Source organism: Prunus mume, linkage group LG3 (genome assembly GCF_029339155.1).
Source record: "Prunus mume cultivar Tortuosa linkage group LG3, ASM2933915v1, whole genome shotgun sequence".
Lineage (NCBI taxonomy): Eukaryota > Viridiplantae > Streptophyta > Magnoliopsida > Rosales > Rosaceae > Prunus > Prunus mume.
In genome coordinates this window covers 11,992,337-12,059,877 of record NC_142700.1, presented here as the reverse complement: position 1 = coordinate 12,059,877, position 67,541 = coordinate 11,992,337, and the positions used below count along the sequence as shown (strand labels likewise).

Genomic DNA, 67,541 nt, shown 5'->3' with positions numbered 1-67,541 from the left:
CACTATGCTAGTGATCACTATTTCCCTTTCTTTAAATTATAAACACTACTTCCCCTTCTGGAAATCCTGTTTGGGCTAATTAGAATTTGATGTCTATTTGTAGGAAGCTTTAATTTACCTATTCTGAGCATAGCTTTCCTTTGGTTTTCATTAGCGTTCACAATAATTTTTCTTTCTGGATCCATCATAGGACCACTTATGCAATTTTAAGGATCGCACCCGAAAATTAACAGTGTGGGTATGATAAGAAAACAACCAACTATCACCACAATCTGTTCAGCAAGCTACAACTTACATATAATCGTAAGAGAATAAATATGACTGAGAAAAACGAAGCACTAGTCCTCCAGATAACTATACCACTTTGGGCCACTTGATTACTTATCCCACTGTTATAGCATGGTTATAGCATGGTAGAGTTATAGTAATTTGCAACAGAATATCACATTTTATTTGTTACACAAGAAAATTTTGCCCATATGGTCCTTATTTGTAAACAATTAGAAATACATGGTCAGCCTTTTAAAATGTCATTACAAACTTATCTCTAATGTTCATTGTTTAAGGTTGCATTTTTTAGCGTGCTGTACTTACTCCTTCAAATGATAAGCAACAACACCAAGTTCATTATATACTAGTGGATCTGATGGGCAAGTGGTCTTTGCCTGCATAAAAAACTAAAAAGCAAAGAGGCAATATCAGTCCTTTTATGGTATGATAAACAAAATAACAAGTTACAGAATCCATTGTTTTTAGGTGGGAAATGCATAATCATTTAATATAAAGAATTGTTTTTGAGACTTAATGGGTAAGAGATAAGGTAGAAACTCATGAAATAAATGTGCCACCAAAATTCAGGGCTTCCCTTGTATGATGATATAGATGTGGATTATTTCACATTTCTGGACCAAAGTCAAGATCACAAACGGCAACAAGTAAGTGGTTTACAGAACTGTAAGTTACCTGCTCAGCAAGCTTAAAGCTGTTGGTTCGCATGTACTCCATCCCAATGTACAAAGTTGGTAAATGACACCTGGAATAAGAGAATATCAAGACCTGTAAAAGACAATTCATACATAATAAGAGGACTTAAACTATGGACCATTGGACAAAAGAGACAGATGAAATACTATACTAGGTAGGTTTGCAGCCATGATAATGACCATAAACATAAGACAATGAGTTTAACAGAGAGGCAATGAATACACCAAAGTTAGTGCTAAGACCTTTTCTTTTTCACTTTTGTAAAAGTTAAATTGTGGCAAAATCTGATATCTGAATGAAAAAATGAAAACATGCTTAAATATTACACACACAAAATATGTTTCAGATCTAATTGCAAAACATTTGAAAAGTTTCATTCAAAATATTCTGATTAAGATCATTAGAAATTCATTTTGAACTTTTTGAACTCTCAACACCTATACCTTTGCTGTGCTCTTGACCTTTTTCTTGTAAAACGTTTTCACTCCGATGCCATTAACAAATGTGCACAGGTAGGTATATATAGAGATAGAGAGAGAGAAGAGAGAAACATAGAAATTAGGTGATGGTTCACAGTTTCATTCTTTCTTTTTTTTGAAGTGTTGTATGGGTGGTGGACTTCTATTGATGTTTTCTTGGTTACTGGCAAAGCAATTCTAGAAGTGGGCATGGTAGAAAAAGCATACACAAACAATACCACAAGTAACCAAGAATAGAAACAATATAAAAGAGAATGATACAGATAAAGAAATATCCAAAGGTTCTCTTTAGAAAATAATCAAGCACAGGTAATGTACATGAGCGTAAGAAGAAAAAAAATTCAAGGTAACAGAAAACCATAAGAGACCGGAAGACACATAAATTACCCTGGAAACAAACGAGCAGCAGTGCGATAAGCTGACATTGCTTGATCACCCTCTTCTTTAGCAGCATAAGCATTCCCATATCCAATCCAAGCAGGTGGAAAGGTCCCATCTAGACTGGTAGCCTTGCTGTAGTGTAGAATGGAGCCAAAAGAGATCAGTAATGATTCAAAATATTGCAGCACATAAGTAACAAAAATCCTTGCTACAGTTATCATTTCAAATTATTTTTAAGTATATTATGGTTCCGGATAATTGCTCCAAATGTCTGTCACCAAATGAAGGAGCAAGCAGCAGCCCATGTTCAGCAGGACTAAATCAAATTTAAACCAGGATTTGGTCCAGAGTCTAAACGTATAAAAAGCCTATTAATAGATGAATGACACAAAGCAATGTAAATATTTGCAGTAAGATAACCAGCATAAAGATATTTAAAGATCAATGTGGTAACAACTGGTACGAGGTTAAATGAGTTTATGAGCCTAACTAAATGCAATCCCTATATAGTCCAACAGAATCCACATTAAGTAATCTAAAACATCCATTGTGACATGAAGGCTATTTATCAGGCAACAAGGTTTTGAACTTAGTAAGAACTCCACCTTGAACAACATTTGAATATCAGGGAAAGCTGAGGGAAAAGAATGATCATAACCTAATTTCTCAGATACACAACATAACTGCATAACAAAGCCTTCAAAATATATAGAAAAAATAATATGTCCCAATCAAAGGATCTTAAACCAGTAAATGCAGAAACTTTAAACCACTCAATACCAAAATATCACAATTCAACATCGGAGAAAATGAGCAACTAGAAATACAGTTAAGTGTATACATTTCGTTTTTAACAGCATTACTAATCGTGATGAAGTTACCTGAAATAACGGTGTGACTCAGCATACTTTTTTATACAATAATAGTAACATCCAACGGCAAACCATGATAAGGCCCTAGCAAGAGAATAAACCTGATAAAGTAATGAACTAGATGAATTGCACAAGCAACAAAACATAGATCCTTTAAAAAAACCCAAAAATCAATCTTTCAAGTGGCATCTCAAATCAGAGTTACCAGATCCCCCAAACCACTGGTAAATGCAATCCAGATTGCATGTCCGCATACCATAAAATATGTGTACGCATTTATGGATGTACTTTCAAATTGTACGATAGTGACTCAATTAATAAGTGTTTCAACCACTCTCACTTTTGAGGATAGTCCTTCACTAAATTGCATGCCATAAGATAGAGCTCATTTGAATGCCCAAGTTCCATAGCAGCTGCTAGATGCACCAATGTACTCTTCAAATGGAAAGGGTCTTTTTCAAGTAGTCTGTTAAATCAAAAATGAAACACATAAATTATTGGGGGGAAATAGCATCTAATGTGTGGGTTGTTGTTGTAATTTATTCCAAACCAGTTGCCAACTTACACAGAAGTTAGCTCAAAGCATTTTTGATATTCACCACACTGATGGTAGTATTCAGCTTTGCAGGCAAGAAGGTCAGTGTTGGTTTTCAGAGTACGAAAGAAGGATGGATCAGAAGTGTTACTATTACACTTCTCTTTTTCAAGTTCTCTGAATTTTGCTTCTACAACATTTTCTTTGTCGTACTGGAAAACACAAAAAGGAGAAAGACTGATGAGAGCACAGGAAAAGATATTGTTACTTTATGTTTGTACAGTGATCTATATTAATTAAAAAAATATTCAGATGTAAGATGCCTTCTCTATGTTCGACATTTGAAGTCTGACATACTGAAATGGCTTTCTGTTTACCTTTTTAATTAAGCATGAGTAGAATGATGAGAGCCATCCATCTTCAGGACCAAATTGTAATGACGCAAGTAGACTTGCCTCTGAAACTCAGCAGCAAATCAAAAGGTTTAAGAAGGGAACCATCCCCGTCATTAGTGGAATAAATTTTTTAAGAAATGCAGAGGAAACACTACAATCCAATCTATGGATCAACAAAAATATGAAAGTACCAGAAGCCCAAATTAGATTTCAGCAATTACATAGAAATAGTATCAAAATCCATGATGTTACTTCCTTCAATAACAAGCACACATGATTAAAAGAAAAGTATTATTTTGGTGATTCTAACCTTCCTCATATGTAAGCATGTGATTTTCAATAAGGCATTCCAATGCCTGAAAAGGAATAAATAAAGACATTAGAAAAAGTTTGAAGGATGACAATGAAAATGCTACAGAGCTCAATGTTTTGCCTAACGCTCTCACGTGGGTCTCTCTATTTTCCAGATGAAATTTATTTCCCCATACAAAAATGATTCTATCTAACTTATGAGTAATGCTTCCATAAGTGAACTACTACGAAACCTTTAAAAAAATCAAGTGATAGAAGATTCCAAGTATTTTAAGCATGTTTGGAATGATAAAACAGTTTCTTAATTTGTTACTTTAGAAATTTTAATCCTTTTGTAGGGAATGCTATTTCCCCTCCCCGCTTTTGGTGGCCATAAATGTTAGAGAAGACAAAAAATTATTTTGGTAGGCTAATAGATCAAATACATACCTCATAACATAAGGGATCGGCTTTGATAGCAGCTTTGTACCTTGAAAGAATTAGAGCAAAAAGAACACGTTAAAGGATCCGTTCCAAATATATGCTTTTCTAAATAGATGTCACACCTACAGAAATCATATTATTCTCTATCCACAAGATCAACATTTAGTTAAAGTTTCACAACTCGTTAAAAACTACAGAGGATATCATTAATTTTTCCCAAAAACACACTGAAACAGACACACACCTCTTAAGAAATTACATGATTAGGCTAAGTCACAGAAACAACTTACCAATGCCGGGCCTGGACATGGTTTTCCAATGCTTCATATGCCTTACCACGTAAAAAGCATATTGCAGAAGATATCTGTTGCAAGATAGGAATAACACATTTCATGACTAGAAACTTATACAAGCAAAAATGTTCAAGAGCCTAAAACATGCCATCAACAATGAAAACTCAGATATTCATTGACTCCAACCGTAGATACTCAGTATGGCAAATGAATTAAGCAGATAAATACTACAATGAAACCAACTTAGAGACAAAGACAGTAGCACAATAAACCCATAGTATTGTCTAAAGGTAGAACATTAAAAACTGTTGCCAGCCAAGTTTTCATATAGCAATGCTTACAAAAGAGAGAGAGGAGGGGGGTAGGAGAGAGAGAGAGAGAATCTTACATTGATCTCATGATCTTCGCCATCTTTATCCAAGTACATGATATTTGAATCCTTTGTGTCATTCAGATTCCCGTGTTCATCCACTTTGGCATCGTCAAGCATTAATATGCATTGATCCCACTCCTTCAGCTCCTCCTGATTAAACACGGACATGAAAGAAATGGACTAGTCAGTCCTATTAACCTAGAAAAAGACTTCATGGAGCCAAATTAGGAGCTGAAGACTGTCAATTGTCGTAACTGTCCGAAAAGATAATGAAAAGGAAAAAAGAAAACATGTGGAGAGAGAGAGTGCGCGTGTGTGTGTGAGAAAGAGAGAGAGAGAGAGAGAGAGAGAGAGAGGTGAACTGAAAAGAGATTATTTGATTGATACAATGCGCTGAAAAGAGAGAGAGGTAAATCCATTTTTCGTTTCTTCTACAACCGCATACTAAAGTGAAACAAAACCCAACTAAGAAACCCACAACCCACAAATGGAAACCCCATTACAAGCAAAAACATTGAACTAAATCAGCAAACAAAGAGAACCTATTTCCTGATTTCAACAGCAAGAGACTCACAAGGCACTTTGCAGCGAGGTAACGAAATCGGAGGTCACGGAGAACGATCTGGGAGGCATTGAGGAGGTGGTAGGCTCGTCGATAATGGCGGCCGAGAAAGAGAGCCTGAGCCTGCATGTAGATATCAGCAGGGTCATTGGTAAAGGCAGCGACTTTATCAGCGAAGAATATGGCGGAGGAGTAGAGGTGCTTGGTCACGCAGTCCCTCACTACCCCACGAAGCTTTTCTATCTCTTCTTCTCTCATTTTCGCCAAAAGGGGTTTGCTTTGGTCTGCTTCAATTGGAATTTGGGTCTGAGAGAGAGAGAGAGAGAGAGAGAGAGTGTTTTGGGGAGAGTGGGATTTGCTTGAATTGAGCGGGAGCCGGGAGGTTTTAGAGGTAAATGATGGGCTTCGGCCGGCCTATGGGTCTCTTTGGCCGGGTTTGGTTCTTCGTTTTGACCCAAAGGAAAACAAAATTGTGGTTTTTTTTTTTTTTTTTTTTTTTTGAAACACAAAAAATGTGGTTGTTTAGTTTATAAAGTAATATTTCACATCATCTTTATGATGTTGTATTAAGTCATCATAAATAAATAAAATAAAATAATGAAATAAAGTACAATTTTCTTATGTTATATGTCCTAATAAAAAAATTTATTTACAGGTTTTTTTCAAATTATACATTTTTTTATTAAAAAAATACAAAAAGTGCCTAAAGGCAACCACGAATTAAATAAGTAAACTACTTGAAATTTAGCCACTACGCAGCCAGTTTCAAGTATGTAAGCAAAAGTGTGACTTATTTTTATTTTTATCAAAGAGAAACTTCAACGGTACAACCAAAGACATTTAAAGTATGAATCTCAAGTGGGCAACAAACTAATATGCTAAAAGAAAAACTAATGCAGACAAAAGCCACACCAAAACTATTAGCCTACATCACCACAATTAACCATAAACTCAAACAAAGCCCACAACATGACCAAAACCTTAAAACCACCATGAGCATAAATGAACCCTACCACCACCACCTAAAGAAGCATTCCTGCGTCCACACCAATCCGTAGCAGATTTGGGGAAAATATAATTTTCAACGATCTACCTTCACATAAGAGCAAAATAAATAAACGAAAACAACAACCTTGTCAAAGAACAATTGATTGCTTTCTATCAACCTCATTAAAAATGATGTAAAATCAAAATTAAAAGAAAATGAGCAGCATTAAAAAGAGGATTTTGATGGACTCGCAAATGGAGAGAACGGTTAGGGTTTTTGTATTAAACTATGACCGATGTTGATGAGTTTCTTTTGTTACATGTAAGCAAAGTGATTGTTTAAACTTATCCAAGTTTTTTATTATTTTTATATCGAGGAACCCCTTCAAGGCAGGACCACATTAGACCCATCCATGTCAGGCAAATCCCAGCCCACTCCTGGCTCCATAGGAACTCGCACAACAGCAGTAAGATTCGAACATCTGACGTATGAGTTTACAGTTGGCCCCAACTCGTCTTTCTAACCATTGTGCTACGCCTCTGGGGACCAAGTCCGTATTATTTCGGAATTGAATGAGTATGCAATTAATCCATTTTGTTGTCTGATTTTCATATGGGAATCATGTTTAAAATTGCGTAAGATATTGACTCCTCAAGACAGTCTAATTCGAGGTCAAGGATCCAAGAGGGCTATTACATATCCGTGGTTTGCAGTCTCAGGTCCTAGGTCGCAGTGTCATATCATGTGTCTTGAGTCCTGGTTCATGATTCTAGAATCAAGAATCGGGTTTTCGGGGTTTAGGAAATGCGTTAGGAGAGATTCTACTGTGTCACAGGAAATATGTTTGTGTCAACAACTCATCACATGATAAGTGTGGTAGACACATGAAATGTATCGATACTCTAGACACATGGGGATGTATATCCCCGGTGGTAGGTAAGAATCTCCACTCCGTTAAGGTCATTGTTTCCAAGTTTGGGATTTGAGTTCATAGTCAAGTTTGGAAATCAAGTCCAAGGTTTAACTTTAATGTTTGGAGCTTGAAGTTCTTCTAGGGTTAAGTAGGTAGCAGAGTGGAATGGACATTCATAACCTTAATTTGGTAATGCCCATTCCACTAGGTTGGGGGCATGAGAATGCCCATCCGTTATGCGGGTAATGCCCTTTCCATAACGATAATTTCAGATTCCATTTTGACCAACCAAACACTACCTAATACATATTCCCTTGACTTGTTTAATGCAGACTTATCGACTAAACAAGCACATAAATGACATGCGTAGATTTTTTGGAGAGAGAAACCAGAGCACCGAATCTACCCGAAACTCACACTTCAGTACTATAGAATGATCAATTTATAGCACACTTCTTCCAACTAGACTTGCAAAACAATACTTGAATCCCCTCAATCGCATACGGTAAAGAACGAGGCTGAGCAATCATTTCCGATATTGAAATTTATCAAATATATATCCTGGGTAAAAATAGATTTAAACGCATAGATGACGCTGAAAAGCGATTTAAATGTGCTAATCAGCATCCACTGGATTGTTGCTAATTGTGGATAATATGAGCTAAGCTTACTCAAGGAAAAATTTCGTGTTTTGGTATCCGCTAGTTTGTATCCCTCTGAAAAATATTACACAGTACAGAGAAGCCATATTCATTCAATCAAGTTTTGTTTACCAGGCCTAGCTTGAGCAGCACCCAACTCTCTTCAAAGCAGACACATCATCCTTAATATTTATTTTCTCTCCTTTTGCTGGGACAGAAGCTGTTCCATTTTCTACCCCTTCGACTGCCTTCTTGCTCACAATATGGTAGATTTGAGTCAGAACTTCAGCAAAGGAATTTTCCACATTCTTTGCTTCCAGTGCAGATGTTTCCATGAAGTAGAGTGACTCCTTCTCAGCATAGGACTTCCCATCTTCAGTTGAGACAGCTACAAGGTGGCGAAGATCTGATTTGTTCCCAACAAGCATCACAACAATGTTGGAATCCGTGTGGTTCCTCAATTCTTTCAGCCATCTGTCAACATTCTCAAATGTCGCATGGCGAGTGACATCATACACAAGGAGTGCACCCACAGCCCCGCGATAGTAAGCACTAGTGATAGCACGGTACCTATGAAACCAAGAAGGAAGACTTGAGCGACATGTATGATAAGCTTTGCATAAAATAAAAACGTATAACAAAGCCATCACCAAGACGGAATACCATAAGCAGATTTCATAAGCTACTATGAAGAACTTGCATCTTCAGCTAAGGGACATATTTTTGGCCAAAGTTGATTGCAAGCCACAATTAATTATTAAAATATTACTGGAAATTTACTATTAGCAAAAGTAGTTTGATTAATATAATGATGCTCCTAGTTTATAAAATATAAAATCAGGCTTTAATAAGTAGCACCACCAACTACAATGCCAAGATACAAGAAAAGCAATATTTGTTAACCTCTTTTTTGGGTTGGAAAGCAATACTCATGAGCTTATAGTATTCCTTTTCTGAAATAGCATATGAACTACCATAACCACCAGATAAAATGTAAACAAAGTGAGACTAATAACAAGAAGCAAATAAGCAGAGTTAGCAATAGCCCTCACACTGCATCAAATCTCAGTCATATAACAAGTTGTCGTTCATATGGGCTGACTCATTGCAGTTTAACCACTTCGAACTTACTACGAAAAATGAAATTGCTTATGTTTTTTATAATTGATTCCCTAGTATTGCCTCTCAACTAGTTAACACCAATAACTATTCCAAAGGATCAAATGGAAATATAAAAAGAAAAAAACACTCTACACCCTCCAGTTTTTAGTCCTTAGATTCTCACTGTTAAATAAATGTGGACAGATGTGTTGGCTTGGTCCTGCTTCTTCTAGTCTATCCTTTCTCTGTCAACCCTCAAAACCCACCCTTTTAAAAGTGTTGTAGCCACCACCAGAAACTCCAGTCCAGAATTAAATACCTCTCTCTTTGATTCAATGCTTAGCAAGCACTAAAGGGGAAGTTACTATTTGGCAAGTAACTCAAGGGTAGCTAAATCAATTTGGTTGTGATGCTACAGTGAAGATTTGATTGACCTCAGTGGGGAAAATCAGCCATGGGGAAAGGATGAAGGTGAGGTGGTAGGAGGTTCCTAGTAAAATGTTGCAGCACCTAGGTGTGGTCAACTTTTTCCAATTGCCATTGTTCTATATTTGGTTGTGCATAAATCTCTCTTTTCTCTTTTCTTTTTCTTTCCTATTTTCACTGACGACTTTGTGTAAAAACTCGCCATTCATTTGCCAGGTAAGTTTTATATGTTATGCTAATCCCTTGTTAACTGGCATTTGATTTACATAAAAGGGCATGTCAAAAGCTTCAAAATGAAGCTTTTTATTTATTACTTTTTTAGCAATTCAGACACTTAATCACTGAATTCAAGAATCTCAGTCGAAAAATAGAAAACAATTCAAGAAGATCTGCCACCGCTGAAGCAGGAACCTCCCCAATCTGCAGAGTAGTATGAAGCATTCTTTTGCCGTATCTCAAATAAATTTAAGAACAAAGCCTTAGCACCTACCACCACAAAGATATTGTTGGCTGGGACCGACAACCATTAACACAGCTTCTCTTTTTGTTTTAGGCATGGATCTCAACTAAATTGAATAAACCAAGATCTATCTAAAACCCACCTAGCATTCAAATATCAAGCAAACCATAAAGAAAATCAAGATCAACGAGCCTTTGCACTAACAAAAGAGAGCCCAAACCTTCCCAAGCACACAAATTTCAAAAGGAGCAAACACAGAGCAACCATAATTGAACAAATCTGAGCTAAATATAACTACATAAAACAATAAACACCCAAATCTGTCTCTGAAATCCACCAAAACCCACAAATCCATGTAATCCAACTGCGCAAGTAACCAAATGTACCCGAAGACAGAAATCAACCTTCACAAATCTAGAGAGCAAAGAGGAAAACAGTAAAGACCAAAATGTAAAGACCCAAATGAAAAAAGGCATAGAAGAAGAAGAGAGAGGACCTTTCTTGGCCAGCAGTGTCCCAAATCTGAGCTTTGATGACCTTTCCATCAACGTTCAATGTCCTGGTAGCGAACTCAACCCCAATGGTGGACTTGGACTCGAGGTTGAACTCGTTCTTGGTGAACCTAGAGAGCAGATTGGACTTGCCCACCCCTGAGTCGCCAATCAAGACCACCTTGAAGAGATAATCATAGTCGTCATCAGCTCTGTACCCAGCCATTGTTGCAGTTTTTAACTTTTGCTGTTAAAATTAGAAGAGAGAGAGAGAGAGAGAGAGAGAGAGAGAGAGAGAGAGAGGAGTTTGCTGAGAGCTGGAGCTTTCGGTGGACAGTGAAGTGAGAAGTGAGAAAGTGTTTTTAATTAAAAAAAGCGCCAGAAACTTGATGACAAAGGAAGTTGTACAGTGAGGGCACCTCCATGTAAATAACATGAGCTCCTCTTTTACACCACAACAAATACTAGTGACGAAACCGGGCCCAAATCAACCTAATTTCAATTTGGATATTTTGATTATGTTTGTCAGACTTCAAAGAGAACAGTTGTGGATTGAATCGAATTAAATCACAATCTACGGTTCGATGGTTTGTTTGGTCTTTTTGAAAACACGCTAAACCGGACCGCCTATGTTAATTTTCTTATTAATTATCACAACTTGTTTTTTTTATCTTGCACTTTGATATCAACCATTTAATATTTGAAATACTTTTTTTTTTAAAATTATATTACATTTCTCTTTTTTTTTTATACAAGCAATATTCTACTTTAGTATAATTTAAACTACAGAAATGAGGATTCAAACTCGAGTGCAGAATGAAGAGCACACCTACTCAACTCGACTAAACTCATATATGCTATTTCTCTTCTTCTTTAATATGAAATTTTCTCCACTATTGTTCAAATCTAGTTATGGAATTCCAACTTATATATGTAAGAGACTAAAGAGTTTTTACTTAAGTACTTATAAAGTGAAATCGACCCAACTAAAATGCTCACTAAATGGATTGGTTGAGGCCTAAACCGAACTAATTCGCATTGTAGTAGACACATTTTTTCAGTTTGCATATTGAAGCCTAAACTACACCATATCCACCCTTATTAAAATTATAGGGTCAAAAGTGATTGACGTGCCAAGCTATAGGGATGAAAAGTGACTTGTATACTCTTTTTTTTATAAGAGCTTTTGTAAGACTAAAATTTTTTAGTCATAAATTAGGTCCATATTCTTTTTGCTCTTTTCACTGTTTTTCGATCCACAAAATTGTTTAGGTAGATGTAATCCATGGAACTTGCATAATTTAAAGCTGTTTGAAACTAAGATAATGTGGTCGACAAGGCAAGCTTTAGTTAAATAACTACTCATAATAATTCATAAAGTTACAGAAAGTTGCGATGACAAATGTCTTTTACAATGTATGTTGTAGATGTGAGTGTGTTGTCCAAGAAACGAATCATTACCTTTTTGTGTGACTAAGGATGTATTGTTTGTTTCCGTTTAGAGACCTATGGAATGGACCCATATCTCTAACCATTTGCACTTTAGTCATTTCAAAATTCGAATTGTCCAGTCTTGTTAAACACATCTATATTACTGGTTCTTAATATAAACACAAAAGAAGAATAAAAAATTGAAGGAGACGAATCGGTTCAGCATGAAAAGGACACATGTATATATCTATGTTGTGTTGGGTCAAAATATCCAATAAAGTTTATGCATAACACGAGAAATTTTTATATTTGACGATAACATCACGTAACATTAGTATGGAGTTAAAATATCTTTATACTTTTGAATATAATACTGAGAATCCCCGAATTATATGGTCTTCATTTGCATACACCAAACTTTAACTTTTGTATGCCACAAATATCAAATGCTTTTTAAACCAATCTGTAAACCAAATGAGACCCGCAAACTCAAACCATACTACTCATGTCCCCACCATAATTGCATGTCCCTTCTCTTCCCCAATCCCCATCCTATGTTTTTCCATCTCAGAAACTTCTAAAAGCCTAAACTCATAGCCCTCTCTCTCTCTCTGGTGTGCTTCTTCTACTTTCTCAATGTCCATGTCTGACCCTTCTTCACCTGCCTCATCAAACTTGGACAGCACTGCAGATTCTTCAAGCAGTGCCAGTACTACTCCAAGTATTCAAATGGTTTCGAAGTCGGTATCCGAAAGGCTACTTGGGAAGTTCTTTGATGCCTCCCAATACGATTTCGATTATGAGCAGAGTGGCCTGTGGTCTCCTCCGTTGCGCCGGAGTGTGTTCTTGGACTCACCGGGCAATATAATCATATCATGTTGTGAAGAGGAAGAAATGTTCTGCTACAACAAACTCAAAAATGCCAAGATGGCTTGGCCTAGACGCTTCTTCTGTTTGATCACTGTAAGTTCTTTGCTTTCTCTGATCTCTATTTGAGTGCAGATACTTTTCTTGTTTATTTTTTATTTGAATACATAAAATTATTTGCCTTATATTTGTTGAGCATATGTTGTTTTATTTCTTGTTGCAGGCCTTATGGTGCTCCCCAAGGCAATAGCTTGATACTCTCTCCATGTTAATTACAATAGTTATTGATTTTTGGTTGGTCTTGTACAACTTATGATTTATCATCACCAGATATATCTTGATATGTACTATTTATTTTTGCTTTTATAGTTATTGATTTTTGCCACTGGATGCTTCCAATTCTTGTACAATATAAATACCATTTTTCTTAGATTTTGTATACACAATTGTGTATACATTATACATATACATGAAAAAAAAAAATACTTGATCATTTGAATGTTTAATCCTATAGAAATAGGTGCAGGGTGCTTTGAAATTCATTAATGGAAAAAGTCATATGTCATGGTTGCAAGATTTGAATGATACAGTGACCCATCAACCAGACATGGGCTGCACTGCATCCTAGCAACAGGAATTTCAGGCCTGCACTGCATGTGTCTTGTGCTGAGGCCACAGGTTTGCTTTTGGGTCTTGAGGACTCTGCAGACTGCAGCACAAAATTATTAACGGCTCTTTCTTTATGAAAAAACTTGAAATAGATTCCCTTCTTTCCCTTACTTTTGGGGTTGATCAGATTTGGTCCTTCCCTATTAATGGAACTAAGGTATATAGATGATCTTTCTTACAACGTGTGCCAGAACAGTCAGACAGATCGTCTGCTTTGCCTTTTCTTCTCCTCCTTCTTGTTCCCTTTTACTTTTTTTGCCTGTATATCAATATATTTTAATCTTAATTAAACTCTTTATGCACATGTTTCGCTGACTAGAAAAATGAACGTCTTAATTAGAGTAAATTGCAATCAAGTTTGTATTTTATATAAAATCTTGAAGGAGTAGCATAGTGTTTTTTTTAATACAAACGATAGCCTAAACTAAGGGGATTTCTCTCACGCACACTACTGAAGTGCCATGAGGATTCGAAACCTAAAGATGTAGCATAGTTAAGAGCCATCTAACAGGCTTGAACACTTAGTTAGAAGTCACCCTACAGGGCATATTAAGCTGACAGAATTAAGGCCTAATTAAACTTCAAGACTGATACTGAGATCTCGATAGAGTAGCTTTTCCTTGGTTTTTATTTTTTATTTTTTGAAAAATAAAATATCTTCAGGTGTTGTATTTTGATTTGAACTTGTGGATTGGCTTGACGATTCACTCCCTGCTGGGTTTTGGTTTACTGGTAATGCATGGTTAATTAGTCCACTCTTTTGTTTGGTTTTTTAGCAATGGCTTTGCCTTCAATAGCATATTGGTTTCTAGGTTGCTGGTGCAGTTGGTCTATTATTTTGAATTTGCAGGTCATGCTTAGATGACCATAATGGATTTGCTGGTTCTAGTTAAGCTGGTTTTTTATTCGGTTTTGCAGCAGCTTGGACTCCTGCTGCCTGCTGCTCAACTCTGCCTAACTTTTGGTTTGGAGTTGCAGAGACTTGGTTTTTGTCTAGTGTGCAGTTGGTTTGCATTTGGCATCTCTCTAGGAGGGTCACATTGATCTCTTAGAGTTTTGCAAACAAAAGAAGAAAACTGAAGAAAACTAGGTGTATTTGAGCCAACACATTTGGATCAAGTTTAGACCCAACACATGCATAGATAAACATCACAACAAGTTGAAACCAAGATATATTAATTTAAGGGAGGAATTAACTGATTCCAAAGTTGATATTTATAACCAAGATTTAATTCTAAGCATAAAGCCCACCTAGAGATGAACTATATCTAACTCAAACAGATAAAAAAAAAAAAAAAGATATTATATACACTAATAACTACCTAACTTGCTCTCAAAGGTAAAGTTGAACTGTCCATTTTGAGCAGCTTTAGTCCTTGAAATTTGATACGAGAGAATTAGATGAAAGAAACATAAAAAGGGAACTGATAGTAACAAATTGAAATCAAGGTTACCTATGTGTTTTCCATTAACAAAAGCGTGAGGTATGTGGCCACTGGTATTCACTCGTAGCGTAATCCCTTTGTTACCCCAAATGGGATCAGTTGCATTGTGATCCAGACCAGCACAATTTTTTTCATAAACAGTCAGCAACTAAGCTACCTTTTAATTGAGGCGATAGAACATGGTAAAAAACACCATCAGAAAAGAAAGCTTTACCTTGTAATATACCACAAGTAAACTGAAATTAACTCTAAATATTTTATTAAATAAATTACTATTTATCAAGTAATATAATTTATGAAGTTAATTAAAATATTTAATACTAATTATTCAATAAATAAATAATAAATAAAACATAATTACAATATTTTTATGAAACAATCTTATTTTTCCTCATATAGAACCAACTTCATCTCATGAAAGGCCAAATGATGTAAGAATCGGGTCATCACCGAAGCAAGGAATATATTTTATAATATATATAAAATAGTATAGCCGTGCGGCTATACGATTTTTATTTTTCTTTTCTGATAAAGAAGCTCATTAGCAGTCAGATTGCTATGCAGAACCGATGAGTAAAGTGCTCAGGCTTCCAACCCCACTTTAATGAGTAAGGCTCCTCACCATCATCAGCTTCATTTTGCACCTTCTCCATTACTGATATTCGGGGTATTAGCCCGCATAAAATTCAAAAAATTATCTCTGTAAAGTCTAGCAAAACTGTTATGTAAAGTACATCACGTTTACCTTTGCAGTGTTGTAGGCTTCAGTGTTGCAATCTGGAAGAATACTGACAGACCAAGCAGGAACCCTATACCTTCTATTGGCAAAGTTAATAATGGCATTTTTTGTTTCATTTGCATTACCAAAGAAACAGACTCTAGTTCCATTAAAATTATGTTCTGATGCCTGCAACATTGAAAAGAAGAGAATATGTTTTAGTGTATGGAATATAAGTTTGTCTCACAGGTAGTAATCGTATATCTCTTTTTCTTCTATAAATTCAATAGACATTAAGTCTCACCTCCACCATGTTTCCATGATCAGTTTTTCTTACAGAGCCATAAGTCAGTGTCCTCTCCACTGATCTAATCAGAACATGAAGCTTTTGAAGATGTCCCCACTTGGGTTGATTCAAATTACCTATTGGCATTATTATTAAAGAGGATCAATTGGAAAAACAAATACAAAACTGAATACAAAAACAGAAGCTAATTACTTCAATTTGAACATCTTTAATTACCATATTCATCCAATGGTGCATCATAATCATATGATGTGGTGATGTAAGGACCTCCAGCTACACGACCGAAATTGGTGCCTCCCTGGTACTACAAGCATATGGAGTAAACACAGTTAATGTTCTTAGATACCAATTAAACCAATTAAAGTGCTTAATTACCATATAATAGTTTTGGAAAGTTCAACCATATTGGAGAAAAGTGCAAGATCCTCAGCAGTCCTATACGTGGATCTTGCATGCTCCAATCCTTAAACCTGTGATAAAAAAAAAAAAATTATATTTATAATGATTCTCTCCTTTATAATGTAAAGAACCACAGATCATTGAGTTAAATTATGTCTTCTAGAATGCACATGAACCTCTATGTCTTATTGTGTAGTATGATTTCTCACAAAATCTGGACCTAGTGAAATTCATTAAGACCATCCAAGAGCAAGGGCTCTATGCTGTTCTTGGAATTGGCCCATATGTTTGTGCAGAGTGGAATTATATATATGTTTGATTATTCTATAATTCCACATATATATATATATATATATCCACATATTTTCAACCCTTTCTTGCACAGGTGTTCCTGTGTGGCTGCATAGCATACCTGAATTTTGTTTTTCTTTTTGATAGATTGAAATTGAATATGGGAATGTTATACTATGGGATGAAGGAAAGAAATATTTACAATAGTGTGCTGGGTTGGCTGAAGATTGATGTTTCTCCACAATCAAGGCACATCAATCGTGAAAAACCAAAAAAAAATATATCTTGAAATATTGAGCCAACCAAGCACACCCATTGTAAATGTGCCTTCCCTTCGTCCTGACTAAATAACATTCCCGTTCTCATTTTCAATCTATCAACAAAAAATATATTCAGCTAATTATATTCGCACAGTTTGAAATCACTGAAATTAGAAGCAAAACAATAAGTGACCTCCACAGCAGAAGAAAAGTGAAGCAACAAGATAGCAGAAGCAAGCAACAAAAAACCATATGAGCTTTTTGTTGCTGCCATGCTTTGATCGATATTGGATTCACAAGACTCTCTTATACTCACAAGAACAAGAACACTCTCCCAGGTACCAAAAATGTGTGAAGAAATTGTTCAGAAGAATCGGCAACGAAAACCCATAAAGCTGTTTGATTCAACAAAAAAATTTATTGAAATCTATATATTGTGAGTTAAGAGTTGGAGGCTTTCATTGGGATGGAATTGTGATGATGTAATAAATATACGATACTTATCTACTCACACCCATTGCATTGCCTGGTGTTAGGAAGAAAAGAGGTTGAGTTTGCTGAACATGTTAATAAGTGTGAGAAAGAAATTATATTTTTCAATAATATATAATTAATATGATTTTTTTTTTTGGTAGATATAATTATTAATTTCAGTTTACTTATATTAGTAATTTTTATTAATTAGAAATCTATCAAGTAATTTTTAGTTTAAATTAACTAGTTACAAGTAACTACACTAATGTGGTCAATTAAAGTTTAAAGATTTATTTTGTTATATATGTAGTATATAGCCTGTGCAAAAGCTTTATTAATATTATTTGATCCTACTCATATGTTTCAGGCTTGTAAAACATAATCTTTTTTCAAGAAAGCAATCTATCATGTCAGTATAAGTAAGTACAAAGAAGTTGAAGTAGATCATGCTTGAATTGGTCTGTGTGTATATCATGTCAAGGAAAAAAAATTGGTCTGTGTATATACTTGGAAAAATTGAGGAATCCAAAAAGAAAAGAAAACGTACGTGGAGATAGGAAAGAGAAGGAGATCATGCTTGGAGACAATATGGATGTCTGTGATGATAATGGAGATAATAACTTTCAGGGTTTGGATAGAAAGCAAGCGATGTTGCTTGAGACGCAAGAGAAGCGGCAATGCCTCCTAACAGGCAATGTTGATCATCATGTCACGTACCACCAGGACAACAATTAGAAACTGATGATCAATTACAACAATTTCTCATGCGAAGTATTGATTTCACAAAAATTTGTTCCACAAGTACCATTAGAAGCTAAACCAATTGCCTTGCATGGTGAGCAAAATTGGGGACTACAATGGTGCATCTTCATGTCAGGCATTGACAATAATGGTCCTCTAGCATTACTAGGAACCAATCAACTACTGAAAGGGGAAGGAAATTTAGGGCAGCAAAAAGCTTCATGTCACGTGTCAACAATGCACAAGCATTCGCTGCTGATTATGAACAGAGGGCCTTAAGGAAAGATAGTTGGGGGCGGCAGAGGTTTGTGTATGTGGGACTCAGAAGTATTAGAGAGGTTGTCAACAGTGTAAGTAAATGTGGTACAAATAACATCATTTTGTACTTATATTTTTTTTAGGACCTTTCTTATTGAGAGGGGCGATAATATACTAAATTCACACACACTATATGAATGCTAGGACTCGAACCCATAAGCTTTTCTGAATGAGCAATTGCTCCAAACCATTACACTAGTGAGTCTTTGCCACTCTATACTTATATTAATGGATACCAGTTTGCATTTTCCAAAGTGACAATCACCATCAATAACCCTATTATTCTGTGTATTTATACTTGCACGGAAACAACATGTGTTGACATGAAAACAGTAAGTTGATCCATTGAACTAAGACGATCTCTTTTTCACTGGATCCAATAATTTTCAACAACTTTATACCTTTTCACATAGTACTGACGATGTGTATGCATCCCAAAAAAGAAGGACGTCTTAATCTCATGCATTGTTGCAGTGCAGGAACCAACGAATGGAAAGTCATGATGCTAGCTTTCTTCAAGCTTTTCTAACTTTCTAGGCAGCTGAAGACTTGGAGCCATGGATAATATTTGAGTGGAATATATACTCACAGAACGATATAATACCAATAATGGAGGCCGGGGTGACTCTGGCCTATAGTTCAAGTGCACCTAACTCAAAAGGATACATATCCACTATCTGCATTTTTCGTAAATGGATATGTCCCAAAACATTCCATCTTTTGATCACTTCCAAACATGTTCGTGATCAATTTTGCTTGAGCCCACGTCTCTATCTCTCAGCACTTGTGTATATATACATGCTAATAGCTTGATGACATGGTCACATTTGTTATGCATTATGGCTCGTTTATGTGTAACGTTATTTCTTGTCCTCCTCTTTGCTCTAGCCTTCTGTATCCCCTCTTTTGAAGCCAGAAGGCTACTGACAGTTGAAAACAATGCAAAGGGTCACGAGCTTTCTGATCATCTGGGTGAGCATGAACATCACCATGCGGTGCCAAGTAAAATTAATGTTGAAAAGCAGTTGGCCATGACTCTTCATCAACTTCATTCTGTTACCGCTGATCATGATCGGATTCTGAAGGAGGCAAACCCGAGCCCGGGAGTTGGCCATAATTAGTATATTACTAGTGTTTGAGCTAGTTATATAGCTCACCTTGCTTACCAAAAGGGAAAGAAAAAAACTCTTGGGGATTTAGATCACTACTTTTTAAGTTACGGAATATATATTAGTTATGTTTCATTTTGTTTCTCTTTTGATGGCGATGAATTATAAAATGTATATGATATAATGTCAACATGATGTATCGAAGACACTCAAACTTGTGTTATGATATAACATGTATAATAAACTTGTGTTGTTACCTTTGCTCATCTTCTCCTTTTAGATTCTTTTAACTTTGGAGGGATATGATTATGGAAACTCGTAGGATTATATTTTAAGAGCAATATATTTGACACTCATGCCATGGTTGGTCTAAGTTTATATAGCTCAGCCCAAGCTAGCCCATCCCATTTTACTAGCCCAAAAATGATCTCAGGACACTTACGCTCAAATTTTAAAATTTTGAAAGTCACATTTACAGAAATACCAAAATTAACTTTTAAGTGCATTTCCACCCATTTGTCATGGCAAAATGAAAGAGGAGGTAAGGGTTGTTACCATTCACATGAATAGTGTCTGTCATTGCAATTTTTTTTGTTGATTTTCCACCTATTATTATGGCAACCCAATGACAACCACTATTCACATGATATATGAGGAGAAGAATTTGTATAGAGTTTTGGTGTAGGAAGTGAAGAATATGACTAGGTATTTATTAAAAAAACTTTCTGAAATTTTTGATTTTTTTTCCTTTTTTTGTTATTTAAATTGGTTGTAATGTCATCATTAGGTCAACTTTCAGCAGCAGACAGTCTTGTCTTTGGACTTGTCCAGGCTAATGGAGCCCACTTCTTGCCTGGGCTGGCCTTCACCTATGAACTTTGTTTTTGTGAGCTGGGGGACCTTCTACCAATACTGGCCTGCACGGGTGGAAGTGCTTTAAAATTACATTTTTATTGAAATTTTTTGGTACTAAAAATTACATTTCATTTCCTCAAAGCCGAAAGCTCAGAAAAAAAAAAAAAAAAACAGAGGAGGAGCTAGCCACACCTTCTTTCGTTTGTGCTGCATTAACTCTTAAAGATGAGCGCGTATATATACATCTTTCTTGTTTTTGGTTTCTTAGTTGTGATTTCCTTACTCTCTCTTTTTTGGTCCTCTTCTTGGTCCTATTTTTTTTTTCTTCTTTAGGTTTTCTTATTGTTTTCATTAAAAAAAAAAATTTGTATTAAAGTTTTGTTCATTGTAGTAATTTCATTTCAAAAAATAAAAAAAAGAAGGGAATTGTTTTTTTTTTTTTGTTTTTTGTGTGTGTGTGGTCATTATTGCGCAAAATATTAGTCATTGGGTCCTATAATCGCAACAGAAAAAAGAAATCCAGTCCCAAAACCGAAAGCCCACCTAAAAATCCCATCTCAGCAATCCAAGCCAAGCGAAGACAACAAAAAAATCGTGTAACGCATCCCAAAATTTAGCCCAGCCCACCTTTTTATTTATGGTACATTTTCAGCTTCGGTAAGAAGCTCCCAAGTCTCGCGGTGTGTCACCCGTCAGTGCTCTCCACCATTTCCAGCAGAGAGAATGTTGAAGAAGTGACCGAGGGTCTCAATTTTCCTCTCTTTTCCTGTTGTTTCTCAGCAACCAGACAGAGTAAAGCGGTACCCTGAAGCTAGAATTGGCTCCAACAAACCAATGCAGAAACTATATCAGGTATTTTTCCCTTTTCTTTTTCTTCTGAAATATCAATATTTTGTATAATGCTCTGTTTGGATACCAAGTAAACCCAAAATCACAAAAAGAAAACATACTTAGTGCCAAACCTTATAGAGAAAAATTCAACTTCAGCGGATTGTTTGTTAATTATTTATTTATTTTGTCACTTTAGGATTGATTTGACACGAACAACAAGTCTAGTCCTTAGTTGGTATAGATGTTTACTGAAAATATTCTCTTATGAATCATTTGTTAGGAGAATTTTCACAGAAGTTGGATAGATTTTTATGGAGAACAAATTTTCATGTGAAACTGTTTAAGGGATTTTTTTTTTTTTTTGGGGGGGTCTCAATAGGAAACTCTCTTAGAAAATGGTGTTTTGTTGGTTTTTTTTAACAGAGAGTGTATGATATCGAATCGTAAATGGGATCGAACTCAAGGTGTTGTAAACCATGCATAGGAGATAGGATCAGTGGATTGCCAGATGCAATTCTTAGCCACATTCTTTCTTTCCTTACAACAGAAGATGCTGTGAAGACCAGCGTTTTGTCACATAGATGGTTCGATGTGTGGACTTCTGTTCCCAAGATAAACTTAACTCTTGGTTCACAGGCAGCATTTGAACCTTTTGCGCAGTTTGTGGACTGTGTACTTTTCTTTCGTGGCTCGTCAAACATTCATACCTTCCAGCTTCGTTGTTCTGTAATCGAGGAGGATTTTTGTCGTATTGATCCCTGGATTTACACTGCTGTTAGGCGTAATGTTGTCGAATTTGAATTTGACCTCGATGTGGATGTGGACTCAAAGTCACACAGATACGAGGGTTATGACTTGCCTAGAAGCCTTTTGATGTGCAACACATTGGAGGTTTTGAAGCTGACTCTGAATCATAAAGATATTATCATCAATCCTCCCTCCGATTGTTTCCCAAGTCTTAAGTTCCTCCATGTTACACTCCAGTATCCTGGTGGTCGCTCATTGGAGAAACTCCTACTTGCTGCCCCGTACTCGAAGATTTGATTATAGAGGGACACCTTAAAGATGATTCAGTTGTGAATATTAATGTCTCTGCACCTAAACTAAAAAGACTTCGAATGCGTTTGTCCATGGATCTAGTCCGTTGGGATGAAGGTGATTACAAAATGTTAGAATACAAGTGCAAAAGAATTTACATTAATGCTGATGCTCCGAATCTTGAATAGTTCAATCTCCAGGATAATTTCTTGGCGAGCTATTCTTTGAACAATGCAAAATCCCTAAGCAAAGCCATGATTGATTTGGGGCGCCTGTATACATTAGAGGACCCTGACTTTGCCCGTGACTCTGTGATCGTATGCACAGGCTTTTTGCAGGAATTCACAATGTTACATATTTATCACTTTTATCTCCAGTTCATGGGGTAAGTATGCTCTAACTTGTTCCATTAGTGTCTAATAGCATTTTCACGTACTTCTTCTATATATTGGAAATGCTATATTATGGTGAGGACATATATAATTTTTCTGGAGCATTTCGCTGACGTGTATACTTTATCGTTTGTGTTGGATCGTTTCACTTGAGATCGATATCATCTACCTACATTTAATATTTTGAACTGCTTGGAGCTACATCTTGAACCCTGCTTCTCGTGGCAGTTTTTGACAAAGTTGCTAAATATATCGCCCAATCTGGAATATCTTGTCTTCGCAATTGTAAGTTTAAGGTTTAGGGAATATCTTGTCTACACAGTTGTAAGTAACACAAGGATTTACGCTTATGCTAAACAGTACCACTGTGCAATGTTCAATGATTCATAGAGTTCAGTCTAACTCATTTACATTTTAATGAATTTTAGCACATCAGCTACTCTGCAAAACTGGAAACCGTGAGAGTGAGTTTGCAGTAGGTCAATGGAGTCAGCCAGATTTTGTGCCTATCTGTTTGTTGTCAAGCCTCAAGAAAATTTGCATACAGGGATTCCATGCGTGGCCAGATGAGATAGAAGTGGTGAAGTACTTATTGAAGCACGGTGAAGTATTGAATACGGTGAAAATTTGTCCTTCTTACTTTCATTCAGAAGAAGAGATGAAGCTAAGGCAGAAACTGTCAATGTTCCCAAAGGGTTCAAGGACTTGTCAAATTGAAGTTATGAAAATCAAGTCCTAGGCTTTATATAAACTCCATTTTCAAACTTGTAAATGGATCGCTCTTCATAATAAATAATAATAATAACTTGCATTGTGTTTTAAAATTTTTACTCTCCATATAAAATCTGCATTGTTATTGGATTTTTTTTTTTAACTCTCTATAGACGGTTTTGAGTGGAGAATGAATGAAATAGAATTGTCTGGCAGAATCGTATGATAGGGAAAGTGTAGACCCTCCCACTTGTCGGGGTTACCGGGCTGGCTAACCTAACTATGAATTTATATCGATTTGGGATAAACAGAGGTCTAGGATAGTCGGAGTGAGACCGCGGTACAGTAACGAACTTATGCTGAGCAAATTTGATGTTGCTCTAGTCATTGATTGATCTGTACACTTTATCCTATGTGCAGGATTCACGCTGAATGCGTCAATATCATCTGCCTACATTTGCTAATTTAATACACTTGGAGCTATTTCTTCATAGATGCTGCTCTTGGAGATTACTGACAAAGTTGCTCAAGAAATCCCCCCACCTGAAACATCTTGTCTTTCAAATTGTAAGTGTAGGTTGATGTATATATACCTTAAGCTAAATGGTGTTGGTACCAATATGCAAATTTGAGAGGTTTGTTTTGGGTGTTGGGTTTTTTTATAATTTCAGCCCCCATTTTGTGTGTTTTAGTGAAACTCCCTTTAGTTTGACTAGTTTATTTTAAATAATCTTTACCAATCGCGGACAGTTATTGCTTACTACAGGGATGACTTCGTACTCCATTTACCCCATGTATGGTGTCCGCCAATGTGGGTACCGATTTGCTTGTCGTCACACCTCGAGACCATTTGCATACCATTCAAGGGACGGCCGGATGAGATGGAAGTGGTAAAGTACTTGTTGAAGCACGGTGAGGTCTTGAATAACGTGATAATTTATACTCGTGATTTCGCTGTAGAAGACGAGATGGAGTTATGCCAGGAGATTTCAATGTTCCCCAGGGCTTCAGAGACTTGTCAAATTGAATTTCCAAAATAGCGGTATCTAGGTTTTTGTGTGGATTCCATTTTCGAAGTTGTGAAGGGATCCCTTCTCTGTTGATGGAAGTGCACTTGTGTTTTAAATATCTTCTGCTTTTAGCTTCTTTCAATTTGGAGGAATGAATCATGCAAACATGTATGGAAAGCATACATAACATAATATCTTATCATTTAATTAGTTTTCTGCTGTGACACAAATAAATCATTTCTTGAGAATATTAGGCCGTTTGATAACCATTTCAATTTTAGTTTTTAGTTTTTAGTTTTTATTTTTTGTGTTATAAAGTATGGAGGAAAATGAGAGGGAAAATGGAAGTGAGGATGAGACTGAGAGAGAGGATGAGAGGGGAAGATGGGCGGGATGAGTAACAAAAGTGAAAACAATTTCAAATGGATTTCAATTTTAAAATTTTGTTTTCACTTTTACTACTCATCCCTACCCATCTTACTCTCTCAATCTCATCTTCACTCTCATTCTTCCTCTTTTTCGTCTATATTATAGCATAAAAAATAAAATAATCATCAAATAAGGCCTTAGGGATTCTGTTTGATGTGGACTTTCCTGGAGAAATCTTTCTCCGTGACATCTTAAAGATTTAGAAAGCGCCACTATACCATGAATCCAAGTTCCAACGAATGCATTTACCCTACCTGGGAATCGATGGAAATTCTATATCATGCCAAGGAATATTTAATTTGCTCCAGTCCATGATTAAGCTACACTTGTGTCATGTTTTGTACCTACGGACCTACGGTGTGCGTCAATTTCTCTGCCTACATTTATAAATAATTTGAACCACTTGGAACCTCACACTTGCGGCTCATCACTGACAAGTTGTGTTTTTAAAATTTTTGAGTTAAATTAGCAAATTTTTAATATAATTTTTTAAATCTGATTTGAGCAAAGAGGGGTTCTTTTTGTCACATCAGCTGTTTTGACCGATATTTTGTCCAACTTAACTATATTCGACAGACTGTAAAATAAAGCGTGACACGAAGTATTAATCTAACTACACAAGACGCCAAGGGAGTGATGAAAAAGTAAGCCTAATTTACAATGACATGTATTTGTATCGTAATGGGTCACGTCATTACCTAATTATTGTACTCATCGAGAAAACTAATCATTTTGTCCAAAGCACAAAAAAAATTTTACAAAAAAACAAGGAAGAATAAAAGAGATAGGGCCAGAGAAAAGGGTGTGAGAGAAAGAAAGAAAACTGTAAAACCTTGTTGTTTTGTCATTTAGTACGTTCAGCTTTGGGTCGTGTTTGGTCAGCTGTCACGGTCTCACTCAGACTCTAGTTTACCACCATTTCCAGTCTTCCTGGAGATAAACGTGGTTGAACGGTGAAAGTGAAGTGACCCAGTCTCTCATCTTCTTTTCTTTTCCTCGTTTCTCAGCAACCAAACAGAGAAAACAGAGTAAACCAATGGAGAATCTCATCATCAGGTTCTCTTTCCCTTTTCTGAAATATGTCCTCTGTTTTCTTGTATTGGAATTGTCTGTATATCCTCTGTGTTCTTGTTTTTCTGATTTGTATATCCTCTGTTTTCATAAATCTTACTATTTTTCTGTTGTGAAACAACACAGAAATTGAGGGAAAGAGCTCTCCTGAATTTTTTATCTTGTGGGATTTTGTTTGAAATCCTTTCTAAGGAGATTTTCCCCAGAAACTCTGTTGACTTTTATTTCAAATCTTGTCTCTTTTAAGGAAACTTTATCAGGAACTGTTTTCTGGTATGGCAAAGAAAACATGAACCCCATTATATTATATTAGGCTTGTTGCAAACACACATGCAATGGTTAAAGTGGTTGTTTGTGTGTTTGGGTTCAAATTCAGAGTGGCAGATTGATTTATATTTTTTTGGGTTTTCAGGAAACGTATCACATGATCGAAAATGGGTTCGAATTCAAAGTCTCGTGAAGCATGCCATGAAGATAGGATCAGTGGATTGCCAGATGCAATCATTTCCCATATTCTCTCCTTCCTTTTGACAAGAGAGGCGGTGAGGACCAGCGTTTTATCACACAGGTGGAAGAATCAGTGGACTTCTGTTCCAAATCTGTACTTGCGTGACAGAGAATATTACCCATTAGAAAGACGTTTGAAAAAATCTGATCCAGATGGCTTCTCCGGTTTTGTGGATCGGGTACTTTTCTTTCGTGGCTCCTCCAACATTCATAGATTCCGCCTTTTGTGTCTGGAAATGAAGGATTTTTCTCGTATTGATGCTTGGATTCGCACTGCCATTATGCGTAATGTTGTCGAACTGGACCTTGAGCTTTACGAGTACTCGAATCCACCGCAGCCTTTCGTGTTCCCTAGAAGCCTTTTCATGTGCAAAACACTGGTGGTTTTGAAGCTGAGGCTGCAATCAAATTTTATAGCCCTTGCACCTGCCTCAGATTGTTTCCCAAGTCTCAAGTTCCTCCATGTTGATGTCGTGCTTCCTGATGCTGACTCAATGGAGAAGCTCTTTTCATGTTGTCCTGCTCTTGAAGATTTGGTTATAGAGGGAGAACCTGGATATGATTCAGTGCTGAACTTTGAAGTCTCTGCACCGAAACTAAAAAGATTAAGAATAAGTTGGTATATCGTTCCATTTCATGGAAATTATGATCGAAAAGTTTTTATTAATGCTAATGTTCCAAGTCTAGAAGAGTTTAATCTGCAGGAGAATATTTTGGCAAACTATTCCCTGAAGAATGCACATTCCCTAAGCAGAGCCAAGATTGATTTGGTAAACCTGCATTCTGGGGAGAAGTTTGGCACTGTCCGTGATTCTGCCGATCGCATACAGTGGCTCTTTGCCGAAATTCGCAATGTTAAATTTCTGTCACTTTCAGCTCCAGTTTTTGGGGTAAGGATGCTCTAACTTGTTCCCTTAGTGACTGATAACTTTTTTATGTGCTGGAGTTTATGACTGATAACTTTATCATTTGTGAAGGGTCCCTGCAGTGTGTATCAATATCATCTCCCTACATTTAACAATTTGAACCACTTGGAGTTACTTCTTCAAAATTGCTGCTCGCTGCGATCGGTCACAAATTTTCTGCAGATATCTCCCAAATTGGAACATCTAGTCTTTGAGAATGTAAGTATACGTTAGACTGTACTGATATTCAATCTTTTAAGATGTTCATTCAACTCATTTATATTTTAAACCATCTTTAGAGCATCCACTGTTATGTGTGCCATTTCGTGGATGAGTCGGTACATGAATGGAGTCCCCCAGATTTTGTGCCTGCTTGTTTGTTGTCACACCTCAAAACTATTCGCATACGGGGATTCCAAGGGCTGCCGGATGAGATGGAAGTGGTGGAGTACTTGTTGAAGTACGGTGCAGTTTTGAACACCATCACAATTTGTACCCTTGAGTATTTCTGTGAAGAAAAAGAGATGAAGTTCCCTGTGCTAGGTCTGAGAGAAGAGGTAAAGTTGTTGCAGACAATTTCAATGTTTCCAAGGGCTTCAAAGACTTGTCAAATTGTATTTCCCAAACTCAAATGAGGTTTCATGTGAACCCTGTTTGGGAGTATCGAGTGGATCATTTCTATGTTGATAAGAACATGTATTTATTTGCTGTATATTTGCTTTCAACTCTTCTTGTATTCTTTTTTTCAGCTCCTTTCACTTTGGAGGAATTAGATTATGGTTTATGGCACATAAACCAAGGAAACTAAATAAAAACAAATTAGTCATTGCTCAAGTGCTATTTGTCAATTCTCGTTGTTGGTACGAACAAAGTCAAACCTACAATACAAGCAATACCCTCATATCAAACCCTTTTTTCTTTTACTTTTTAAAATTTGTATGTCAATAGAGCGTGGAAAAAGACATTCACTTACAGACTAATGACATCTTTATTGGTAAGTGTGTGTGTGAGAAACCCTCTCCTTCTTCTTATAATTTAGATTATCGCTTGTATTCAAAAACCTTTTTATATGTTTTCCATTTTTCATACTTTCCCCCCAATAGAGTTTTCTCATGAAATTAGTCGGTTTAAATTTAGCTTTTTTAAAAAAAAAAAAATTTTAATATCAAGATAAAATTCTTTTTCTATGGTTACCGAAACAAACGGAACTTGCCTGGGCTGAAAGATTAGGCAGCTAATGAATTTGGGCCAGGATACATGAGCAAGGTCTTTCAATTGTAGACCTCAAAACACAAATTTAAGCCCAAATTTCAACAAAATGGGCTTTCTGAGATCCTAAAAATTAAAATCCCTCGCAAGCGTTGGCCCCAAATCTCACATTCCGAAGAGAAGGTGTAGAACTGGCCGCTTTCTCATCTTCCTTCATCTTCCCGTGGTTTCTCAGCAACCAAACAGAACCAGTACGCTAAGCTCCACGAGTCCTCACTCATATGAGGTATTTTTCATTTTCTGAAGTATTATTTCGTTTGTCATGTCGTTATTCTTGTGTGTCATTCTCTGTCTGCATGCCATGAAAAACCCAGAAAAAAACTTCTGATTATCGTTATATATATTATCTGTGTTTTTTTCAATGTGGAAACTGGCACATCAAAGGAATTTCGTGAAAATGTTATTTGGGGATTTCTTGGAATTCAACTTTTGATTTTCACCAGTTTAATGGGTATCCATAGAAAACTCCCTTAGAAGCTAAATTGGTTTTTGAATTTTTACAGAAAACGTGAGAAATCGAAAATGCGTTCGAATTCAAAATTTCAAAGTCCAGCATGCACTGAAGATAGAATCAGTGGATTACCAGATGATATTCTTTGCCACATTCTTTCCTTCCTTCCAACAGTCCAGGCTGTTAGGACCACCATTTTATCACATAGATGGAACCATGTGTGGGCTTCTGTTCCCAATATCGACCTATGTGACAATTTAGAAGAATTTGATCAAGAGCGTTTTGCAGGGTTGGTGGATCATGTACTTTACTCACGGGGCAACTCGAGCATTCATAGATTTCGTCTGCATACTAAGTACATGGCAGAACTTCCATGGTTGGATGATTGGATTTGCACTGCCATTACCCATAATGTTGTTGAACTTGATGTTGATCTTGCTCGGGACTCATTTTCATCCGAGCCTTTTGAGTTGCCAAGAAGCCTTTACATGTGTAAAACATTAGTGGTTTTGAAGCTGAAGCTGCCCTCAATTATACCTTTGCTCCTCACTCCGATTGTTTCCCAAGTCTCAAGTTCCTCCATGTTAATGTAGCGTGTCCTGATGCTGCTGACTCAATGGGGAAGCTCTTTGCTTGTTGCCCTGTACTTGAAGATTTGACTATTGAGGTAGAACCTGATGGAGGTTCTGTTTTGAATGTAAATATTTCTGCACCACAATTAAAGAGACTGCGTATGAATGTGTTCCTCTGTATAATTGGTGAATATTATGATTACAAGACTTTTATTAATGCCAATACTCCAAATCTTGAAAAGTTCAGTTTCGACGGCAATGTTTTGGCAGTCTTTTCTTCGAAGAATGCAAAATCCCTCAAGATAGCCAAGAATAATTTTGAGGGCCTGCATGCGGGATCTGATGCTGCTGAGCTTTTACACAGGCATTTTGCAGGAATTGGCAATGTCGAATATCTGGGGGTTTCAGCACCTATTTTCGGAGTAAGTATGCTCTAACTGGTTCCCTTGGTGTCTCACAGCCTTTTTACACGCTTCGATTTATCAATTGGAATGCTATTTTACCCTGAGGAAATATTTGATTTTTCTAGTCTTTGATTGATCAATACTTGTCATTTGTGAAGGATCCCCGCATTGTATATCGCTATCGTCTACCTATGTTGAATAATTTAAAACACCTGGTGCTACTTTTCCAGAGTTGCTGCTCTTGGCAATCATTGATAAACTTTCTCAATGCATCGCCCAATCTGGAATCTCTTACCTTCAATAAGGTTAGTTTATGTGGATGTACCCTACGCTAAATGTTATCCATAAATACAATTTTTCAAGCATACTTTAATTTAACTCGTTTGTTCTGAATAATCTTTAGCACGTCAAATGTCTTATACAGCACAACAAGGATGAATTAGTACATGAATGGACTCCACCTGAGTCTGTTCCTATTTGTTTGTTGTCACACCTGAAGACTGTTCGAATGCAAAGATTCTGTCGGCAGCCAGATGAGATGAAAGTGGCAGAGTACTTGTTGAAGCACAGTGAGGTTTTGGATTACATGATATTCTGTACTAGAGCTACATATTTAAGAGAAGAGAAGAAGTTATGGGATGAAGTTCAGAAGTTCCCAAGGGTTTCACAGACGTGCAAAATTATGTTCCCGAAGGTGTGCACTGAGAACTTCTAGGTTTTAATTATATGGTTTCCATTTCCAAGGTTGTGAATGGATCCTTTCTTTGTCGATAAAACATGAATGTATTTGGAGTACTTATGTTTCTAACTTTTCTTATTTTCTCTTTTTAGTTCCCTTTATTTGTATTGCATACCTCAATCTCTGAGACTAATTTGTGATTTGCTAGTGAGAAAACCAGACACAAATATCTGGTTAAGTATACGGTATCCGTACCCTGAATATCGATACGACCTCTTTTCTGTAATGTAGAAAGGATATTGGTACAGAAAAAGTATACGAGTTGTTACTGGCATTTCGAGCAAGGTCGAGGCCGAGTTAAACACACACCAAAAAACAAAGTTTCGCATCAGTAACTTCATAATTAATTATAAAATAATTATGGGTTTTTTATATCATGATATCTCTAGTCTCTCTAAAACAAAATTTGTGGTAAATCTCTCTGTAAGGAAGTCTAATCATATTGGGTTACCAATCCATTTATGATAAATGTTATTTATAAATGAGTATAAATTCGTAAATTAGTAGTAATAAACAATCCAACTCCGATTCAACTTTGGCAACCTCATAAATAAAACAGGACAAACAGAGGATTATGCACCCTTGTAGATTTCTTCTTCCGATTAATATGCTACACTGCCCTAATCATTCTTATCTTCCCCCTAACACTTTGTTATGTTCTTACTTAATTAGTGTTTCTATATACTTCATCTTGAATAAGAATTATAGAACTAACACAACAAGTAATTTAAGTTATTTCTTAGGAATTATTTTGCTTTTAAATAACAAACAAATTCAGAAAAGCACAACCTATATAGCCAAGAGGACATGAACCAGCAAACCCCATTATTTTGTTGAGAAAATAAATCGCATCATAAATGGGTTGTAAGACATGCATGGAAGATCGGATCAGTGGATTGCCAGATGAAATTCTTTGCCACATACTTTCTTTCCTTTACACAAAGGAAGCTGCAAAGACCGGCATTTTATCACACAGATGGAAAAATGTGTTGGCTTCTGTTTCTAGCTTTGACTTCTGTGTTCAGTCACCAAATATGGTCTCAGATCGTTGCGCAGGGTTCGTGGATCGAGTACTTGCCCTTGGCGGCTCCTCATACATTCATAGATTGCGGCTCGAATGTGCTAATATCGAGGATTATTTTTCCCGGATTGATGCTTGGATTTGCACTGCTATTTCACGTAAAGTTGTGGAACTTGATCTTTGCTTGCTCTCGTATTCGTGCCAGAGTAGTTTTGAGTTGCCTAGAAGCCTTTTCATGTGCGACACATTGGAGGTTTTGAGACTGAGGGTTAAATCAAATCTTATTACCAAGCCTCCAACCTCAAATTGTTTCCCTAGTCTCAAGTTCATGCATGTCACACTCTACCGTCCTTTTTATGACTCAAAACTCTACCGTACTTTTTATGACTCAACTCGGAACCTCTTTTCTTCTTGTCCTGTACTTGAAGATTTGATTATAGATGGATTTGTTCACCATAAACCAGCTTTTCTATTCAATGTCTTTGCGCCTAAACTGAAAAGACTAGAAATAAATTTGTATGTCATTCTGGACAGAAAATCTAATCATCCTAATGGTTGGAATCTGGAGGATAAATTTTGGAAGAATGCAGAATCCCTCAGCAAAGCGAAAATCGCTCTCCGAGTGCCTGCAATGGGTTACCCCGGAGATATTTACTTATGGCAATTGCTTCATTATGCTGATCAATTAAGTAAGCTTTTAGCAGGAATTAACAAGGTTACATATTTGTCATTTTCAGCTCCAATTTCGGAGGTAAGTAGGCTCTAATATTAACATCTTCTCTTTTATATATGCTGAAGAAATATTTGATATTGCTCAAGTCCTTGATTGACTTATTTTTACTTGATCATTGCCTGAAGGGTCCTGACGTTATACATCGATATCGTCTGCCTAAGTTTCATAATTTGAACCACTTGAAGCTACATTTTCAAACTTGCTGTGCTTGGAAGTCATTGACAAAGTGGCTCGACGTGTCCCCCAAGCTGGAACATCTGGTGTTTAAAAAGGCAAGTATACGTAACATTTATAAATTATAACCCTTTTGTTAAAACGGTACCAATATACAATTTCGAAACATGTTATTTAACTCATTAATTTTGAATATTCTCTAGAACATACAGTGGTGTTGGAAACATGCTGAGGGTTATCTAGTAGCACATAAATGGCGCCCACCAGAATCTGTGCCTGTTTGCTTGTTGTCCAGCCTCAAAACTATTTGCATACGGGGATTCTACGGGCGGCCATACGAGATGGAGGTGGCAAAGTATTTGCTGAAGCACGGCGAGGTTTTGACTAAGGTGACAATTTTTTATACCAATGATTTGGGTGTAGCAGAAGAGATGAGGTTACAGCAGGAACTTTCGAAGTTCCCAAGAGGTTCAAAGACTTGCCAAGTTGAACTTTTGGAACTCAAGTCCTAGGTCTTATGATATATGTATGGATTACAACATTTGTGAATAGGGTACTTTCTTTTTCGATGAAACGTGAATTTATTAGCAGTTTTGGAGGAATTGGCGTATGGCCTTATTATATATAATCAGTTTTGCAAAGAAATTCACAAGATATGTTTATGGTATATGATCCGAACAAAAAATAATTCAGGAAACAAAATATAGATTTCGGACAAAAACTATTCAAACGCATAGACAAGTAAATCGCCAAACTATGTGATTCTTGAACAATAAAATCTGCAACAGTTAACATTATTTAAGAAATACATAAGAACTGTGTATCAAGAACATCTCCAATATTAGAGACCCATATTTAGAGCCCTCGATCTCTAACTATGCAGACTCAAAATTTGAGTTCGCAACTTTGTTATATTGTTTAAGAATGATTAATCCTTAAATTTTTTTTTTGGTAATTATTTTTTCTTATGTGAATTTTGTTTATAACATCATGATTTATTTTTCTAAACATTCTAATCTTAAAAAATTCAAATTTTGAAAAAAAAAATTTTTAATTCATAAATATAAAAGGAAACCACACAAATTATGAACAAATAAGTGGATATTTATATACTTTAGGATGAGATTTGGGTTCGATTAATTAATATTAATATTTTGACAGTTTTATTTCATTTTGGATTGTTGGATTTTGTTTTAAAGTTAGATTTAGTCAGGGAAAAAAACAAACCATGGCCGTTTGATGAGAGGTAAGTATAGATTTAAAAAAAAAAATGAACGCAAGCAAATTCTTGCCGTTGGATTTCAAACGCCAGAACATCCCCTCTGTCAAAAACAAAACATGTGGGTTGGAATTACACAAGTGACGGGCCCCACTTCAAGTTTGAAAAATAACTCAAAGGTCCAACATTATCTCTCCTCACGTGGGGTGCCTTTTGTTCTTTCCGTGAGCTACACTCTTTACTGCCAGGCAAAACATCAGGCGGAATACAGCCCAACTTTTTCCCTCCATTCCATTGGTACTTAGACCATATCCAACCATATTGGAGCTAAACTCAAATTTTCACTCTCCAAAATATAACTATTCATGTATTTTCAAGACTCAAAATTTTTTTTCCTCCAACCTTGCAGACTCATAATTTAAGTCCGCAACTTTATTAAATTGTTTAAGAATGATTAACTCCTAAATTTTTTTTATCATTAATTTTTCTTGACATTATTTTTGTTTCAACATTCGTGATTTAATTTTCTAAACATTTTAACCTAAAAAAATTAAAATTCCAAAACATAATAGATTTTCACTTGAAAATAAAAATAAGTACAACACCATATGTGTTTAAATTATGTAAGTGTGTTTAAATTATGTTGTGTGTTTAAATTATGAAAATTTGTATAAAAGTGGTTGTTGCTCTATTGTTAATTGACACAAATTAATGTGCTAAGAATGAGTAAAGTATAAAATATAATGAAAAAAATATAAGAATGAAAGTAGAATGCAAAAATATAACAAAAAGAGAAAGGAAAACAAAGGGAGAAAAACAAAAAAATTTGGTTGACACAAATTATAGCTGTTGGAATATTAAAAAATTTAAAAAATAAAAAAGAAAAATAGAGCACTGCATAATTTTGAAAAAGTAGCGGTTGGGATTCAATCAAATGGCCAGCGTGTTGCAAAACTCACGTGGGGCCAACTTTTTTGTTGTTCACGTGGGCTTCCAAGGTAAAAAACAAAGAAGAAAAAGTAGATTTTGGGCCCACAAACATTATCAGTCAGGCAATAGTTTGGGTGGAATTCAGTTCAATTTGAGATTTCTCAAATTTCCACCCCCCAAAATACATGGGTTGGAGATGGTTTTTGGAGACTAAACTCAAAATTTGAGTTTCTACCCCAAGGGTTGGAGATGGTCTTAGCCCCTTGCAATATACGAAAAAGGTTATAATAAGGAGTTTATAGTAAGAAGTATATTTGAGGAGTTTAATCTCTCCATCAACAAATGTGAAGAAACCAATGAACTTAAACATTTTAAATGGTTTGATGGTGAGATTGAACTCCTCAAATAAACTCCTCACTCTAAACTCCTCATTGTAAAAGCTCCCTACAATACATAGGTTGAGGATGAGTTTGGGGCTAAAAATAAAAAATTTAGCTTTTAGCCCATTGGGTTGGAGATGGCATTAGTGCCATACCAGCTAAACCCCAACCCACGCAATACAACTTTCATTTTTGTAACTCCAAAATCTAAACTAGTGCCAAATCTGTGTATATATGGGTCAAAACAACAACTATATCATGAAGACAATGGTGTTTCGCAGTGGTTGCTAAACCCATCGACATCGACATTGCCGCCTCCTCCATGACTGTCAAGACCCTCCACACACAAAAAACAAAAAAAAAAAAAAAAAAAAACCAACTAACAAATTCTATATCCTAACGGATCTAGTCATAAAACCTAAGAAGGGGCAGTAAGAGCCACCCAAGGAACGTGAGGGAGAAAGAGGGGGGTTGAAAGGGAAGGATAAAGAGGGGAAAGAAGAAGGGGATGAAGGAAGATGAGAAAAGGGAGGGGAGGAGGGGTAGTGCCCACTAGAGGGCTTGAGGTTATCAGAGAGAGAGAGAGAGAGATAGAGAGAGATGAGCTTTTTGGGTTTCAAGGGATTCAAACTTTTAGTGCAAAAAGAGCGAGCTCACTTTGTCTTGTAACTAAGCTTAACCAACATTTGCTTTTAATACTTTCTTTTAGGGAAAACCACAAATATTTGATAGAATATATTCAAAATTTTCATATTTTCTATTAACTTACATTTATCGATAATGTATCGCTATCAATATTCCATTTATATTCATACCAAAAAAAATATTTCCATTTTTGCTTTCGTGTTTTTGGAACCTCGATATTTTCGTCAACATAAATATTTAATACCCTCCATATTCCCATCAATGCCTCCATGGGGAAGTAGCCCAACTTCTCATCTTCATTTTTTTTTTCCCGTTGTTTATCAACAGCCGGACAAACTTCATCGGCACGGTGACAACCTCAAACCAGAACCGTATAAGGTATTTTTCATTCTCTGATAAATTTCTATTAGCTCTTATTATGTTATATACCCTCTGTTTGGATACCCAAAAAAAACTAAATGATTTAATACCTTGTAGTATATAATGTCAATAGAAACCCACATACAACTCGGGTTGGACTAACAGATCGGACTGATCTAAACCCAAATCTATTTATAATCGGATTAAATGATTTAGATTTGATTTGGATCAATGGATTGAACCTTTCAATCCATATTTGATGATTGTTGGATTAAGATGGGATCATATATATATATATATTAATGTAATAGTCTAAATTACAAAGGGAAGATGGTTTCTCCCATACACACACTATCATGGTGCCATGGGAATTCGAACTTGAGACCATTGGTCTGCAAATTAAGGTCATTTTTCACTAGACAAGACTCCGTTAGCAGGATCATATTCAGTTTAAGACCTAGAAAAAAATCAAAATCTCATTAGTAATATCGTTCTTTTATTGTGTTTATGCACTCTCTTTTTTCGAATATTGATACTTTTTTATAAATAACTAGCTTTTATTTGTTGTTGGAGTGTAAATAAATAGTTTAAGTGTGTTCTAAATGTATATAAAACTCAAATTACTCTTGCATACATATGTAAAATTTATATTAAATTATATTAAATATTTTCTTAAGTTGGTCGGATTATTACATGAGCATTAGTGAATTCTGATTTGTATTGGATTTGGATTCAAACAGGATCCATTGATAGGTCTAGAAAAGATTAGTGAAATAATTTTATTTGAGAATTTGCAGAGTTTTTACTGAATTTTTAAGTGTAGAATTTTATGGAGCAAATTTTCTCTAGCTTCATGGATACAATTTCCCAAGTTTTCATGGGTTTATGTATATAATCTTTTTTTCTTTGAAAAATACTTTCCTCATTCCCGTGAAAGTAGGAACCTCTACTTGCGTTTGACATGTGTACATAAATTTTTCTTTTGTATTTTTTATGAATTATTTTTGCACATGTGTGAAACTATTCTATAATTTCTCCCTTTACAAGCAATGCCCAAAGGACATAAACCAAATAATTTTTATTTTCTGTGGGTACTAAAACAAGCGTACAATGCTTGTTAAGCCACCGAAATTGGTTTCTTTGGGTTTTCAACTTCTTCGTCTTTTCTTTTTTTTGTCAAAGGGTTTTCTCCCTTGCCACATTATGTTTTTTTTTTCTCGCAGAAAACGTATCATTGGAAATGGATTCGAACTCAAAGTCAATGTGTCCCAAAGCACGCACTGAAGATAGGATCAGTGCATTGCCTGATGCAATCATTTGCCACATTCTTTCCTTCCTTCCAACATCAGATGCTGTGACGACCTGCTTTTTATCAAATCGATGGAAGAATATGTGGACTCTTGTTCCCACTGTAGAGCTAATTGTGTTGTCAACTGCATGGGATTCAGGTGGTACTGCAGCGTATGTGGATCGATACCTCCTCTTTCGCGGATCATCAAACATTCACAAATTTCATCTTTGCTGTGTCGATCTCGACGGCATAGTTGGTCGTATCAATGGATGGATTTGCACCGCCCTTAGGCGTAATGTTGTTGAGCTCCACCTTGAGTTTGATGAGAGGGACGATTCACACGAATTTCTTGTGTTGCCTCAAGATCTTTTCGTGTGCAAGACTTTGGAGACTTTGAAGCTGAGTATGGGAGAGCATGTTACTGTCGTTGCTCCTCCCACATCAAACTGTTTCCCAAGGCTCAAGTCCCTCCACATTACATTCGATTTTCCAAAATATGTCGAGCAAATCGAGAAGCTCTTTTCCTGCTGCCCTGCGCTCGAAGATTTGGTTGTAGATGGAGATCTTGGATGGCTTGAAGAGAATCAAGTTTTGAATGTAACGATCTCCGCACCGAAACTAAAAAGACTAAAAATATATTTGTTTGCTCATGCTATGACACTAGGGGAGAACAAGATTTTTGTTAACGCGGATGTTCCAAGTCTTGAAGACTTGGATCTCACCGAGAACTTCTTGGCGAGCTATTGTTTGAAGGGTGCAAAATCCTTGACCAACGCCAAGATTGATTTCAGTGTAATGCGTGAGGAGGACGAAGGCCACCCTGCCGATGTCCTTGCTGATGTTGATCGTGTGCAGAGGCTTTTTGCAGAAATCAGCAATGTTAAACATCTGTCACTTGTAGTTCCAGTTTTGGGGGTAAGTGTACTCAACTTGTTCTCTTACTGGTCTGTTGCCTTTTCAATTGCTAGAATTTATCAGTGTTAATGTTGTATGAATGCTGTTATTTGTACCATATTTATTGACCATATTGTTGATCACCTCTCTATAATATAGATGGAGCCTACCTTCATTAGAAATGTGGTCCATAAATGTCGTTCAAATAGCATTATATTACATTGATATCGTATATATATTATTCTGACGAAATATTTAATTTCGGAGGTAAATGACCTAATATACTTCTTGTTCCATGCAGGATCCTCACATCGAATATCAATGTTCTTTGCCAACATTTAATCATTTGAACCAGTTGGAGCTAAATCACTTAGCATGCTGCTCATGGAAATCACTGACAAACATGCTCAAGATAACGCCCAATTTGGAAAATCTTCTCTTTGCAGTTGTAAGTCTAAGTGGATTTACCTTTACGCTAAATATATGGTGTGGATATATATGCATATATAATATGTATACATATAAATATATGTGGTGCTAAATATACTGTGTCTATTTTTTAAGTGTTCATTAAAAGATCATTATGACAAAAAATTACACAAATTAAAAACCATTAAGATATCTAATTGTGATTAATAAAATAATTTTTAATTGAGTGGTTAATGGTTGCGGATTCAACTGATTTTTTGCAAAGATGATCTTTGAAGAAATACCTAAAAAATTGACAGTTCGGATCATTGGAATATAAGTGGAGGGGTCGGGTCCTACAAGATGTCCCTCAAATATATGTGTATTCAGTTTTCAAGGATTTTATTTAACTCATATATTTTGAACCATCTTTAGAACATTAAATGCGATGCTGCTCATGATGAAGATGAGTTGGAACATAAATGGTCTCCACCCGAGCTTGTGCCTGTTTGTTTGTCTTCATGCCTCAAGACTATTTGCATATCGGGATTCAAGGGAGGGTCAGATGAGATGGAGATGGTAGAGTATTTGTTGGAGCACGGTCAGCTCCTCAATGAGTTGAAAGTTTTGACTTTCGATATGGAGTTTGATGACGCATTAGAGGTATTGATGGAAATTATATTGTTCCCAAGGGCTTCAAACACTTGTGAAATTCAATGTTTCAATTGAAAGTTGTGGAAGGAGATCCTTTGTTTGCTATGAACAGCTTTGCTTCTGTAACTCTTTGAAGTCTTTCTTTTGCTAAAGTATGCGTTAAATCTCTTGGGTTGAGGACGCACGCATTGTTTTTATGGAGGATATTATTTTCGAGTTCGCTGAAATTTTTTTACCTGATGTCATAGATATTCTTGAGGGTGTGATATTTTTATTTGTTGCAATTAAGTCGGAAACTCAACAGAATATCAAACTACAAGCTTTATTTAAGCAACTCCTACGCACCCTCTTCAATCCCCACTTTCCTACTCTCTGTTTCAAATTCAATATGCATAATAATAATACCACAGGCTTCACAGCTTAACTTTTCCAGCAAGCATAAAAGCCTTGTAGCTGACAGACTTGACCAATTTAGAATCACCCCAAGCAGCTTCAAACTCTTTAACCACCTTTTCAGGTAACAAATCCACACCTTGGTCCTTGGCTGTAGTGACTGCAGACCATGACCTCAGAAACTTCAAAAACCCTTCAAATGACAGCTTCGCCGGAATGGCCAGTGGCAACGGGTTCCCTTCGCATCCGAAACCCGCAACACTTTGAAAAGGAAATGGAAGTGTCTTATAGCCATCAAACGCATACTGAGCTCTATTGTCCGAAAAGGGAAGTGCTGTGTCATGAAATCGCTTCATAACAGGATCAAATGTTGGACTTACTTCAATGCCACAGTAAGTCCAAACAGCCAATACACCTCCTGGCTTTTTCAAAAGACGTGAAACAAGATTGTAAAACTTTGGTAGGTCGAACCAGTGTACAGCTGTAGCCACAGTCACCAAGTCAACTGAATCTTCACCACCTAACAAGGCTATTACTTCCTCGTCTGTAATGTTCAATGCCGTGTGGGCATATCGAACCCGAGGATGCGGTATTGCATGCTGCAGCTGGGATTCACTCACATCGGTTCCGATCACTTGTTCATAGTGTTCGGCAACCTGTTTAAGAAACAATTTAGTGCATAAATCTATGTGTATATATATATATATATATATCTCTTTTTTTGTTAGCGAATGACAATGTTTGCTTCACTGCCCTTTGTCAGAAAAAATCTGTTAACATGCTATATTGTCAGACTGCACATTTAGAAAAAAAATTCAATCAAGATTTGATTTCATCAATGGTCAGTTATATTTGTATGTTACAAAATTTATGTTTGAGGAGGTAAGAACCTGATTTTCTATTTGTTCTATTTTATATGGACACCTGTAACCTAAAGAGAGTCTTTAGCAAACAAGCCAGAAAAACTAAAGAGAGTCTTTAGTAATTGTATAGTCTTAGGAAGTCTTCAGTAAAAAGAACCTTACAATACTCAAACTCTAAGAAAAACCCCATTTAACTTTGCAAGGATAGTAATTGTATTTCACACACCACTCAACTTAAAAATTAAGACATCTGACCTTTTTTGGGTTTTTTCCTTCAATTTAATTTATAGGTTTTAGTGTTTATATATAAAATCAAAATTAAAAAAAATGCTCCAAAAAGAGAGAATAAAAAGAGGAGGAGGGGAGTGGGTAGTATTGTAATACTAACACTTATGGCGGCTTGGCCATTGCCTGTTCCAACATCCCAGGCTAGAGTGTGGTGAGGGGTGAGAGCTGCTAACTTGGAATACCATTCCTTGGGATAAGTTGGCCTTCCATCCAAGTACACCTCTGCTTGCTTGTCAAACAAACCTGCCATTTTCTTTCACACACACACACACACACTCTCTCTCTCTCTCTCTCTCTGTGTATGAAATAATGAAACAAGAGAAGAAGATGAGGCACCTTTTAACTCACTAAAGCTGACGCATAGACAACCCCAATTAAGTCTTTTAAGTCATAATTTTTTTATTCAATTTCTTTTCTGGGGTAATTAGTTTGGAATTTAAGATAAAGACAGAAAATTAGGTTAGAAGCCAAGTCCAATTTCGTTTCAACTAATGAATTTGAAGGATTGCAAGAGAAAGCAAAAGCAATTTTATTCTCTTTGACTAGTAGTCTAAAAATCAAAGCCCTCCTCATCAATAATTTAAAGTCTCACAGTGGATTGATACCAAACAGCATCAAATATATTTGCTGAATTTGACTACCGTTTCTTATGTTAGTGTGTTTGCTGCACCATTCATAATTTTGGACTACTTATCGCTGATTGGACAAGGTTAATATCAGTGAACAGGTTGTTTTATTTTATATATTTTTTTATTTGTGAAGCTCCCATAGATCGCTGATTGGACAAGGTTAATGTCAGTGAACGGGTTGTTTTTATTTTATATATATTTTTATTTGTGAAGCTCCCATAGAACTTTGCTTTTTCTGAACCTATTCCAATGATGACTGCAGTCCAAGAAATCAACATTGTAGATTCTACAAAAAAATGTTATGTCATTGGTTTGCATCTCTACCTGCACGGGTGTGATATTTTCATTTGTTTGCAAGTTGGAAATTCAACTGAATCAAACTATTTCCAGGTGATTATGATTTCTGACCCAAAAGGAATGTTCAAGCACTCACTATTTTTTAAGTACACACACACACACACACATATATACATATAAGAATTTACGTGCTTTAAGAAACTCTCCCAAACACCACCCTATCACAGGCTTCATGGCCTAACTTTTCCAGCAAGCATATAAAAGCCTTGTAGCTGACAGACCTGACCCATTTGGAGCCACCCGAAGCACTTTCAAACTCTTTAACCACCTTTCCAGATAACATCTTCAAACCCTTCACATGAAAGCTTCTTTGGGATGTCCAGTGGCAATCGGATGCGAAACCAACACTTTCAAAAAGAAATGGAAGCGTCTTGTAGCCATCAAATAGTGTTGAACTTGTCCCAGAAGGGAAGTGTTGTGTCATGAAATCGCTTCATAATAGGATCAAATGATGGACCAACTTCAATGTCATTGTAGCAGCAAACAGTAAATACACCTCCTGGCTTCTTCAAAAGACGCGAAACAATATTGTAAAACTTTGGTAGGTCAAACCACCAGTGCAAAGCTTGGGCGACAGTCACCAAGTCATCTGAATCTTCACCCCCTACCAAAAGGCTATTACTTCATCGTCTGCAATGTCTAGTGGCGTGTGGGCGTATCCAACCTGAGTATGCGGCATTGCATGATGCAGCTGGGATTCACTCACTATAGATGTATCATAGTGAGTAGATGCTGAGCACTATGAACAAGCAATTGAAACCATGAATTTTTTAGCGGAAGTGCAATTTTGAAAGACTAAAAGCTTTATTAAAAATAATAGAATAAAATAAACAAATCGTAATTGATCAGACCTCAAGTTGTGTAGAATTTGCTACTAAATACTGATCATAAGAGCCGAATCAGAAAAAATAAAATAAAAAACATATTGCGAAAAAGGGCAAAAAGAGAAACGAAAAAAAAAAACCGAATTGGCTTTTGGTCAAGAAGGCAAAAAAAAAAAACGCAGCACATCATATTTATTTTTGGTGAAGAAGGATAAGACAGCAATGGTAAACCAATTGATTTCCTTCTTTTTTAAAAAGTTTTTCTATTTAAAACCCACACTTTTTTTTGTTCACCCTAATACTTAAATCATTAAGCTCTTAAGTTTTATTACTGTGTAAAAAGACAAAAAAGTGATCCAACTTAAGACTTAACCCTAATACATCTATATACACACCCCACCACTCTTCATGTTAAGTTTTAGAAAAACACAAACATATGGACACCTGTAACCACTGGCGGATCTATGCAGGCGCAAGGAGGTGCACCTACACCTCCGGTCGCCGGAAATCTCCATTAGAGGTGCGGAGTTGCACCTCTGCTTGACGTGGCGCACATAAGGTGTTCGATGAAATGCGCAAGTATTGGCGTTGCTGCTTCTTTGTCGCGCATGTTCTTTTTTTTTAACCAAGCTGGCCAAAAAGACGCGTCGTTTTGGACCAATTTGTTTTAAAACGCGCTGCCTTTTTATAAATAATTTAAAAAAGGCCAAAACGACGTCGTTTTGGACCAGGTTTTTAAATTAAAAAAAAGTAAAAGCGATCTGTAAACGTGGGCTTTTTTGTGGGCTTTTCAAATGGTTTTATTTCCTTACTTAATTGGGTTTTAATTAAGAGTTCTCTTTATTTAATTGGGTCTTGGGAATTCCTTAATTAAGTAGGATTGGGAATTCTCTCTATAAAAGACCAATTTAACATCACCCAATTTCATCAAAGTGTATGTGCATCACAAGAATCCTGCGTTTTTTTTCCTTCTTGAGTAGGCCAATCCAACGTAAGTTGAATACATTTTTTTTTTTTGAGCAAACTCCAATTTTGTTTATTCTTTTTTTAATTTTTTTTTTGGTGTGTGGTTATTTAGCTCTCTCTGTATTAGTAAGATTAGTAGCAAACTCGAGTGAATACCAAGCTATGTGACACGTTATTTGAGGTATAATTATTTTTATTTATTTATTTAATTGATAATTTGATATTGATTTATTTATTTAATTGTACAATTATGGGACAGTACTTTCAGAGAAAGAGTTTAAATCCTCCTTCAAATAATCCAAGCAGCTCAAATCCTCCTTCAAATAATCCGGCTAGTTCAAACCCTCCTTCAAATAATCCGGCTAGTTCAAATCAACCTTCAAATAATCCGCCTACTTCACAGCCTCCTTGAATAATTCGGGTAGTCCAAAACGATCGGAGGTCACTGAGTTGGATGAAATATATTGGCTAATCTTCCTGCAAACCCTGGAATTAGATGCGAAATCCTATATTTTTTTTTAATATATAATTATCTTGATTAAATATATATTAGTATGTGTAATTATCTTGGTACGTATATGTAAATATTGTTGTTATACTTTTATATTCATTATTATATTATTATAATAATACTTATATATTTATATCTTATTACATATATTATTCTGTTATATATATATATATACATATATCTTAATATATATATGTGTATTACATAATATCTTATTCTATTATATATATATATGGATATATATTAATAGACCTTGTTAGTTAGTTTTGTCAATTCATAGACCTTATTAATAGTCCTTGTACGTGTCAAAGTGAAAACTATGTTAAGTAGCAAGGTTAGCCAACTCACCAAAGAAAAAAGGATATGATTGAAGGAGTTGGAAGAATAATCACAAAGACATTCTTCCTTATCTGCTATATGTATTACTTGGTTAGGAAGTATAAATGAACCGCCATTACACTATCCAATACGAAGTGTTTTACTACCGACTTATTTCCTTACATATAGGACATTATGTGCATAGCAAATGAACCAAGAAAGAAAGAGAGAGATAGAGATAGATAGAGAGAGAGAGAGAGAGAGATGATGAAATTCTTGAAAGAGATATAGGGCTTAGCTTGTATTTTCTTAAATTGGAGCAATGCTTTGGAATCGAGGTAGGGGTTTCTTGGGGACCTTTACGGGGATTGATCTAATTAAATTTTATGAGGTCAGCTCTATATTATGTGTGATATTGTATAATGTTCTTGATATAGGATATTTACGTATTGTGAACTATTTGAATAATGTTGGCATAATTATATCATGTCATGGTAATTGGTTGGAGTTGTTGGGTTGAGAAAATAATGATGGAAAAGAGGGTAATGGGAATGGTCTTTTGTGCAGTTGAGTCTAACTCTTGGCAGGTACCAGATCTCAGGGATCCCATAGTGCACATAGTTTTTATTGGGTGATTCGGGACTGGCGAAAGGGAGTTAGACAAGATGACTAACAAAAGGGGAATTACAGGATGATTGAGATGGGTGTTAGTTCATATAAACGGGCATTCGGGACCAAGTGGTATAAGCATAGTATGGGACGTGCAGGTCTGCTTGTCCAGTTATATGAATTAACGGGAGTAGATGAAGAGCATTCATTCATGCATTATTATTATTATTAATCTGATATTTTGGTTGTGTGATTGCATGTCACTTAATTTAGTTATATCGATCTATGTGCAGTCTGCTTGTCGTTATATGAATTAACGGGAGTAGATGAAGAGCATTCATTCATGCATTATTATTATTATTAATCTGATATTCTGGTTGTGTGATTGCATGTCACTTAATTTAGTTATATCGATCTACTGTGGTAAGGTCTCATGTCCCTACTGAGCTGTGGTTGCTCACCCCTCACGCTGTTTAATTTTTCAGATGAATTAGTGGGCAATAAAAGGAATAAACCAGTTGAGGCTGAATTAGATGAGAGTAGTAGAGCTTTATTTATTTATTGTAAAGTTATAAGATTTTGGATTTATTTTTATAAGAGAATTTTATTTTAAACCCTAGTTTTGGATTTTAATTAATTTTTTATTTTATTTTATTTTTATTTTTATTTTCTCACGCACCGGACTCGGGGTTTGCACCGACCCTCGGGTCCGAAGTGTGACATTAGACCTCCAATGACTTATTATAATCCCAATTTTCGAGAACAAATCCGAAGAGCCTATCTGCAAAGGGGCCTTGTTAGCCTAAAAGCCAAAACGACATGCCTCAAACACTTATGGGGGAGAGTAATCGACGTTTTCTTGTGAAATGGTTTGATTCATTTGTTTGGTTGGAGTATAGTAAAGAGAAAGATGCTGCATTTTGTCTCCATTGTTATCTTTTTAAATGCGACTTTGATAAACAAGGAAAGGCTAGAAACGATGTCTTCACTGAGAAATGGTTTAAAAATTGGAGGAAGGGACCCGAGAATTTTAGGGACCATGTTGGACAAGTTGGAAGTCTTCACAATAAAGCTACACAACATTGTACAGATTTAATGAATCAGAAGCAACACGTTGAAACCATTGTGATCAAGCAGACAGACCAAGCTCGTGTTAATTATCACATTCTATTAACTGCCGCACTTGATTGCACTAGATATTTATTGCCACAAAGTCTTCCTTTTCGTGGCCATGATGAAAGCGAAACATCTAGCAATAAGGGTAATTATGTGGAGCTGTTGCAATTTCTTGCCAATCATGATGAGAAAGTTCGTGCCGTTGTGTTTGAGAACGCTCCAGGGAATCTCAAGCATATTGCTCCTAACATTAAAAAAGAAATTGTCAACTCTTGTGCCGCTAAAACCATTGATGCAATTATTAGTGATATGGACGATGCATTCTTTTCTATATTGGTAGATGAATCACGTGATGTTTCAATAAGAGAGCAAATGGCGGTGGTGTTGCGTTGTGTGAACAAAAAAGGGCAAGTAATTGAAAGGTTTGTAGGTGTCCAATATGTCTCTGATACGACTAGTAGCAAATTGAAAGAGGCAATTGAACAATTGATTTCTTCAACAAATTTGAGCATGTCCAGGCTACGAAGACAGGGGTATGATGGCGCTAGTAATATGAGAGGTGAGCTCAATGGTCTTAAAACATAGATTTTGAGAGAATATCCTCAAGCATATTATGTCCATTGTTTTGCACATCAACTACAACTAGCTCTTGTAGCCGTAGCAAAGTGAAATGAAAACATTGCTACTTTCTTCACAATGGCTAGTAGTGTCGTTAATATTATTGGAGCATCGTGTAAGCGTCGTGATACACTTAGAGAGCAACAACAAAAAGATATTATGAAAGCCCTTGAAATTGATGATCTTGAAACAGGGCGAGGGTTAAATCAAGAGACTACTCTCAAGCGTCCTTATGATACACGTTGGAACTCACATTATGATACTTTACTTAGTATTAATACTATGTTTCATCCGGTGGTGAAGGTGCTTGAATGGATTGTTGATGATGTCAACCAAGATAATTTAGGTGAAGCAAATAGGTTGTTGAAAGAAATACAAACTTTTGACTTTGTGTTTCACTTATATTTGATAAGATTTATATTGGGAATTACAAATGATTTGTCGAAGGCATTACAAAAGAAAGATCAAGATATTGTGAATGTGATGATGTTGGTCCAAAGATGTAAGCAAAAGCTACAATCCGTGAGGGATGATGACTTTGATGATTTTCTTGGCCAAGTATCAATGTTTTGCGGCAAAAATGATATTGACGTTCCTAATATGGATGATTTATTTGTACCACAAGGGAGATCAAGACGTAAAGCTCAGAAAATCACAAACCGCCATTATTATCGTGTGGACCTATTTCTTACTATCATTGATAAGCAACTAGTGGAATTGAATAATCGCTTCACTGAGGTAAATATTGAATTACTTCTTTGTATGGCATGTTTGAGTCTGGCTTATAATTTTGCAGCTTTTGAAAAACAAAAAAATACTTTGTTTTGCTAAATTTTACCCTCAAGAATTTAATGACCGAGACCTCATGAAGCTTGAAGATCAACTTGGGCTTTATATTGTTGAAATGGATAGCAGCACAGAGTTTTCATCATTGAACGGAATTACTGATCTGGCAGAAAAATTGGTGAATACAGGAATGAATAGAATATATAACTATGTGTATTTACTTCTTACATTGGCTTTAGTTTTACCCGTTGCAACTGCTTCGGTTGAGAGAGCTTTTTCAGCTATGAATATTGTGAAAACACCATTGCGTAACAAAATGGGAAATCAATAGTTGAGTGATAGCTTGGTTGTTTACATTGAGAAAGATGTTTTTTCTTGTATTAGTAATGTAAATATAATGTAAGTTAATTGTAATGTTATTTTTTTAATTAATATGAATAACATTAGTATTGTTTAAATGATAAGGATGTTTAGTTGTCCTTTTTTTTCTTTTTTTCTTTTTTTTTTTGAGCTCTTAGCTTTTAAAAATTGCACCTCCGCTGAAAATTTTTTGGATCCGCCGCTGCCTGTAACCTATCGGGCTTAGTCTCTTCTAGTGATCTCACCATTGCTGTGTGTGCCACTCTGAGAGAGTATTGGTTTTTTACAGAGAGAGAGAGAGAGAGAGAGAGAGAGAGAGAGCAAAGGGGTTTTGAAATTGGTACTTAGGTGACAAAGGGTAAATTTAAAAGATATTCAACCAAGAACGCAGCAAACTTCACACACTCTAGACCTTGACCAAATACTCTTATGACTAGTCAACTATCATATATGAATTATACCAAACAATAGCATACACAGAGCATACCAAGATGTACCTGCAAGCCTAGAGAATTACTAGTGACAACCTAGACACTCAGAAGGACCCATCAATTTAGGCATCCCCTGTGCTAGCAACAACTATGGTGAAAGTGTGTGAAGACAGCATAATCAAGCAAACACCAAACAGTAGAAAAAGATGACTAGTCAACCGCACAAACCCAGATGACTAGTCAACTATCAAGAACACAAACCCAGAAAATTTACAGAGATGGAAACCAGAAACTGTTCACCCAGAAACCCACCATTGGGAAAAACTGGGGGTCATCAACCGACCAGGCAATCCACTAAGTAGAAAAAGATTCTTACAAAGGAACACAAGCAAGCTCAAGAAAAACCTAGCTCTATTTAGGAAGATGAGCTATACCTCATTTGTGCAATCTTCTTCTCCAACTTAGCAAAGCTTGAAGCTTAGTTCTTCATGGCAATGACAGCTCCTTCTCCAACTCATTCATCCCATGGCACCAACTTGCAAGCTCTAACTCAGACAGAAATGAAATTTGGATTCATGGAGAAAATGACCAATTTCTTCAAGAAACCATACTCTTGAAGAAATCAATCTTGAATCTGACCTAGATATATATGATAGAGTGTTTGATCTAGCAAGATGAAGTTTTCATATTTCAAATGCAGTTTTCAAAAAGAAACAATTTGGAAAACTCAAAAATGAAAAATATGAAGGTTACTCTTGAGGAAGAAGAAGCGAAAGTTTGCTATGAAACTTTCCAAAACTTGTCCCCCAAAGTGACGGCTGCAAAATGAGGAATGTCACTGTTTTTACACCAAAATTCCTAGGTTAGAATCGTACAAGGCAGCAGAGAATTTCGTAGACTATGACAAAAACAGTGGGTAAGATCCAGCTGGAAACAGTGACCTGGAAAACCTTATTAACGCAGAAGTTGACTAGTCATACGGAGAAAGGATGACTAGTCATAATCTTCAGGAATAGGTTAATGCAATGCAAAACTTACCTTTGTCAAATTGCTTGAGCCTCCATAGGATAGTTGTTAGTTAAGAACACCTAGAGAAGCTATTCTTAATCTAAACTTGAGCTTGATAAAAACAATAAAATCCTATTACAAAATTGTCAAGGGAAGCCAAAAGAAAAACTCAAAATGCATACATTAACAGGTTTTAGCAGGTAGTAGCTTCAAGTGTTTCTATGCACTCAAAAAGAAAGAACCAAAGCCGCTACCTAAACTTTTCTTGGCATACTGGATGTTAATGTTGGTAATGGAAGAAAATGGGACAATTGAGAAAGAAAAAAATTACACCTTTTTCACTTTGAACCATCCACAACCTTCATCATCCACAATTGATTAAATTCCAATTACATTCACCCTAAATAAATATGAAAACATAATATACAAAACAAATTTGGGGGTGTGTATTTAGAGGTAGTTTGGAAAGATAGTGGAGTTTTCTTAGAAATTGTGAAAATTTGAATTAGAAATTGGAGTGAACTTAGAATATGGGGTGAACAAAGAGAAGTACGGGGTTTAAATAGAAACACTCTTTTAAAATCCTTTTGTAATCCTTGTTTAACTAAGAAAGAAAAACATGTTTAAAGACTCTTTAAAGACTCTTTAAAGCCCACGAAATACATGCCTAAGAATATTGTTGAAAGTAAGAAGATAGCCTGGAAGAAACCACTTGGGCAAGAACAAACTGTGTTCTTCAAGAGCGCTAGCAATGGAGCCGCCGCTGGGAATGGATTTGATCTCAAATAATCGCATGGAAGGATGGATGCGAGAGGAAGTTGTATTCTTTATTACCAATTAGAAGCAATTGTGAATTGTAATTTTATTGGAGTGTTTTTCTGTTTTGATGGAAGTATTGGAAAGTTAATTTAAATTGTAATAAATTGTTTTCTTTGAATCTGGATAAATTTCCAATACTTTATTGGTTAACCATTGTAATATTTAATTGTTTTTGTATACGTATTTGCTTTTTGTTGTGTTCTATACATATTTAATTGGAAGGAAGATTATTCTCAAATATTATATTCAACAAATTACTGTTCATGTGTTAGTTGGTTTACATTTATTATATTTAAATCAATACTCACCAATTCTTTAAAGTGTGAGATAATTAGTCACAAATAATGGTGACTAGTAACCAAAGTCATTGACCACCCACTCAAATGTCACCAAAACTTTCTTTTTTTGTAGTGAATGGTCTCCACTCGAGCTTGTGCCTGTTTGTTTGTCTTCATGCCTCAAGACTATTTGCATATCGGGATTCAAGGGAAGGTCAGATGAGATGGAGATGGTAGAATATTTGTTGGAGCACGGTCAGCTCCTCAATGAGTTGAAAGTTTTGACTTTCGATATGGAGTTTGATGACGCGTTAGAACAACTTCACCCATTTACCCTTAGTCATGGCAAGGGGGGAGCTAGGGCAGCCACTATTCACGTGAATAGTAGTTGCTCTTGCAAATAGTATTTTTCGTTTCCACCCGTTGCCATGGCAAAGGGCAATTACTATTCATTTTTTTATTTTTTTCACAACTTTTTTTACCTCAATAATTAATTTGGATAATATTTTCGGATAATATTTTCGGGTTCCTACGTGTCAATACTATTTATATCTCATAATCGGATAAAATTTTCAATTTCAAATTTCAGATAAATTAAAAAAATTGGCTGGTATTTATAGAAAAAAATTCATTAATTTTTGGGTATTTTTAAAAAATTTCGAATTTTTTCCAGTATTTTATTGCAAAAAAATTTCCTGCCGTTGGATTGGAGGAAAAAATCATATCGGAGAGCCCAGACGACGCCACGTGGCAACAGAAAAAATAAATAAGGCATTACAGTAGCGGTGACATCAGCAGCCCTCGTTTTGGACCTCGGGCTGAAGCGCCTTGGTCAGCCAGAGTTGGTGGGTCCCACACCTCCCGGGCCGGGCCGTCCGCTGGAACAACTTCCCACACCACCCCCACCCCCAAGCCTTGGGCTCAGCTGTCCGCTGGACATGCTCTTAGAGGTATTGATGGAAATTATATTGTTCCCAAGGGCTTCAAACACTTGTGAAATTCAATGTTTCAATTGAAAGTTGTGGAAGGAGATCCTTTTGTTTGCTATGAATAGCTTTGCTTCTGTAACTCTTTGAAGTCTTTCTTTTGCTGAAGTATGCGTTAAATCTCTTGGATTGAGGACGCACACATTGTTTTTATGGAGGATATTATTTTCGAGTTCGCTGAAATTTTTTTACCTGATGTCATAGATATTCTTGAGGGTGTGATATTTTTATTTGTTGCAATTAAGTCGGAAACTCAACAGAAAATCAAACTACATGTTTTATTTATAAATTTGTATTTTATTTAAGCAACTCCTTCCTACGTTCCCTTATCAATCCCCACTTTCCCACTCTCTGTTTCAAATTCAATATGCATAATAATAATATCACAGGCTTCACAGCTTAACTTTTCCAGCAAGCATAAAAGCCTTGTAGCTGACAGACCTGACCAATTTAGAATCACCCCAAGCAGCTTCAAACTCTTTAACCACCTTTTCAGGTAACAAATCCACACCTTGGTCCTTGGCTGTAGTGACTGCAGACCATGACCTCAGAAACTTCAAAAACCCTTCGAATGACAGCTTCGCCGGAATGGCCAGTGGCAACGGGTTCCCTTCGCATCCGAAACCCGCAACACTTTGAAAAGGAAATGGAAGTGTCTTATAGCCATCAAACGCATACTGAGCTCTATTGTCCGAAAAGGGAAGTGCTGTGTCATGAAATCGCTTCATAACAGGATCAAATGTTGGACTTACTTCAATGCCACAGTAAGTCCAAACAGCCAATAAACCTCCTGGCTTTTTCAAAAGACGTGAAACAAGATTGTAAAACTTTGGTAGGTCGAACCAGTGTACAGCTGTAGCCACAGTCACCAAGTCAACTGAATCTTCACCACCTAACAAGGCTATTACTTCCTCGTCTGTAATGTTCAATGCCGTGTGGGCATATCGAACCCGAGGATGCGGTATTGCATACTGCAGCTGGGATTCACTCACATCGGTTCCGATCACTTGTTCATAGTGTTCGGCAACCTGTTTAAGAAACAATTTAGTGCATAAATCTATATACATATACATATATATATATATATATCTCTTTTTTTGTTAGCGAATGACAATGATTGCTTCACTGCTCTTTGTCAGAAAAAATCTGTTAACATGCTATATTGTCAGACTGCACATTTAGGCAAAAAATTCAATCAAGATTTGATTTCATCAATGGTCAGTTATATTTGTATGTTACAAAATTTATGTTTGAGGAGGTAAGAACCTGATTTTCTATTTTGTTCTATTTTTTATGGACACCTGTAACCTAAAGAGAGTCTTTAGTAATTGTATAGTCTTAGGAAGTCTTTAGTAAAAAAAAACCGTACAATACTCAAACTCTAAGAAAAACCACATTTAAATTTGCAAGGATAGTAATTGTATTTCACACACCACTCAACTTAAAAATTAAGACATCTGACCTTTTTTGGGCCTTCTATTTAATTTATAGGTTATAGTGTTTATATATAAAATCAAAATTAAAAACAATGCTCCAAAAAGAGAGAATAAAAAGAGGAGGGGAGTGGGTAGTATTGTAATACTAACACTTATGGCGGCTTGGCCATTGCCTGTTCCAACATCCCAGGCTAGAGTGTGGTGAGGGGTGAGAGCTGCTAACTTGGAATACCATTCCTTGGGATAAGTTGGCCTTCCATCCAAGTACACCTCTGCTTGCTTGTCAAACAAACCTGCCATTTTCTTTCACACACACACGCACACTCTCTCTCTCTCTCTCTCTCTCTCTCTCTCTGTGTATGAAATAATGAAACAAGAGAAGAAGATGAGGCACCTTTTAACTCACTAAAGCTGACGCATAGACAACCCCAATTAAGTCTTTTAAGTCATAATTTTTTTATTCAATTTCTTTTCTGGGGTAATTAGTTTGGAATTTAAGATAAAGACAGAAAATTAGGTTAGAAGCCAAGTCCAATTTCGTTTCAACTAATGAATTTGAAGGATTGCAAGAGAAAGCAAAAGCAATTTTATTCTCTTTGACTAGTAGTCTAAAAATCAAAGCCCTCCTCATCAATAATTTAAAGTCTCACAGTGGATTGATACCAAACAGCATCAAATATATTTGTTGAATTTGACTACCGGTTCTTATGTTAGTGTGTTTGCTGCACCATTCATAATTTTGGACTACTTATCGCTGATTGGACAAGGTTAATATATCAGTGAACAGGTTGTTTTTATTTTATATATTTTTTATTTGTGAAGCTCCCATAGAACTTTGCTTTTTCTGAACCCATTCCAATGATGACTGCAGTCCAAGAAATCAACATTGTAGGTACCACAGAAAATGTTATGTCATAGGTTTGCATCTCTACCTGCATGGGTGTGATATTTTCATTTGTTTGCAAGTTGGAAATTCAACTGAATCAAACTATTTCCAGGTGATTATGATTTCTGAACCAAAAGGAATGTTCAAGCACTCACTATTTTTTTAAGCACGCGCGTGCGCGCACACACACACATATATACATATAAGAATTTACGTGCTTTAGGAAACTCTCCCAAACACCACCCTATCACAGGCTTCATGGCCTAACTTTTCCAGCAAGCATATAAAAGCCTTGTAGCTGACAGACCTGACCCATTTGGAGCCACCCGAAGCACTTTCAAACTCTTTAACCACCTTTCCAGATAACATCTTCAAACCCTTCACATGAAAGCTTCTTTGGAATGTCCAGTGGCAATCGGATGCGAAACCAACACTTTCAAAAAGAAGGGAAGTGTTGTGTCATGAAATCGCTTCATAATAGGATCAAATGTTGGACCAACTTCAATGCCATTGTAGCAGCAAAAAGCAAATACGTCTCCTGGCTTCTTCAAAAGACGCGAAACAATATTGTAAAACTTTGGTAGGTCAAACCACCAGTGCACAGCTTGGGCGACAGTCACCAAGTCATCTGAATCTTCACCCCCTACCAAAAGGCTATTACTTCATCGTCTGCAATGTCTAGTGGCGTGTGGGCGTATCCAACCCGAGTATGCGGCATTGCACGATGCAGCTGGGATTCACTCACTATAGATGTATCATAGTGAGTAGATGCTGAGCACTATGAACAAGCAATTGGAACCATGAATTTTTTAGAGGAAGTGCTATTTTGAAAGGCTAAAACTTTATAAAAAATAATAGAATAAAATAAACAAATCTTAATTGATCAAACCTCAAGTTGTGTAGAATTTGCTACTAAATACTGATCATAAGAGCCAAATCAGAAAAAAATAAAATAGAAAGCATATTGCAAAAAAGGGGAAAAAGATAAACGAAAAAAAAAGAAGAAGAAACAAATTGGCTTTTGGTCTAGAAGGCCAAAAAAACGCAGCACATCATATTTACTTTTGGCGAAGAAGGATAAAAACGCAGCAATAGTAAACCAATTGATTTCCTTCTTTTTAAAAGAGTTTTTCTATTTAAAACCCACATTTTTCTTTGTTCACCCCAATACTTAAATCATTAAATTCTTAAGTTTTATTATTGTGTAAAAAGACAAAAAAGTCATCCAACTTAATACTTAACCCTAATACGTCTATACGCATCCCATCACTCTTCATGTTAAGTTTTTAAAAAAAAAAACAAACATATGGGCACCTGTAACCTCTTGAGCTTAGTCTCCTGTAGTGATCTCGCCATTGTTGTGTGTGCTACTCTGAGAGTTTATTAGTTTTTCAGAGAGAGAGAGAGAGAGAGAGCAAAGGGGTTTTAGCAGGTAGCAGCTTCAAGTGTTTCTATGCTCTCAAAAAGAAAGCACCAAAGCCGCTGCCTAAACTTTTCTTTGCATACTGGATGTTAATGTTGGTAATGGAAGAAAATGGGGCAATCAAGAAAGAAAAAAAGTACACCTTTTTCACTTCGAACCATTTACAACCCTCATCATCCATTACTTCTCCATCCCTAATTGATCAAATTCCAGTTACATTCACCCTAAATAAATAAATAAATAATATGAAAATAGATTGAATATACAAAACCAATTTGGTTGATTTTATTTTATATAACAATCTGGGACAGTCTTTTGAACCCTAGCAAACACTAGCACCTATCTCATATCAATTTACTGTCAACATTTCTCTATCAAAACCTCCTAGTTCATTCTCAAATTTTTAACAAAATAAATAATAATAATAAAATAATACCACTACACATTTGACAACTACGTTTTTATCTCTTTAAGTAATGTGAGGTTGAGGTGAACTTGGTGTGGGGTTGATGACTTCTTCTTTTTCTGCTGGGTGTGTATTTAGAGGTAATTTGGAAAGATAGTGGGGTTTTCTTAGAATATGGGGTGAACAAAGAGAAGTGCGGGATTTAAATAGAAAAACTCTTTTAAATCCTTTTGTAAATCCTTGTGTAAATCCTTGTTTAAATAAAAAAGAAAAACATGTTTAAAGACTTTTTAAAGCCCACGAAATACATGCCTAAGCATATTGTTGAAAGCACATGAATTGCAGTTTGGTTTCGTCCTCTTTTTTTTTTTTTTTTTTGCCTGGTTGTTTTGGCCAGGACTTTTTAAAAAAAATTAGGGACGCAGCACAACAAAGACTTTGGGTGAGTCATTTTATCGAATGCCTACAGTGCACCATAACCAGCTGAGCAGAGGGGCAATTTGAAGCAACTACAATGGTTTGCGCCTTAATAGGTCCGCCACTGCATCTTTATATGTTTGTTCGTGAATCACAATGTTCTCTTGTCAAATGCTGACATGCTATATTGTCATAATGTGAAGATTAATTCAACCAAGATTTTACATTATCAATGACTAGATAAAGTATGTTAGGCTACATTTGGATGGAGGATTCAGAATCTCTATTTAGATGACATTATAACGTATAATTATTTGTTTAGAAACATATAATATCATCTAAGATTTGGATAAGAGAAAGAAAAAAAGAAGGAAGAAAACAAAGGAATTTCAAATAATTCGTCGCATATAATGATATCAAATTAGCATCATCTAATCATTTCAAATACATTGAACTTAATATAGTTCTTTTTTATATATAAAAATTAGCTTTATGAAGAAAACAAGGCCTTGTAAGGAAAAAAAAAGACTATTAAGTCCAAATATACACTCAAGAAACGTATCATCTTCTTCCCCTTCCTATAATAAATTGGCTTAGTCACATTTTTTGTCCCCATAGTGTGACTAATTTTTCAATTTAGTCCCTATATAATTTCAGTTTTAGCATTTGGAGTCATGTAGTTTCATTTGGCTTGCAATAGAGTCCAAATCGTAAATATGTCTGGTTACTTCTTGAAATTCGATGCGCAAAATGCAGCTACAACATGTAAAGGAAACTTTATCTCTACAAAATATTTGCAATCAACCCAAAACGTGATAGTTTCGTCCATTTTTCTTACAAATTTACAGTTGTTGGACTTGATTGCTACCTAAACTAAATTACATAACTAAATTAAATTATCAAATTAAAATGATGAAGACTATAACGAAAAATGAGTCATACTATGAAGATCAAAAATGTAATTTAGCCTAATAAAGTTGCTCATTTTACAATTCCTCAATCGAAAGGTTTTCTATCTTCTTTGTTCTTTTTCTCTGTCTCTAGATTTCCATCTATCGTTTACTTTAGCCGCCCATGAGCAAGTGTCCAAATTAAGCACTGAAAAACACCATATGATATTAAAATGGGGAAGAAGTGTTTTGCAAATGTTAGTTTTCCACAAGCACATGACCGATGATGATTTCCACATACATCAACGATCGGTTAACAAAACATCCCGTTATGGATGATTTACTTAGCACATCTCTATCTCAAAATTCAAATGAAATATATGACAAGGGATGATCAGAAACAAATATCCTCACCATGTGATATAAGACATTCATGAAGCAAACATGAACCAGATACCAACCTTTTTCCATAATTATGACTCATATCTAGCCCCTGCCACATGTCCCAACCAAACACCATGATCCAAGTAACTTGGAATTGAAAGATCAAACATTTTGTATATATATATATAACAACCATGTGGCTGGATTGTAAAAGGGATAAGGAAGCAATGAAGGACCAACTGAAATTTCACTCTCTTCCCTTTGAAGCATGTCATTATGTCTCCTGTAGTTAAAGCAACAACAACTGCCTATCTAAATTCCATCATTTTCCCACAACCAAATAATGTGGCTCTCTTGAAATTAAATAAATGGCAGATATTTTTTTTTTCATATGGAAACACAGAGCGTGATGAGAGGCTCTAAACAATGCCATGTTACCCTTTTGGCAGAGGAAGACAAATGTGCAAATAACTTGTCATTTCCCTTAAAGGCCCTCCATCACCGACCATGAACACCGAATAAATAAAGAAGGCGTACTCTGTGGGACCCGAAATGTACATATTATTTCTCTCTTTTATTTGTTGATTATAGACCCAATGTGCATCAGGCATGCATATTCCACATTGCAGAGTGCAGTGTGCAGTGTGCAGAGCAATAAGTTAAAGCGCAGTTCAATGAAAGTGACCTCAACTTTCAATGCATATACAGTAACAAGTGAGCATCACACTCGGCACCAAAAAGTCTAATAGGTTAGGCAAGTTTGTGTCTCTTTCTACCCTCCTTCTAGATTAGAGTTGTACCCTCCTTCCAGATTAGAGTGGTTTAAAATATCGCTTTTTCAAACGCACGTTTATTAATCGTTGATGGATGTGGATTTACAGCGAACGGCGACTGTAAATCTTTCTGTATTAGAGTGGTTTAAAATAACGCTTTTTAAAAGAGCAGTTATGAATTGTTGATGTGAATTTTACAATAATGAAGGGCGATTGTAAACTGTTGATGGATGTGGACAATAGGGGCCAACCTTGTGGACCATTCAACATGCAAGACTATACACCTCTTGGTGGAAAAGAAAAGCAGAGGCAAGTAAAAGAACAGGAATATAAAAAATTCCACCTATAAATTATTATTTACATTATTAAAACATGCCATGTCAGTAACAATGATGCAGAACAGCTAGACAATCCCTCTGTCACTGACCTAATATTAACAAAATTGTGGGATGTCCTTGGAAGAAAATAATAAAACTAAAGAAAGATTCAAAAGGTAGCTTCCAACACAACGGTCCACGCGCTTTCCTTTTTTCAAAATGGGGCAAGAAAAACAAATGGATTAAGAAATCTCCAATGTGACCAAGTTGGAAGTCCCCACAGCAAAACCAACCAACCAGACGGACCATTTCCCTCTCCCTCACCAAGTTCAAATCAGTAAAATCAAATGACAAAATGGCCTTACAAGTTCATTATGTGATAAACCAGATGTTGTGGGCCCGAGTTTAGCCGATGATCAACTCGATTCGGTGATTGGTGAATGATCATTGATCAATGGCCTACCTTCGCTTTCTTGGAGTGGATTGTGACTGAGAGAGATAAACTTGGCATTGAATAACAGTTTTACCAAGTTTGAATCCCGGAACAACTGTGAACCCCACTTGTGGTTCAGATGCTGTTGAAAGGAACGCTTCCTCAGCTAAGCTTTCCATGTAGACTTCTGAAAATCGGCATCCCTTGCTTACTTGAAAGATTGCAGCCTCGGGGTTGAAGGAGAAGGCCAAGCAATGCAGGAGCCAGACCCTCTTAGCCATTTCAGCAAATGAAGCAAAGAAATTTGAGCTTGGAAACTCTCCTGCATTAACCAGGTTTCTTTGATTCAGATTACCGAAAAACGATGTTTCCATCTTGGGATGAACCACTCGTAAGTACTTGACACGACAGAATTTGGCAAATGCTGATCTAGGATTCTGGGCAAGATACTCCTTTGCTTTCATGGATTTGAGTTCAGTGAATCTCACAAAGAAGAGCTGTTGCTGTTGTTTCTTTTTATCTGGCAACGATTCATTTGGAAGTGAGAAGTTGGGGTATTGAAAAGCATCAAACATTTCCCTGCAAACAAAGTATTCAAATGCAAAACATTTGTGGTCTTCTTTCCAATAAACCACATCCTGGTCAATAGCTTTAGCTGCTGCATGAATATCCCAACCAGAAGATTTCATTTCATCCATCATCATCCTAACAAAACTCCGGATGTACTTGACCATGTGTCGAAGAACTGTAACGAAATGGCTAGGACTTAAACCAGATAAATGAAGATTATCAAACACATGTAGCTGCCCACTTTGGTTTAATCTCTTTTCAAGCAACTTATTCTGACTCTTGGCTTCCTCTAACTTTTCTCCAAGAAATACAATTTCAGAGTCCTTAAGCCTCACCTGAGATTCCAACTTTTTCCCCATAATTTCATAGGTTTTTAGGACACTCTTCTGCTCCTCAATCTCAGCTAGCACCAGCGTACGTTCTGGTGAAGGATCAAACTGCTTTTTTATGAAACACCGCTTCAACTCAGACAAGTTCTGCAACTCGGAGACTACCACTTTATCAGCAACTTGAATTCCTTCACCATCGTAAGGAGACTGAGCATACTGTAGCTGGGCATAAGCAGCTTTAACAGATGAAACGCTGGCAAACAGTTTTGCAAGAAGAGCTTCCAGGGCAGCTCTTTCCTGAAGCTTCTCATTAGCCTTGTCAAATGACCGAGACTGATCAACCCGAACCTTACCAGCATTCCATTCATCCTTGACCTTTTCTAGGGACTTGACTTTCTGAATCCCAATTTCCTGGGATTTCACCTTCTGAATTCCACTGTCTTGGGAGCTAACCTTCTGACTTCCAAATTCTTGGGAGTTTCCCTTCGCAGTTCCAAATTCTTGAGACTTGACCTTCGGAATACCGAATTCTTGGGACTTAACCTTCTGAATCCCATCGACCGGGGCAATGCCAGTCGCGGCTCGAAGATGAAGAACTTTAGCAAAAGTACGCGCCAATTTACTCTTAGATGGAGTCACTGCTGATGGTTTCACCGAATCCATCTGCAAAACAAAGATTACAAATGATGGAGAGGGATGATAGAGAGAGTGATGAAAATCTAAGAGATTCTATCTAAAAAAAAGCAAATTTAAAGAACAAAAGGAATAAAGATATGGGACGAAAATGATGACTATAATGAGAGTGTTGAAGGAAAGCTAAAAAGCAATATGCTTTAACACTTAGACCGAGGCCATTGATGGAGGATGGATTTTTTTTTTTTTTTTTGTTGCTCTTTTTCAACTTTAAGAGTTTCTGATTTGCTTTCCTTTGAAAGTGTAAGAAAAGTAGATTTAAAACGCGGGAAAAAGAGAAAGTGAGGCAGAGAGAAGAACAGGAAGATGGAGAAGCTTTGGAAGAAATATTCAGAGTACAGGCTCAAAAGGCGCGTCTAAATAAAAATTCTGAATGCAAATCTCTGGAACACTAGGAACCTCGGCTAGCATGACACATGCATTATAGATGTTATTAAAATCAATCAAACCAAACATCAATGATTAAGAATTGATATAATTCTAATGAAATATTAATAACAATTTGGAGGACATGGTTACTGCTGGTGATTCCAGTGCTTAATATTCTTTTATCATTCTGTTCCCCAACTCCATAGTCACGCCATTCCTACTATTCAAGTCAACAAAATTTAGGTAAGAGACAGTAGAAAAATAAAAGGGTCTGAAATGTTGATGCGTGGAGGACCCACAGTGTTTTCTCCAAGTCGAAAATCAAAATGCGAAAAACACATTCTCAACTAGCCTTCCTTCCTCAAGCAAGATCCAAGTGTTTATTGAGGTAAACAATTAGATGTTTTAACCAAATATGAATTTAAAAGACATAAATTTATAAATATTATAAATAAATAAAATTAATTTTAAAACAACCAACATCCCTTGGATTCCCTGAGGCAGCCCACTTAAAACAACAGTAAGGTCCTAAAAGCACTCTCTGCAAAATCAGAAATCTGAACTGAAAGGGACCCATCATAGTGAAAATCTGATTAGGAATTTTGGATCATCTCCACAGCACAATCATAATTTTTTTTGTACAAAGCCAAAGCGGTGGATTCTTTTTCCTTGTCCAGCCACCCTCATGAATCACACCATCATATAACACCTTTTATCACACATCCCCCTTGGATACTTCAGAGTACAGAAAACGTATAGAGATCTGAGCCAAATTTACAAACCATGCACTAATCGACCAAAAAACAAAAACACCAACGGGCAAAAATTTGATTCTCGCTGCCATTCTCCTGCTCCCCATATACTGACAAACCTCATCCCCTCATTTTTTGCATTCCAACCCCACATGTGTAAAGTTAGAGACACATTGCATTAACCCAGAAAAGCTTCAATGCTGTGAAGTTTTTTTATGTTAACAAAACGATGTATCATCCAGGTCTCTAGTGTAAATCAGATTCTACCATTTAGAAATCTCAAGTTTCAATGTCACGTTTAACAATGTTTTTTATTTAAACCTTAATTTGCTACACGCGTGTTTTACGGATTATATTGCCGACCACGTCTCTTACAAGTTAGAAGTGAGATCCATAAACAGTAACATGATCAATAAATGTGGTAATTTTACTCAAAATTATACTTTTTGAAATATGAATACGAGTAAATTTCCAAACAAAGACGCTATTTTCAACATGAAATCTGGACCTCACATGGATGCCAAAAAAGAGTTAAAGATGACCGTGTGTACACTTTCTCTTATTAGATCTTGTATGTAGCCCCACAAACCGGACACCACAAATCTGAACGATTCCTAGCAATGAAATTGCAAAGCAAAGGGGTCCCACACAAATACACCCAAGCAAGTCATTGCACAGAAACCATATCATCACTATGTAAGTATGGACCAGGGGTTGAGGACCAATATGCTGGTCCTGCAAAGACTTCAGTAAAAACCAGCACATAATCATGGCCCAAAAAGCCCCCAAGCAGTTAATCATACTATTATCATAAACCAAACCTCAATTTGACCACTAACCGTTCAACCAAAAAAAAAATTACGTGGAATACAATTCAACATACCTTCGAAATATCACGAGAAATCGCAGTATGATATGTTTCAGATTCTCTTCATTGTAACGTAAATCTCAAGCAAACAGAACGACAACACCACACCGGAGAAGAAGAAATGAAGTCTTCCTAATGGCGGCGACACCAGCAGAGCCAAAGCCCCCCTAAAACAAAAACCCAGAAATCAGAACCACTGAAAATAAATAAATAAATTGCTTTGCTAGACACCAAAAAAACAAAAGGAACTTACTTTGTCTTTTTTTCTTGCCCAATAACAGAAAAACAGGTGTTCCCAGAAGCAAAACAAAGAAACGAAAAAGAAAACTTACAAAGCGTTTTGATTTCGAGACACAAACACTACATATAAACAAGATATATATCAAAAAAGAACCGACCTTTACCTGTATTTAAAAGCTCAAAAGAGAAAAACAATAAGATTAAAAACCGTTTCGAAAATCCCAAATATGGGTGCATTTATTAAACTTCTATTGTTAAAACAAATCAGAAAATAGACCAACAATGGAACAGCATGAGAGGGTTGTTCAGCAGTTTAATGAGCGCCTAACTCTTAGCTTAGAGCTTACCTTTCGAGGAAACTTGATATTTTCTGAAGGGATTGAATGTATACGTATTCAAATCGAAATATTCAACGGGTTCAACGTTTTGGGTTCGATTATTTTACCCTCTTTAGCTCGTGAAAATTGGCTCTTGGAGACGGAGATGGAAATTATGGAAATGGGTTTTCGGAGAAGGAAGGGCCAGAGCTTTGGAAAAAAAAAAACGCAGCTGGAGGACAGAGGAGGGACGAGCGCGGGGAGATGACGAAAGAGGACACGTTTTGGGGAAGGGTCTGACAGGAGGGGCATTGGGAATTAAAAAGTGCTCTCAGGGTTGGGTGGCTTTCGAATTTCTGAATGACGGATGTACCCCTCGGTGGTGGTATTTACTGATCCGTTGTGGGTAGAGATTTTGAGATCGGGGAGGGTAGTTCGGGGATTCGGAATAGAAATCTGATGTGTAAGACTGGCAGATCTTACGTCGGTCGCAGGTGGAGACTTTGGTAAAATGCAGGGTGTGTGTTGATCGTTGGAATTGGTCTTGTGTGTATAACGCTGAGACCAAATTTTGGTGTGGGTAGATAAGCATGCCGCCATTTGTCACCTCTTGCCAAAATTATAACATTCAATATTACTTTTTAGTGCATAATCAAATATGAAAAATCTCATTCTAGAATCAAAGCGTGTGAGAAAATGTTTTCAAGAAAGGAGGCAACTTGGAAGCATATGAATGTATACAAAATGGAGGAAGATTCCATCAAGAAGAGAGCTGTGAAAACGAGAATAAAGACTAATGCAAGTTGTCACCTGTTAGTTTTTTCTTTAATTTAACTTTATATTGGTTTTAAGACCAAGTTTAAAAATATATATATATATATCGATATATTCAACCAAAAAAACATTACAAAAGATCTTCAAAGAACGCATCTTGAATGATACCGAGAAGATTCCCATACTATGAAGACGCACCATCTAGTGACAAAGCATATTTGTCTAAAGGAATTAATATTTAGTGAAGGTAAAGTGGAAAATTTCCGAAGGAACAAGGTTTTGAATAATTACTAAACATAATTGTTTCCTTTTTTATATATATTAGATGAATACACACAATGACTATTTTGAAGTGTCAATGTCAACTTCCAAATTATTTTCCTATAGTTGTACTTTCTTTGTAGGTATATTTCATTCTTCTTATATATAATTACAAAATCATTTTTATATGTTTCTGGATATATATTATGTGCTTGCCCTATCTTGTATTACCATTTTTGGATAATCATTCATCTTTTTTCCCCTTTATTTTATTTCTTCTTCGTTTGTACTTGGTAAGGAATAATTAGATAGTTCTATAATTCCTTTTTTTTTTTTTTTATAATGTCGTAATCAATCAATGTTCATTCAAAACTCCATAAATGGAAAGGAAAGAGAATACAAGAGTCGAAAAGGCCAAATACATGAACAAATTACCACAAACACATGAAAAATTATACTAAAATCAATACAATCTAGTATAATAATCTTCCCCATCATGTCGAAGTAGAACATTGTAGTGACCTAGTAAATTATATTGGTTATATTGTCCTTAATTAATATGGACCTATAATATCTTTTTCTTGTCACATTTTTTAAAATACAGATATGAAGTTTTGAACTTGAGATCTCTTTCAAAATTAAGAAGTATCATTAAACTAATAGCTAGTTGGTCTCACCACATTAAACGATAATTATTGTGTGTTTTGAGTTGTTTGAACTATTTTCAGAACAATAGTTGTGTTTGATTTCTATTTACTACTCTGTTTTTTTTTTTAATAACAAATTTAGTTATATACTCAATCTTAGACATAGTCTTATAAAAAGACTCTATAACATTTAAAAACTATAAAAACACTTTTAAAAAACCCAAAAATCGACAACTGTCAATTTTTTCAATTTAATAGTTATTTTTTTAGTTTATTTGTGTGTGTAAAATAACTATATTACCCTTGTACTATGGATTTGAGAGAGAAAAATCAGATGTGCCTAGATCTGCCAAGAAAATAATATCTGCCAAAAAACCAAATCATATTTATTTTCTACTTTCTTGCTGGTGCTTTCTCGGTTTTGGAGTAAGAAGAGCTTCCATTGAAGCTCAGTCTCAGGTCCAACTATATTTTTCATCTCTGATCTATAATTTTCAATATTTCACCGATGATTTCTTGTTCTAAAATTGTGCTTCTATTGATATTTTTTTTTGGATTGTTCGGAACCTTGAACGAACCTCGATCAGATGCTCTTAGCTCTACTCCTCATCTTTGAGCTATACTCCTCTTTCGCCATATAGTCGTCGTCGTTTGGTTTGGACTTGAGATTTTTGATATTTTGCTTCAATTATGTGTTTCTCTTTGGATTTTAGTTGATTTTCGAAATGTATTTTAAGCTGTGATGATCGATTTATCTTTTGTTACTATTTCAGTTATGGATATCATTTTTGTTTAACAATGTACTTCTATGACAGAGTATTAACAATGTACTTTTATGACATAATAGTATTAACAATCTGGGTTCGACTTGTTTTGAGTTGGTTTAGTTTGTTCTTTCTTCATCTTTTCTTTGGTGGACATGTATTAGAAATAGGAACATGACAAGCATTAATCAACATGACAGTAAACTAGCAGTGTTATTACCATAGATTGGAGCATTATCGGGTAAACATGCATTAGGATGTCATAGGAAACTAGCAGTGTTATTACCCTAGACTGGAGCATTACATCCATTAATCAACATGACAATAAAGATGTGAAACATTACAATCATTAATCAATATGACGCGTTAATGAAGCTACGGTTTTCAAGACGTTTTGTTTGTAATGAATTGTTTGAGTTTTTTTTTTATAAAATTGGGCTGGGCTTGTTTTGGGTGCTTTTTAAATTTTTTGTATTGGGCTTCTTTTTAAGTTGATAAATGGCAGTCACGTAATTTATAGGAACTTCAACACCAATTTCTTATTTAATAAATAAGTTTTGGGTGTGTTTCTAAAATGCATTTCATGTGGGGGTTTTTTTATTTATAATTTCAGCCCCTATTTTGGGTATATTAGTGAAGGTTTTTTTTTTTTCCCAAACATTTCTATTTGCTATTCTAATTCGTTGGTTTGTCTAATCAATATTAATTTGATGTGTAGTCGATTAGCCATGTGATTTTAAATTTAATTATTCATTTTAATAACTTTATTTACGCCTTGTTTGGATTGGGAAAAATTGTTGATAAAATAGTTGGGATGAAAGCAAAATCAACTTCCTTTAAATAAAACTAGCTCATTGGCACATGCTCATGCATGTGTCAATTGGTTTTTTTTTATTTTTTTATTTTAGAATTAAGAAAAGATAGTACATGTAGTTATGTTCCATAAAAGTAGAATTTATTATTTGATTTTGTTTTTAATTTTAATTTTTTTAATATAAAATATGAATTTACCATATTATCCTCATTTAATTAATAATTTCAATTTAATGTTTGAATTAACCAAGGGTATTTTACGGTATTTTGAATGTTTCACCATTCTCTGCCTTTTGCTTTATATATATAGATATAGATAGATAAAATAAAATAAAAGTAAGACGGTGGAATTTCATTAACAAGTAAAACAGCAGCCACGTTTATTTTGTTTTGGGTTGGACGTTGTTTAGCAAACCAGATTTTGGTTAAACACCAAAGAAATCAAATAAAAACAATTAAATTTGGGTTTTAGGTGATGAGTCGAAATCACCGTCGTCTCCACCCCTAGATTGAATGGCTGGTTGGAACATGCATTGGAGCAAAATTAATGATTGGGAAATGTGATTCCAATAAAATCTCAGACAATTTCTATCTGGCCAAGCGAAGACCACAAACCTGGCTGGTGGTTCTACTAGTCTTTGAATAGGAATTCAGCAGTCTTTTTCTCTCACATCATGATTCATGCAACCAGGGTCCCAGAAAATTAAGCCAGATATACTCAATTAATACAATAATTATATTAGTTTATTTATTAATAAAATTTCCATCGTTCCGTCAAGGTTGTCTCAAAATATAATAATGATATTAGCTTATTTATTCTGATTTAAAAAAATTAATTGGCCATTTATTCTAAACTCAGAGAGCAACTTTTCTTTGGAAAATCGTTTTGAAGATGACAGATTAGTGAAGCAGGGAAATCGAGAGGATCTATCAGCTTTTGTTTTTAGTGTCATTTTAATTCTTCCATTGGTTTATTTATTTTAATGGAATTTGTGATGCCTCACTATGTATGTGAGTGACTGATTGCAAGTATGATGATGATTGCAATGCCTCAGGTTTTGAACATGA

At 35.8% G+C, this 67,541-nt stretch overlaps 11 protein-coding genes and 4 pseudogenes across 17 annotated transcripts in view; 7 read left to right on the top strand and 8 right to left on the bottom strand.

Annotated features, from left to right (window-relative positions):
* Positions 1-6,032, bottom strand: part of APC6 (anaphase promoting complex 6) — a 7,712-nt gene extending 1,680 nt beyond the window's left edge. Inside the window, exons 1-12 of one of the 2 annotated variants that reach the window (XM_008228177.3) lie at positions 5,622-6,032; positions 5,063-5,197; positions 4,672-4,745; positions 4,388-4,427; positions 3,957-4,002; positions 3,629-3,708; positions 3,282-3,463; positions 3,057-3,182; positions 2,726-2,800; positions 1,851-1,976; positions 964-1,033; positions 595-677 (exon numbers count right to left, since the gene is read on the bottom strand). In XM_008228177.3, coding sequence (XP_008226399.1) covers positions 595-677; positions 964-1,033; positions 1,851-1,976; positions 2,726-2,800; positions 3,057-3,182; positions 3,282-3,463; positions 3,629-3,708; positions 3,957-4,002; positions 4,388-4,427; positions 4,672-4,745; positions 5,063-5,197; positions 5,622-5,867 — 1,283 coding nt within the window. In that variant the 5' untranslated portion in view covers positions 5,868-6,032. The remainder of the gene's footprint in view (positions 1-594; positions 678-963; positions 1,034-1,850; positions 1,977-2,725; positions 2,801-3,056; positions 3,183-3,281; positions 3,464-3,628; positions 3,709-3,956; positions 4,003-4,387; positions 4,428-4,671; positions 4,746-5,062; positions 5,198-5,621) is intronic. The other variant, XM_089048081.1, reaches the window with a different exon arrangement.
* A 1,997-nt stretch (positions 6,033-8,029) lies between these two features.
* LOC103325977 (ras-related protein RABA1b) lies at positions 8,030-10,983 on the bottom strand. Its single transcript, XM_008228176.3, has 2 exons — positions 10,635-10,983; positions 8,030-8,721 (listed from the first exon to the last, which is right to left on the bottom strand). Exons 1-2 carry the CDS (start codon positions 10,853-10,855, stop codon positions 8,289-8,291), a joined length of 654 nt encoding a protein of 217 aa, XP_008226398.1. The 5' UTR covers positions 10,856-10,983; the 3' UTR covers positions 8,030-8,288.
* Positions 10,984-12,665: 1,682 nt separating this feature from the next.
* LOC148918748 (uncharacterized) lies at positions 12,666-13,312 on the top strand. Its single transcript, XM_089049031.1, has 2 exons — positions 12,666-13,023; positions 13,151-13,312. The coding sequence occupies exons 1-2, from the start codon at positions 12,697-12,699 to the stop codon at positions 13,175-13,177; spliced, it is 354 nt and encodes a 117-aa protein (XP_088905157.1). The 5' UTR covers positions 12,666-12,696; the 3' UTR covers positions 13,178-13,312.
* A 1,439-nt stretch (positions 13,313-14,751) lies between these two features.
* Positions 14,752-17,482, bottom strand: LOC148918747 (beta-galactosidase-like). Of its 4 annotated transcripts, none has more exons than XR_016125270.1 (6): positions 17,210-17,470; positions 16,468-16,536; positions 16,283-16,370; positions 16,064-16,182; positions 15,051-15,948; positions 14,752-14,971 (listed from the first exon to the last, which is right to left on the bottom strand). XR_016125270.1 is itself a non-coding variant. In XM_089048576.1 (6 exons), the coding sequence occupies exons 2-6, from the start codon at positions 16,468-16,470 to the stop codon at positions 15,694-15,696; spliced, it is 375 nt and encodes a 124-aa protein (XP_088904702.1). In that variant the 5' UTR covers positions 16,471-16,536; positions 17,210-17,471; the 3' UTR covers positions 14,752-15,693. The 4 variants fall into 4 exon arrangements, 3 of the variants coding, with proteins under 3 accessions (XP_088904702.1, XP_088904701.1, XP_088904700.1); XM_089048576.1 differs by having other exon boundaries at positions 14,752-15,696; positions 15,787-15,948; positions 17,210-17,471; XM_089048575.1 differs by having other exon boundaries at positions 14,752-15,948; positions 17,333-17,482.
* Positions 17,483-21,152: 3,670 nt separating this feature from the next.
* LOC103325979 (F-box/LRR-repeat protein At1g55660-like) lies at positions 21,153-24,743 on the top strand (annotated as a pseudogene). The gene is made up of 6 exons (XR_016125321.1): positions 21,153-21,365; positions 21,768-22,767; positions 23,003-23,161; positions 23,211-23,393; positions 23,980-24,052; positions 24,236-24,743. The product of XR_016125321.1 is annotated as an F-box/LRR-repeat protein At1g55660-like (transcript).
* Positions 24,744-25,800: 1,057 nt separating this feature from the next.
* LOC103325976 (F-box/LRR-repeat protein At4g14103-like) lies at positions 25,801-28,241 on the top strand. Of its 2 annotated transcripts, none has more exons than XM_016793297.2 (4): positions 25,801-25,952; positions 26,408-27,392; positions 27,480-27,626; positions 27,707-28,241. In XM_016793297.2, exons 2-4 carry the CDS (start codon positions 26,430-26,432, stop codon positions 28,040-28,042), a joined length of 1,446 nt encoding a protein of 481 aa, XP_016648783.1. In that variant the 5' UTR covers positions 25,801-25,952; positions 26,408-26,429; the 3' UTR covers positions 28,043-28,241. The 2 variants fall into 2 exon arrangements, with proteins under 2 accessions (XP_016648783.1, XP_008226397.1); XM_008228175.3 differs by having other exon boundaries at positions 25,820-25,980.
* Positions 28,242-28,748: 507 nt separating this feature from the next.
* LOC103325975 (F-box protein At4g22280) lies at positions 28,749-30,933 on the top strand. Its single transcript, XM_089047902.1, is given in 5 exon segments — positions 28,749-28,902; positions 29,180-29,652; positions 29,655-30,121; positions 30,334-30,408; positions 30,528-30,933. Coding segments are annotated over 5 exon segments (1,311 nt in total). The 5' UTR covers positions 28,749-28,897; the 3' UTR covers positions 30,819-30,933.
* Positions 30,934-31,661: 728 nt separating this feature from the next.
* Positions 31,662-33,415, top strand: LOC107880676 (FBD-associated F-box protein At4g10400-like). The gene is made up of 3 exons (XM_016792742.2): positions 31,662-32,614; positions 32,722-32,868; positions 32,974-33,415. Exons 1-3 carry the CDS (start codon positions 31,700-31,702, stop codon positions 33,280-33,282), a joined length of 1,371 nt encoding a protein of 456 aa, XP_016648228.2. The 5' UTR covers positions 31,662-31,699; the 3' UTR covers positions 33,283-33,415.
* A 4,129-nt stretch (positions 33,416-37,544) lies between these two features.
* On the top strand, positions 37,545-39,726 carry LOC103325995 (F-box/LRR-repeat protein At4g14103-like). Its single transcript, XM_016792741.2, has 3 exons — positions 37,545-38,510; positions 38,791-38,937; positions 39,333-39,726. Exons 1-3 carry the CDS (start codon positions 37,545-37,547, stop codon positions 39,624-39,626), a joined length of 1,407 nt encoding a protein of 468 aa, XP_016648227.1. The 3' UTR covers positions 39,627-39,726.
* Positions 39,727-39,802: 76 nt separating this feature from the next.
* Positions 39,803-41,412, bottom strand: LOC103325994 (uncharacterized). Its single transcript, XM_089048237.1, has 2 exons — positions 41,196-41,412; positions 39,803-40,600 (listed from the first exon to the last, which is right to left on the bottom strand). The coding sequence occupies exons 1-2, from the start codon at positions 41,343-41,345 to the stop codon at positions 39,965-39,967; spliced, it is 786 nt and encodes a 261-aa protein (XP_088904363.1). The 5' UTR covers positions 41,346-41,412; the 3' UTR covers positions 39,803-39,964.
* Positions 41,413-42,251: 839 nt separating this feature from the next.
* On the bottom strand, positions 42,252-43,420 carry LOC148918746 (uncharacterized; annotated as a pseudogene).
* A 2,984-nt stretch (positions 43,421-46,404) lies between these two features.
* Positions 46,405-48,232, top strand: LOC103325993 (uncharacterized; annotated as a pseudogene).
* A 3,732-nt stretch (positions 48,233-51,964) lies between these two features.
* On the bottom strand, positions 51,965-53,522 carry LOC103344428 (uncharacterized). Its single transcript, XM_089047660.1, has 2 exons — positions 53,298-53,522; positions 51,965-52,739 (listed from the first exon to the last, which is right to left on the bottom strand). Exons 1-2 carry the CDS (start codon positions 53,445-53,447, stop codon positions 52,104-52,106), a joined length of 786 nt encoding a protein of 261 aa, XP_088903786.1. The 5' UTR covers positions 53,448-53,522; the 3' UTR covers positions 51,965-52,103.
* A 767-nt stretch (positions 53,523-54,289) lies between these two features.
* Positions 54,290-55,389, bottom strand: LOC107880675 (uncharacterized; annotated as a pseudogene).
* Positions 55,390-58,654: 3,265 nt separating this feature from the next.
* LOC103325972 (protein GRAVITROPIC IN THE LIGHT 1) lies at positions 58,655-63,572 on the bottom strand. Its single transcript, XM_008228168.3, has 3 exons — positions 63,245-63,572; positions 62,673-62,824; positions 58,655-60,638 (listed from the first exon to the last, which is right to left on the bottom strand). The coding sequence occupies exon 3, from the start codon at positions 60,636-60,638 to the stop codon at positions 59,103-59,105; it is 1,536 nt and encodes a 511-aa protein (XP_008226390.2). The 5' UTR covers positions 62,673-62,824; positions 63,245-63,572; the 3' UTR covers positions 58,655-59,102.
* Between the last annotated feature and the right edge of the window lie 3,969 nt (positions 63,573-67,541).

What these genes read in the sequence shown, in the direction of transcription:
- LOC103325995 (XM_016792741.2), top strand. Translation starts at nt 37,545, where the DNA reads ATGGATTCGAACTCAAAGTCAATGTGTCCCAAAGCACGCACTGAAGAT. An exon ending in TTGTAGTTCCAGTTTTGGGG is followed by an intron (nt 38,511 to 38,790) that starts GTAAGTGTACTC and finishes TGTTCCATGCAG; the next exon opens with GATCCTCACATCGAATATCA. An exon ending in AAAATCTTCTCTTTGCAGTT is followed by an intron (nt 38,938 to 39,332) that starts GTAAGTCTAAGT and finishes AACCATCTTTAG; the next exon opens with AACATTAAATGCGATGCTGC.
- LOC103344428 (XM_089047660.1), bottom strand. Translation starts at nt 53,447, where the DNA reads ATGGCAGGTTTGTTTGACAAGCAAGCAGAGGTGTACTTGGATGGAAGG. An exon ending in ATGGCCAAGCCGCCATAAGT is followed by an intron (nt 52,740 to 53,297) that starts GTTAGTATTACA and finishes TTTCTTAAACAG; the next exon opens with GTTGCCGAACACTATGAACA.
- LOC103325994 (XM_089048237.1), bottom strand. Translation starts at nt 41,345, where the DNA reads ATGGCAGGTTTGTTTGACAAGCAAGCAGAGGTGTACTTGGATGGAAGG. An exon ending in ATGGCCAAGCCGCCATAAGT is followed by an intron (nt 40,601 to 41,195) that starts GTTAGTATTACA and finishes TTTCTTAAACAG; the next exon opens with GTTGCCGAACACTATGAACA.
- LOC148918747 (XM_089048575.1), bottom strand. An exon ending in TGCACCATTGGATGAATATG is followed by an intron (nt 16,183 to 16,282) that starts GTAATTAAAGAT and finishes TAATGCCAATAG; the next exon opens with GTAATTTGAATCAACCCAAG. An exon ending in ATCATGGAAACATGGTGGAG is followed by an intron (nt 15,949 to 16,063) that starts GTGAGACTTAAT and finishes TCAATGTTGCAG; the next exon opens with GCATCAGAACATAATTTTAA.
- LOC103325976 (XM_016793297.2), top strand. Translation starts at nt 26,430, where the DNA reads ATGGGTTCGAATTCAAAGTCTCGTGAAGCATGCCATGAAGATAGGATC. An exon ending in TTTCAGCTCCAGTTTTTGGG is followed by an intron (nt 27,393 to 27,479) that starts GTAAGGATGCTC and finishes TCATTTGTGAAG; the next exon opens with GGTCCCTGCAGTGTGTATCA. An exon ending in AACATCTAGTCTTTGAGAAT is followed by an intron (nt 27,627 to 27,706) that starts GTAAGTATACGT and finishes AACCATCTTTAG; the next exon opens with AGCATCCACTGTTATGTGTG.
- LOC103325972 (XM_008228168.3), bottom strand. Translation starts at nt 60,638, where the DNA reads ATGGATTCGGTGAAACCATCAGCAGTGACTCCATCTAAGAGTAAATTG.
- LOC103325977 (XM_008228176.3), bottom strand. Translation starts at nt 10,855, where the DNA reads ATGGCTGGGTACAGAGCTGATGACGACTATGATTATCTCTTCAAGGTG. An exon ending in GACACTGCTGGCCAAGAAAG is followed by an intron (nt 8,722 to 10,634) that starts GTCCTCTCTCTT and finishes TTGGTTTCATAG; the next exon opens with GTACCGTGCTATCACTAGTG.
- LOC107880676 (XM_016792742.2), top strand. Translation starts at nt 31,700, where the DNA reads ATGGGTTGTAAGACATGCATGGAAGATCGGATCAGTGGATTGCCAGAT. An exon ending in TTTCAGCTCCAATTTCGGAG is followed by an intron (nt 32,615 to 32,721) that starts GTAAGTAGGCTC and finishes CATTGCCTGAAG; the next exon opens with GGTCCTGACGTTATACATCG. An exon ending in AACATCTGGTGTTTAAAAAG is followed by an intron (nt 32,869 to 32,973) that starts GCAAGTATACGT and finishes AATATTCTCTAG; the next exon opens with AACATACAGTGGTGTTGGAA.
- LOC148918748 (XM_089049031.1), top strand. Translation starts at nt 12,697, where the DNA reads ATGTCCATGTCTGACCCTTCTTCACCTGCCTCATCAAACTTGGACAGC. An exon ending in GCTTCTTCTGTTTGATCACT is followed by an intron (nt 13,024 to 13,150) that starts GTAAGTTCTTTG and finishes TTCTTGTTGCAG; the next exon opens with GCCTTATGGTGCTCCCCAAG.